We start from the raw sequence: 71170 nt of genomic DNA, 5'->3' as shown, positions 1-71170 counted from the left end.
ACTGTTCTGACTGGCTTCCAGTTGGCCTCAGGTGGTGTTTTCCAAAGCCCTATTGAGTTATTGATGACATGTCCTTCTGATCTTGTGTGGTCCCAAGTACTTTGGTATTTTGTGGCGTAACACACAAGTTTGTCATTCAGTCATTCAGTCATTCAGTCTCCTGGGCCCTGTTCATGAATTTGGCCACATGTACAATTATTTCCACTGCTATGATGGCCAACAATTGATTTCATTGTGTGAAGAGGCAGGTTATTAATGGTTATTAGATGGAATCCAGACGCCTGGGGTACTTCATCATATATAAAATTGGATGGGACCCACCTTTGTTGTGACTTGGGTATTTCATTAAATAATTATAATAGACAAATGATACAATTTTAAAAAGACTGTGATGATATGCAACTGTTGGTTGCAAAAGTGTGTGAGGGTATCACTTGCCCTCTTTTGAAACAGATGTTAACTCTAACACTGATTACCCATGTTTTCACTTGGAGCCATTTAGTACCCCAAGTGGATTGAAATTGTGAAAGAATCTGTGAAAAACTGCCTATCTCAACCAAAGTTTTTCCAAGATATTGACACAAGTGAAATTGAAGGCCGCATCCTGTTGATGATGAATAACGGAGGCATTGCTGTGTGTGTTTCTTCCACAGCAGCAACCATGTCGTCAGTGTTGCAGAAACTGATCAGCCCTCTGGCCAGCGGTTCAGCTGAGCCCCCCAGGAACAAGGTGACAGTGGTTGGGGTGGGACAGGTGGGCATGGCCTGTGCCATTAGCATCCTGCTGCGGGTAAGAAAAATCTTAATGGCTTTCAGAAATACAGAATACATCTACAGAAATAACAATTCAGATCTTATTGCTTGTGATTCTTTAGATTCTCAGAAAGGTCCACATTTCACGTCTTATATTTGTTTCATTCTGGAATGTCAAAAAGTGGCTCCTCATTGAAAAATAATATCAAAAATCAATAAAACTTCCAAAATGGAATGTCATTATTTCTTTCCCAGGATCTGTGTGATGAGCTGGCTCTGGTGGATGTGATGGAGGATCGCCTGAAGGGCGAGATGATGGACCTGCAGCACGGAAGCCTCTTCCTCAAGACATCCAAGATCGTGGCCGACAAAGGTGAGGGAGGACTCGCGTGGGACCACACTCCTCCACATTCTCTCCATCTCACATGAACTTCCCCATCTTTCCTTTTTCTCTAGACTACGCCGTGACTGCCAACTCCCGCCTGGTGGTGGTGACAGCTGGGGTTCGACAGCAGGAGGGTGAGAGCCGGCTCAACCTGGTGCAGAGGAACGTCAACGTCTTCAAGGCTATCATCCCCCAGATCATGAAGCACAGCCCCAACTGCACAATCATTGTCGTGTCCAACCCTGGTGAATATGCACATACACACACACACACACACACACACACACACACTTCCCTCTATCTGGCTCGTGTGTATTTCTGTGGCACTAATACGTTTGAAATAATTACAGTTGACATTTTAACCTACGTAACCTGGAAGCTCAGTGGCCTTCCAAAGCATCGCATCATCGGCAGCGGCACCAACTTGGACTCGGCTCGCTTCCGTTACCTGATGGCTGAACGCCTTGGCATTCATGCTAGCTCCTTCAACGGCTGGGTGCTGGGCGAGCATGGAGACACCAGCGGTGAGAGCGCGTAGCACTCATTCCCAAACTGGTCCTATAAAGTGAATGCAATTGTACATGGAAATTATATATGTGTGTGTGTGTGTGTGTGTGTGTGTGTGTGTGTGTGTTACGTTATAAGAATAAGAATAAGAATAAGAATAAGAACAACTTTATTTATCTCGAAGGAAATTGTTGTGCCAGAGTTTCAAGTAAAACATAACAATAATAAATAATAGTAGGATATGTTATGTTATGTTGTGTTACGTTACGTTACGTTACGTTATGTTATGTTATGTTCCAGTGCCTGTGTGGAGCGGGGCTAACGTTGCAGGAGTCAACCTACAGAAGCTCAACCCTGAGATTGGTACTGATTCTGATAAAGAGCAGTGGAAGGCCACACACAAAGCTGTGGTAGACAGGTATGTGTGTATTTTTTAAGTAATATACCATCATCTTTGTGACACTCGCCATAAAAGATTAATGATTAAATAGACAAATTGAACTGACTATGAAAGAAAAAAAAATCACCTGACAAAAAACACTTATTGAGTGCAACACCAGTGTTAACTATCATATTAAAAACATCAGTTGTTAGTCTATTGAAGCAAAAAAAAGTAGTTTTACTTAATTCAAGATTCAAGATTCAAAGTGTTTATTGTCACATGTACAGTGTAGAAATGTGTTTTCTTGTACAGTGAAATTCCTACTTTGCTGTCTGCAGTGCATTGGGATGTGTTTTGGTGGAAGAGTGTGAACGTTGTGATAAATATGATTATAGATATGAATGTGAACGTTGCAAAAGAACAGTGAGTAGAATACAGGGCAATAAGGCATTTGAGTGCAGCTCGGTCTGCAACTCATAAAGTGCAGGTGTAAGGATGAGTGCAATTTGAGTGCAGATTAAGTGGCAGTAGACTTTACATGTGCAGGGAGAATAATGAGTGTCAACTGTTTAAGTGTCTGATGGCAGTGGGATAGAACAAATTCTTTAATCGTGTCGTTCTACATTTAACACATCTGTACCTCTTGCCGGAGGGTAGGAGTGTGAGTCCATGATGGGTGTGGGCATGGTCCTTGGCGATGGAGGCAGCTCGCTTGTGGACTTTGTGGTGGTAGATGCTCTGCAGAGAAGGCCGGGGGGTTCTGCTGATTCTCTCTGCATCAGCTGCACCACACAATGATGCAGCTGGTCAGGATGCGCACAACAATTCAGCTGTAGAAGTTGCCGAGGGCGACAAACACCCTCAGCCTCCTCAGGAAGTACAGCTGCTGTTGGGTCATCTGCGAACTTCAGGATGACTTTGTCCTCATGGGAGGCGACAAAGTCGTGGGTGAACAGGGTGTAGAGGATCGGGCTGAGGACACATCCCTGAAGAGTGCCTGTGTTAATGATGATGCTGGCTGAGGTCCTGTTACCTGAGGTCTGCCAGTCAGGAAGTCCAGGAGCTCCAGTGGTATGAAACCTGTAAATTTCGTCTGTGTTTGGTTGTTGGCGATATCCAAAATTGCGTGCCGTAAAAAAAGTTGTCCTTAGAGTGGAGGAGTCCGATCTAATTGAAAAAAAGCCGGCATGTGGCTGCGGAGCGAGCAAACATGTCTGCCAAGGAGGGCGCCATGTTGCCATGTTAATGTAGAATGCATCACTTTATCTGCATTAACTCAGAACCTCAGAAAGACCCCATAATAAAGTATATTATTTCACATGTAAATGGGAAGACATATTCAAGTAAATAAATTAGACATTTTTAAGTCATTAATTGGAAAGAACTGGCCAGATGTGTGAATGAGTGAATGAATGGTGTTCATCTCTATATGTGGCCCTGTGATTGACTGGTGACTGGAACAGCAGGGATCGGCTCCGGCACCCCCATGACCCTGTGCGCAGGATAAGTGGTAGCCAATGGATGAATGGATCTGGCAGTCATATCACTTTGACTTGATAAGTCTGTCAGAATATATATTGATTTTGTTCAACAGCAAACCCCATAGCGAGAGAAGTTTTACATAACTTCCTTACACCTGCATCTAAAAACAAGATCCAACCTGATGGCATGACTTATTTCTTTAGTTAATGAGGTTTAAAAGCAATTTACCATGTTTAGGTAGTTTACTATATGCACATTCATCTTGCTGTTTATTCATTTCTTTATATTAAATATTTCCAGTATGGATGCAAAACAATAAAAATAATTTGGTAAATCTGCCTTTGTGATTTTTGCACTTAGTTCTCTTAGCGTCAGATCTTCTACCTTTAATAAGTCAGTTAGTGCACATGTGGTTTGTAATGAGGAAGTTGTGTGAAGCTGTGGAAGCGGGGAGGTTAAACTTAATAGCAGGTGAAAAAATCAGAAGTCATCTCCTGTCTCTGCAGCTTAAGAGTTGTGCGACCCCTGCAAATCAAACCTGCAGGTTACACAGGAAATATGTCATAATTTCAAGAAAATGAAAATTCAAAAAAATTACAATGTTAATGATGCGATAATGTTTGTAGGAGGTTAAGATGTTAAATTGAAAGGCATATGCCAGTTTTATGACTAAATAGCAGATCGGTACAAGTCAAGTTAAAGGGATTCACATGATTCCCAAATGATTTTTCACTTTTTCAAAGCTTATCAAAATGTTTAGAATAACGTTGCATCACAGAAGATTTAATAAAAATATGCATGAAAGTTGATGACGGACATCAGGAGTACTTTAACTCAAAAATCACAACCCTCCATCCTCTTACTGCAGGCATGTCCAAAGTCTGGCCTGTGGAACAAATGCAGCCCTTGTTCAAATTCACACAGCCCACAGCGTTGTCATAAAATTAATAATATGCGGGTGCCAACACTGTTGACCACAGTATAGAACAGTGTACAAAAAGCTATTTTATATTTCACCAGATGATGGCAGTAGACCTGTGCCCAAACTGGCCCCGGGAAACTTTGACCCTTGTTACAAGGGCTCCACATACTTGTGCGAGAAGACAGTCTTGGTTATGAGCATGAATTGGTGAGGACAAGACCAAGTGACTTTCACCTGCATGACATTTTGCGCATCAAACCTACTGCTTTTGAGCCAGACGTGGTCCGTATACGTAAGACAAGATCTCAGTATCATCCTCACATTAGGGCTGCCATAAATTCTGAAATCTCTTTATTGTGTGTCATGATCAAAACCACAGTTTTGAATATGCACTGATTCTTCTCAATTTGTATATAATTCCTTCTTTATGTTTTTCGTTTTAAAATCAAACTCGGTCTTGCAAACTTGACAAATTATTATTTTTTTTGGTCTTAGTCTAAAATTGAAATAATAAAAAACACTGCATTTCTCCTTTTGATAATGAATAATACAAGGATTCATATGGCTCTTAATGTTTTGTACTTCTGAAAGTCAATGTTAGGGTTACTTTCCTGTTCAAATGTTTTGAATTTAGAAGTTCATAGTGAGCATTTAATAGTGAACAATATGTAATGTTTTAAATTAACCTAGATATGTTTAATCTTTCTGAAAAGTTTTATTTTTCCCAGACAGACTTTTTCCTTATCTTATATGGTATTGAAATACGAAAGAATGATTTTGGTAAAAACTTTAGATTTGTGTTTTATGTTCAGACATGAAAAGTATGCTATTTTCAATTGAAAAAAAAAACATTAAATACTTCATTTGCATTTGATGTTAATGGTTTGAAGAATGTCAGGCTGAATGGTTGGCTTTCACAAATTTTCACCTCATCAAATATGGCCCTCTTTGCAAATGATTTGGACACCCTTGTCTTAGTGGCTTTCATTTACATCACAACTTTGCAAAGACATTTTTTCAATTTTGTTTGTCTAGGCTTAAAAATGACAGCATGCTGGTCTAGTATATCTTCGAGTTTAGGAACACAGCTTAGAAACACAAGAATTCTTCCTTGTTGCTGCCAGTTACCATTAGCCAACTCTGCGGGCATAAGGGCCTGGTGATCACTGACTGGAAGGATTATTTTCCTCTCAAATGACCCCGGGTTAGTTTATCTTAGAGACATTTTCTTCTGTGGAAAGAGCCAAAAGAACAGACTCCCACCAAGTAAACCCATGCTGGAGAGGTCAGCTGTTTTTACAATCAGTTTTAGAGTCAGTCCCAAGGTTTTATGCAGAGCACAGGCACTATTCCCCCAGTAAAGCAGTAAAATTCAGATCCAATTTAAAATATAGTATTAATAATTTACCAAGTGTAAACTGAGTTTGTTTGATGTTGCTGTCGGAGTGGAAGGGTGTACCGCAGTCTTAGCACAAGTGGCATTTTGAATCTGGAGGACGTAATGCACGTTTAATACGTGAATAGCTGGGCTGTTCAAAACCTGGGCTGGCGATCATATCCCAGCTACAACATTGGAAAGACCAGCATAAATACATGCCTTAAATTAGAATTCAGCACACTGTCTAGATCACTAATTAAAATCTCATATTTACCGTGCTAATTTGAAAGTAAATAATCCAGGTGTGAGATGAGGATGCACAGGATTAAATGATCTATATTTATATAGTGCTTTAAACTGGATTGCATTCACCCATTTGCACACACACTCGCACACACCAATGACGGCTGAGCTGCCACACAAGGGGGTAACCAAAGCCATCACGAGCAACTTAGGGTGCAGTGCCTTGCCCAAGCACACTGGCATGCAGGTGGGAGAGGGTGGGGATTGAACTGTCAACCTCCTGATTGAAGAGATGCTTGCTACACCAACTGTGACACAGCTGCCACATTAAAAACTCAAATTAACAAACCAACCAATTAACAAACACACTCCAAATATGTCTATAGATTGACTTTAACATGGTTCTATGTTGTGACCTAGTGCCTACGAGGTGATCAAACTGAAAGGTTACACAAACTGGGCCATCGGACTGAGCGTGGCCGACCTGACGGAGAGTATCATCAAGAACATGAGCCGCGTCCATCCCGTCTCCACCATGGTCAAGGTCAGGAAGATCCATATATCCGTACATTCTGCTGTATTCCAAAAATAGTTAAGTCATACTATTCACTTCTGTGTCCTGGAAGTACAACTATTTGGGGTTGGAAAAGGTTGAATTCAAATTTCAACAGACAGGCTGTAATTACATTCCATTACATTACAGTCATTTGCCAGATGCTTTTATCCAAAGCGACTTACAAAAGTTTGCTGATGTCTTTGTTCTTTAGGAAAATTATTGTCTCCATCAATCTTAAAAAAAAAAGAATCAAGAAAATTGTATTAATTTTTTTTTTACAAAAATCTCTGGTTGATTCTTTCAAACAAAAATGTGTTCGTGGCGAACTGGTTTTCAATCCATTAAAAAAAAAAAAACCCTCCCTTTTCTTTAACACAGTGAAAGCTACTGTGTAGTTCTTCACATAACTTTGTGTGTCTCCAGGGCATGTACGGCATCAGCGAGGAGGTCTTCCTTTCCCTCCCATGTGTTCTGAACAGCAGTGGCGTCAACAGTGTGGTTAACATGACCCTGACGGACGACGAAGTTGCACAACTGAAGAAAAGTGCAGACACGCTGTGGGGCATCCAGAGCGACTTAAAGGACCTCTGAACACACAACTTCACAAGCAACACACACACACGTCCAGAATCCAAAGAGGCCAGTCAACAAGCATACACACCTGTTATTACGCCCCTCTCGTAGATTTTAGAGGCCAACGCCAGTGTTTTTTTTTCTTTCTGACGCTCAGCTGGGATTAAAAAAAAACAAAACTGGTGTTCCCCCTTAAAAAAGCACAAGAGCTGCTGTTGTTAGTGTTTTTGTGTTAGAAGATGTACCGTAGACCACGTTGCTATACTGTATGGATTCTCACAATCAAACACAAATGTCGAAAGGCAAAAAAAACATCACTATGCTCTTCCTGTTGAATGGTTGATTTAGTTCCCCCCAGGCAATATCGAAGAGAGAACAAAAAAAAGAAACGAAGAGAAAGAGACAAATCTAAATGGAAACTTTCCTGCTTATGATAAAGGTGTACGGCGTAAGTTTAGGTCAACATACATGGAATCTGTTGATTTATATGGGTGAAGGTTGTCATTTTCAAATGAAACTGGAAAAAGTATTTTAAACGTCCGTTGTTATTGTCTGACCCTGTGTTGGAAACAATAAAATAATTCAACAAATTATGAAGCCTCAAAGACATTTGTTTGCCTTAATTTTGCTTAGTAACAAATAATCTCAAAAAAAAAAGGGGCGGGAAGGCATATTGGTTTTATGGTTCGATTTCAACAGGGGGGGCTTCTGTCTTGAGTTTGCATGTCCTCCTCGTGTCTGTGTGGGTTTAATCTGATTTGTCTGGATGAATGCATGCAGTAGGTTCATTGGATACCATAAATTGTCCAAACGTGTGAATGAGAGAGTGAATGGTTGTATGTCTCTATATGTGGCCTTGTGATTGACTCACAAGGTGAACCCCTGTCTCTCGCCGTTTGCAGCTGGGACAGGTTACAGCACCCCTATGAACCCTGAGAACAGGATTTACCGAATGAATGACACGGCATTCAATCAGGAAGGTTGATTAATCGTAGTGCCTTTTTTATTTGTTTGCCTTTACTTTTCCATCTGAGCTGCATTCCATATGAAATCCTCAAAAATCTGATTTATATGTGCTAGTTATTTTTCTTAATTTTTATGTGATCAATCCATTCTGTATTGCTATCAACCAACGTGCGGTGAGGTTCATGGCTGGTGAGGCACTGACGTCATCAGTCAGATTTACAAATATATGAACTCGACAGAGTAGCTTATTCACCATTTTATTGGCAGTTGTTAACGTGTTTTGTTTAAAATATCCCATCAGCATTCTTTACATATACAAACTGTAGCATAGAAAAAAAGCACATTTAAAAAAAAAATGTTATTATCTCTTACCTTTACCGATAAATGAAGTCCATGTGCCGCTCCTTCTGAAGAAAAGCATCGATAACTTGCTTGTAGAAGTCTTCCTTATCTTTCTTCACTTTTAAAAGTCTCTCTGTCTCAATGGAAATCACTGCCAGTGAAGACAGTCGTCCTTGATCAGTCCTGTTCCGACTGTATGTTTCGAGTCTTTTCAGTGCAGACAATGAGCGCTCCACAGATGCTGTCTTAGCCGGATCGGTGACCACCAGCCAGAGCAACTTTGTCGCCTCAGGAACAGTTTAAATGAGATCCTTCTGGGCCAAAAAGTTGATAAGCTGCCCAGGAGATTTATATTCATCCCTCACTGTTTGTGAGCTATACAGCCTGATGAGATGGCAAAAAAATAGTTGGATGGCTGCACTTGACTTGCTAGCCGTTTACTGTAGCTTGCTATTGCTAATTCTATTATTCTGTGGCAGAGTAGTAAGAGGGATCCCTGGCATCAGCGGTGCCCCCTACCATGAGGCACCGTCACTGCGTGCCTCACTTAATGTCTCTTCCCTGTCGTTTTATGATAACAAGAAACTCGTTACAGTTGTTGGCGAAAAACATTATACACATCAGCTAAACTATGGAAATTTAGTTCATATATTTAAAGTGTTTTTTTTGATAGTGACATCCACAGAGACAGCACTAGTGTCTCAGTGCATAGCATGCCAGCACAGTTAGCATAATCATTGCACAATCCATAGTGGGCTCAGCTGGTTGCTGTGTCACCGCATGTCTCTTCTCCATAGTTGAACATTAATGTGATGAAAAAAAAAGAAAAAATTGTAAAGTGAAGTGGAAAATAACTTTATAGAGCAAATCCCTGAAAAATATAAGCATTTGATTAATTTTTTCATTTTACATTTTTTTCTTTCTATGATGACAGGTGAAGCCGGGCCTCTCCCGCGTCTACTGACTGCACGTCACTGCTATCAACCATATCAGCATTAAATCAATCATCACCGTTCAGTTAATATTTCTATTTTTTAAATGAAATAATCAACAGCTTACATGCTGCCTGTCCCTGCTCTCCAAGAGAACACTGCTGTTATTTGAAGGATAATCTTAATATCCTCAATCTCTGTGGAGCGTTGGTTCACTTCAGGGGCTCCATCTTACAGCTACTGACATTTAGCAGCAACTTTAAAATCAGCCTCAAACAACAGTGTACACTGACAGAGATATACATTCTAATATTGCCAAACCACCATGTGACTGATTACATAACCCACTTAAAATATCTGATAGGATGTACAATATGTCTCATTAGACAAGGGTTTCACCACAAGATAAAGAATTTATTTTTCAACATTCTTTTTTTTCGTCTTTACCTATTTGCACTCTTTATTGCCTTTTCACTGTTTTTTTCATTTTTCATGTTACTGATTGGGTAGATATAGAACTTAGAAATGCACCACAATTAATATATCATGACATGTAATTAAATATGAAACAAAATCGATATTTTGATTGAAGAAAATCACTTGTCTATCAAGTGGTATCAATAAAGCTCCAAGATAGACTCCAGCATCCCCATGACTCTAAGTGCGGAAAAGCAGTAGATAGTGGATGGATGGATGAATAATGCTCTAGCTTGATAAATGGAATTAACTGTGTACATAACACACATTTTACATATACTTTCTTTTTGTGTATTACATCCGCATGACAGTGATCAACAATGAAAAATTTGTTCGAGCTATTCACTTACATTCAATGTACAGTAATGAGAAAATTATGGCGGGTCAATAGGCCACAGGGTCAGGACAAGGCCAGACAGATCTTGGGATGATAAAGCACTTCATAATTATTGATATAGAACCAATCGCGTAAGTTAATGATGATAAGATAACAAGTACAAGTACATGGCAACATTTTTCTGTAATAATAATTTCATAATTAATTATTAAAATGTGTTTAACTGTCAAAATGAAATGGAATTATTAGCCATTTTGTATATTCATTTACCAGCGTGTTGTAAAAGAGGGCAATTCACGGCCATTATGTGATTGTCTCAGGCACTACAGAATATGTACATATTTAACTTGCACACAAGTTAAAAATTGAATATTTTTTATTCAGAAACTTTTGTTAAATGTCAGAAATAATGTTTTTTATATTCCCACCAGGTGACCTCTGACACCCATATAGGTGAAATGCACAATGAATGGAAAGAGTGAAAATCGGACCACAGTTTCCATGTCGAAGGTAATAAATAGTAATCAGAATTTATTTGAACTGAACCAGGAACATTGTCATTATCGAAATATTTTCAGATTTCAAAGCAGCATAGCATGAAAAGAGGAAAAGATGCTGTATCCGAAAAACATCCATATTCAAACATTCCGGTTCAGCAAAGATATAAACAATAGATATTTCTATATTTTTATATTTCTATAAATATAGAAATATAGATAGTATATAGATAGTATATATACTATCTATATTCTATATATTTCTATATTTCTATTAAATATTTCTATAAAATTTATAACATCCACTCCGTTTCTGGGGCTTTTATTGGAAATAAATTAGAAACTTCAAGCAGCGATATTTACCATTGTTATCTACCACAGAATGCTCACACTGAATATGCCAGATTCCATATCAAAGGTTCCGTGTATGAATTTAGATAAATAATCCGGCTGATTTATCAAACAAAGAAGCAGAACAAGTAAATTTCTTACATTTCAGCATAAATAAATATATTTTTTTTCTCTATTTTTTGGTGGTTTACCAAAACTACAAAAAAATTGTGATTATAACATGATCACAACCTATATTTGGTCCAATTGTCGCATTACTGGACTATTAATGTCACATGGAGCAAGATTGAGTCTTGGGCTGTTAGAAATGTTCAGTTAGGGACGCCAGCTCACAAAGCTCATGTTGACAGTGCTGTGATGTAACAAAGGAAGACGTGATGTCATATAGGAAAAACATAAGAATTTGTGAAACCACTATCAATCGCCTGTGATGTCACTGCAGTTTTGTGATGATGTCATATCACAGCTATTTAAAGGAGACAAACAGAAACGGGGTCAGATCTGGGAAAACATACGGACCTGATATGCTGTGACCAGCAGACAGACAACAGGAGGACACTAATATCAGTGGTGGTATCTGAAACAGAAGACTAGCGACGATGGACTTAGCCTCTTCCACCCCTGTGCTGCTTTCACAGGCCGCCGTGCCACAGCCAGGACAGCGAAGAGAGGAAACGCCATCTTGTGGTTCTCAACGATCACACAAAAACGAGAGACTCCAGAGGCCTGACTTTGAGGGAGGGCAGGGTGACATAATTGAGGATCTGTGTAACAGGCTGAAGGGAGCGGAGCTGTCCAACAAAGATGCTGACAATTCACCCACAGGCTCATCCTCACCTTCGTCCTCTAAGACCCACTTGGGTCCCCCTTCACAGAAACCAGAAGTTAGACTTTCACCAACACCTCGCCGGTCAGGAGCTATTGTTAACTGAAACTAATTGTTGTCATTCTCAGTTCACATTAATGACTAGATATGTAATATAATGTGTATTTCTCTTGGGTTTTGGGCTATTTGTCATTGTCATTGTGTGTCTGGCCTCATTGACTTGAGACTTTTTTCCCTTCAGCTTTGTAAAAGGTACACGCAGGGCACATGTGGACACGACCAAGGTTGTGGGTAGCGTCTTGCCCATTTCAGATTTGAGCGACTTCTCCAGCCCGACTGACATTTGCCAAATTAAGAAGAAAAAAGCAAAGTCAAGCGATAGACTCACTTTGGTCACCATACATGGAGGCAAATTACCTTTCAAGAGAAAGGTAAGCAATGCGAATAAACAAGTATACTGAGATGACTGACTGGAACAGACATAGTACCAGTTGCATTTAAATGATTTGCTGTTCTTGTGCCCTAAATTTGTAGTGAAATCATTCTTTAAAATTTTGTGTCAGCAGAATCATGGACAATCTAGGAGAGCCCACAGGAAGAGATACTGCTGGAGCTTGAAACTGCTGGTGGAGGGAACACACTTTTCCATAGGTGATTCATATCACTGGAGGGGGATCCTGACCAAAGATTTCTCTCAAAGAAACATCAGTTTCAAAGAGTGGAACTTCTGGCAAGTTGGAAACCTAATTTAATGCAGTGAGAAATTACACTCTGGCAGCCATGTTTCAACTGAGGATGGAATCATAAAATTGAAGAATCGAGATTAGTACCAAATGGATCTGCGGAGCAGTGCCGGTCTAGAGACTGGGGGTTTGGGACCACTGATCTGAAAAACCCTGGTATTTTAAAAACCTAGTACTTTAAACACATCTGTTCAGTGTACCTCACCTCACCTGCAACCGACCTCCCAACATAATATGAAAATACAAATAGGTTTAAACTTGTAAGTAGCTAATATTTGAATAGCTTGCTTTTCACATTTAATGGACACTTAGGAATGATTCCACAATAATTCATTGATTTTGGTAATGATGAAAAATTACTGTTGATGAATTACTGTTGATGCTCTACTCACTATTTTAGGTTAATGTTGATACTTGTTTTCTGTGTGATTTTGGGGTTGCTGGGAATTTTGTTGGTGTGGTTTGGGGTGCAAGGAATTCCGTTTTTTTTTTTTTTGTTACCAAGAATTGAGTGGTAACAGCTAGTTGTATTGCAGGCTTGTTTGGCGTGGCTGTGGCCAACAACAGCTATTACTTATTAAACATATGTTTTACCGTCATCTGGGTGTTTTCCCTGTCTAAAATGCTACAATAAATTGATATTTTGTGGTGGCTATGGCTCATATATGTGGCTTTATAGCGGGTGTCCCACCAATCAGATGGTTGGCTGTTTAATTTTCTGGCTCTGCCTGTCTGCAAGTGTCCCAAGACACTGAACCCTAAATTGCTTCAGATGGTCAGGCTAGAACACTGCATGGCAGGTCTGCCGCCCTCAGTATATCTGAATATGTGTCTGAATTGATTAATGTAATCAAGGTATGAAAGCGCTACCTAAGTCAAGACCAAATATGATATATTTGATATGTATATGGTAATGTATATGATATATGTATATTTAGGTACTCTGATATCCGTCTGGTCCACAAAATTTTACATAATGCCGCCCCACCTCCTCTTAAGACCTACATCTAGCCTCGCTCCCAACTCAGAAGTCAAGAGCTAAGGTCGGTGTCTAGATAAGACTGCAATGTTCCCTAAAAAAATGTCTGCCTTTCCTCAATCTGCCTTCTCCTATAAAGCCATCAAAGAATGGAATGGGCTTCCAGACAATCTTAAAGAACATGACTGATTTTCACACCTTTGTTAAAAATTGGATTCTGGAGCACAAAACATGCTCACGCTAACAATGCCCGATGGGTATTTTGCCATCAGATGACCAAAGTAATATCACAACAATGTCACAATAGCACTTTCAACTTGCAAAATACATAATTTATTGTCTATTTATATATTGTATAGTTATTTTATTGCCTATCTGTATATTTTATATATATTGTCTATTTTGTACAGTTTTATATTTGTATTGTCTTCCCAGGACTACAGATGGAAATAATCTATGAGCTGCAATCTGGTACAAACATCTCTGCCTCTGTGCTTAATGTAAATGTACACTGTCCTAATAAACTTCTAAACAATTTACCAAATATGATAAACCCCTTACCTAGTTAATGAATAGATTGAAAGTCAATCTGTTTTGGAGATGGTATGGTATCATGACATTGAATCAACTTCTTTATTGGAGAAATTCAATCGGCTAGAATTGCTTTAAGAGGAGCAGTCTGAGCCAGTGGGTGCCAAGTAGTGATCTAGAAATAGCAAGACGGGAATGAAAATGTTCTAGTTGTGTGGTTTTTGGTTCAAAAGCTTCACAGAGCCCTTCAGGAAGAAGTATTCTGACAGAATTTAACATACCGAGGGTTAACCCCCTGCTGAGGGTTGGCCCGAGTAGGCGGGGAAGAAGTTCTTTGCCCCCATCAGTCCTATTTATCTTGTCCCGCTGTGTTCAGAGACACAGTCCCCTCTGGACCCAGGACCTCAACCTGCTGGCCTGTTTGGAGGCCACTCACCATCTCAGCGGGCTGAGTGTTGGACGGCGCAGGTTTCATGATGCCGCTTTCGCGTTCCCTGTCAATGACATCCTTAAGCGGGGTGCTGCCTGCTTGGGAGGAGGATGAGCTGCCTGTGGATGATCTGCTGCTCTTCGAAGTGGCCTGGGAAGTCACCAATAAAGGTCAGATAGCAGGAAATGTTTGCAAACACAAAGAAATTATTAATACAGTAAAATGTGAAAGACAATTATACCACATTATTAAAATGCACATAATAAATGACAATAAATGATAATATGTAAGAATAAATAGTCATAGATTTTGCAGGGATAAATATGTAGATGCACCTTTTTTTATTAATGCTCATTGAAGTCCTACTTCTTAATGCGTATTGCAGAATATTACATAAATATAGACTATGACTTAGAACAACATTAAAATCACTTGTAAAAGATACATGTTTAAATAAAATGACAATATAAATATAAAAAAGATTATTTAATACATCAAAAAGTCATGTTTGTAATCATCTTTTAATGTGAATTAACTATCACCTAAAATGAATTGTACCACTCAAATTAAAATTCCCATTTTTTTTTCATGCAAATTTTGTAAAAATGCTGAATCATTCTTGGGAAATTTCATATTGTTTAATTTACAATGGGGAATGGAATGGGGAAATAAAGAGACTGGGCTGAATGTTGGATTCACCCTTGGCGTCAAACAAAAGTCACCTTGAGCTAATTTAAAGCCAAGTTGAAATGGGGTTTATGTTATCTGTGTGCAAATGTTTTCCATGATCACATTTTAATGCGATCAGGCACTTCCTCTGTTAATTTATATTTACCTCACATTCACTGCTTGCAATAAGCAGCCACTGGTTTTGTCCAAATTTCCCTGAAGAAAACGTGGTTACATTCAGTAATCACACATTCAGTGTGTAATGATTTTAGGCTATTTCTAAAATTTGATTGTTAATGTAATGGAGATTAGACCTGATTTGTTTGCTCTGAATGGCATTGTAGATTCATCCTGCACAATCTCAAATTATCAATTGATCTAGTTTCGGTTAAAATATTTTGGTTTATAAGCATGACTCTCAGCCCTGTTGGTTCACATTTTATGTGAAATTGTGACTTTGTGTCCTTTAAAGAGCAAATGTTAAAAATCAGGCAAGGGTGTTGACAGTCTGCTCCCTCTTCAGGGTTAAACATTAAGCTACAGATAAGTAGTTGCAAAGGAGCAGCGTTCACTACAGGGTTATTTCAATTTTTTTTTTTTTGCCAGTGTTCGCCTTTGAATAATCAAATTATATATCATATTAAATATGTCATATAAGCATTTTACAGATTAAAGGTGAATAACAGGTAGAAAAAACATTGATTACTAATGTTCTTGGTTTTTTTATCATGCAGTAACTCTAAACAAAAGTTGCTTTGATAGTTCCGATATGCAGAATTTGCAGTTTAGTGATTAGAGAAAGATTATTTTCAAAAAAATAGCAAACAAGTCATGTCTGATTTCCACTTATATTTATTATTCAAACAGAGGTCCCTGGTTAAACAAATTTCCCATTTTTTGGGCCAAGAATACAGGTTAAGGTTATTGTCCTGAATCAGAAATTGATGTATAAAATCAGAACCATTGATTTACGATACTGATGGAAAAATGAGATAACAATGCTTTAAAAAGAGTAAAAGGGTGACAAAAAATAAAATAAAAACAACAACACTGAAAACTATGACAAAAAGAAATAAGTGAATGAATCATTTCAAAATACCAGCAAGTCAGTTACGATATATATATATAGAGAGAGAGAGGCAATACTTTGGATTCAGATTAGAAATTTATTTTTTTATTTAACCTGTATGTAACCTGGAAAACCAACATTAAGATAAAAAGTCTCTTTTTCAAATTTGTCCTTGTCCTGGCCAAGACAGGCAGTGGCACATTTGACAGACTTACAACAAAGATACAGCACAGACTATCAGCTGCCATATATATCATGAAAACCTAGAATAATCAGACAACAGTGTTTCTGGATCACAATCCTAAAAAAAAGAAATATCATAACACATCCATCGAAAAACCTCTTAAAACCATCCAGTGTGACCAAGCCTTTAAGTTTTGGGTTTTCTCTGTAGTTCATTCCAGGCAAAGGGAGCAGCAATTTAGCATAACATCACACAAAACGGTGAGAATTAAGTGGACGTGATCTGAATCTCCTCGCCATGCTGAAGGTGAGAGGGCAGACAGGGAGAATAAATAATACTTTAGTCCACGTGAAGACAATGAAAAACATCCATTGTGATCGGAGAGCTTACAGTGGTGAGCAAGAGATCTGAAGTTGGTGATAAGCCCCAGTGCCCAATGAAAGGCAAAACAAAACATCACTTTGAACTTGATGGTCAGACTTGACCACTGACCAAAGTACAAGGGAAAAAAAAATCTTAATTTGCATCATTTAAATTTGTTATTAAATTATAATTCTATAATATCACAAATTTGACATTATGACATTAATCATATTGTTCAATTTCCTCCAAGCATGCTGCGACTTTGCTTGTGACCAAATGTTTGTGTTAGTCTCTCAGTTTTGAAATCACAAGGTGCAAAGAGTGAGACAAAATGGGAGCAAGATAAAAACCCTCCTTCGTCACTTTGCTGACGTTGACTATGTAGTTGTGGTCCTGGTCATGTTGGCAGTCGAGTCAGAGGTTATCAACAACCCCAATGTTGCCCCTGACCTTAGTTCTTATGTAACCCCCCCGCGCCCAGACTGCTAAGGGAGACTTTTGGAAAACATTAGAATGTTTTGTTTGTTTTTTTTTTTTATGCGTCACACCACAATAATATATATGGTCCTGATTTCAAAGTGCAAAAAACAGACTGTTATGAAACTGAGGAATACACCAGACAAAGTTAGACAACATTTGCAATTTGCTATTTTAATACCTGCAAGTAACAAGTTCAGAACTGGACTGACTTTAAGGTTTTAATAACTAATTTCATTAGATGACATTTTTTACCCTGCTTAACTTTAGATCTTACCTAACCTTACCTCACCTTATCTTTTCAAGCATAATATACAATAAACATAAATCATGCCAAGTCATATTGTATTTATAAAGTGCTAAATCACAACATAGTTGTCTCCTGACACTTTTCCATGTAGAGGGGGCAGAAACCTTGGACAGATCTGAGCTCACTGACGGCTCACTGGTAATAATGATACAGTAATAGCTGTAATATTCATCAAAGAAATAACAGTGGGGGACACCAGGAAAGCTTCAGTAAATCAAGCCACTTCCCTAGTATATCAACATGTAATACTGACAACCTACTTTTTGACTACTTCTTCATTAATGTTGTATTATTATGCCCAAAATGTTGAAAACACTGTATAACAGCAGATATACCATCCTCATATGCTGTTTGACAGACAATCAGCTTATTGAAGTACCTAAACAACAATGTCTTTCATGATCACTTGTATTAAATATAACCAAAACTGACTGAATTATATAAAAAAAGCAAAACAGTGAATGCTTTCTTGCTTACATTTAATTTACAATCAACCTGTCAGTCATAGACAACAATAGTATTTACTACCAAATTTTGACAACATTTTCTTCAGCTGTGTGAGTATGATATACAGTTAATTTAAATACAGATGACTGAATAATAATAGCCCTCTTTGAATAGTAAATTCTCCAAATAACTTTGTGATTAAAGACTATAATTTACAAATATTTGATATACTTAAAACAACTAAAGTTTGTTATTCAAGATTTTGTCCATTTTAGTAACAAGATTCAAAGAAGCGTGAATCCCTAATCTGTTTACATAAATCGTCGTTATCTGATTTTACTACCACAGCTAGGTGCAGAAGTATTTTAAAGTAATTAGTAAAAAGTAAAGTGAAGTAAACAGTGAAGGGAGCTCAATATCTATTGATGTTATGCATGCATATGAATCTCACTCCTCACTATTTGTGTATTTGCAGTTGGTGGGATTTACACAGTGATCCAGACCAAGGCTAAGATCACGGTGGATGAATGGGGGGACAACTACTTCATGATGGGTCCATACTTTGAACACAACTTCAAGACCCAGGTGGAGAGCTGTGAGCCCCCCAACCCGGCTATCAGGAAAGCCATGGACAGTCTAATCACCAATGGCTGCCAGGTAGGAGATGATTTCATGGTTGGGTGTCCATATGAATCTGGCTGGCTGTGTTTATAAAATGACCTAATGCATGATAATTACTGAGCTTTGCATTTGAAAGCTAAACATTTGATACACTGTCAAAAGTCAACCTCAATTAAAATATATTAATGATTAGCCTTAAAAACTCCAAGCAAAGGCATGGTACATCCACTTTGAAAATGGAGCGGGGCCTTCGGACAGTTTCTTATCAGATGGTTTGATCAGAACCTGGGCTTTGGATCAAAAATACAGTTTTACAAGGATTTTCCTCTTCTTCTTCTGGCATCTTCAGTCAGTAACCTTGACACTTCTCTCCACAAATTCAAACTTGCTTGAACCCGTCTCTTCACCTATTTTTTCCACACTCTGTTGCTCTGGACTGTAGCCTCACTGCTCCAACGGTTCCACACGGTTCCTCTCATTCACACCCATACAGTATATTCTGTCTTACTGCGACTGATCTCCATTCTTCTCCTGTCCAGCGCATACCTCTACCTCTCTAGATTTTCCTCAACCTGTTCCCTGGTCTTACTACAGATCATAATGTCATCTGCAAACATCATGGTCTATGGAGATTCCTATCTAACCTCATCTCCACAAAGCCTGTCAGCCTGTCCATCACCACTGCAAACAAGAAGGGCTCAGAGCTGATCCCTGATGGAGTCCCACCTCCACCTTGTACCTCTCTGTTACCCCTACAGCACTGCACCGCTGTCTCACAGCTAGCATACATGTCCTGCACCAGTCCACCATACTTCTCTGACACTCCAGACTTCCTCATACAATACCAGAGTTCCTCTCTTGGCAACCTGTCATATGCTTTTCCTAGGTCTACAAAAAAACAATGTTGCTCCCTCTGGCCCTCTCTGTACTTCTCTATTAGCATTCTCAAAGCCAATACTGCATCTATACTCTTTCTAGGCATGAGGCCATACTGCTGCTCCAAATACTGACTTCTGCTCTCAGTCTAGTTTCCCCTATTCGTTCTCATAACTTCATTGTAAGGCTCAACCACACCCTCTATTTTTGCTGCAATTCTTCACAACCCCCTTTTCTTTAATGGCACCATTACTCTCTGCTCCTATCTCCGCTCTTATGAGTTACCCTATGTTCCTGTCTTTTCTGGAAAAAAGTGTTCACCACAGCCATTTCCATCCTTTTTGCAAAGTCTACCACCATCTGTCCCTCTGCGTTCCTATCCTGGATACCAAATCTGCCCATCACTACCTCATCCCCTCTATTGCCTGCACCAACATGCCCATTGAAGTCTGCACCAATTACAATTCTCACATCTCTGGGGAGATTCTGCATCCCTTCACTTAACTCATTCCAGAACTTCTCCTTCTCCTCAAACTCACATCCCCCCAGCACGCCATAGCCACTAACAACATTGAGCATCACACCTTCAATTTCCAGTTTCAGACTCATAAGTCTATCTGACATTCTTTTCACCTCCAGAGTGTTCCTGACAAACTCCTCCTTCGAGATAACTCCTACTCCATTCTTTTCTTTTCAGTACCATAATAATACAACTTAAGGCCTGCTCCTAAGCCTCTTGCCTTACTACCTTTCCAACTGGTCTCCTGGACACACAGTATATCCACCTTCCTTCTCTGCATCATGTCGACCAACTCTCTACCTTTTTCTGTCATAGACCTGATATTCAAAGACCCTACTCTTAGTCCCACTCTCTTGCCTTTCCTTTTCTCTCTGCTTCTGAACATCCCTTCCTCCTCTCCTTCTTTGATCTACATTAGCCCAGTTCCCATTGGTATCATGCAGGTCATTCCATTGTTTATTTGTAGCACATAAGTAAATGAACAATGACACAGATACAGTTCTGATGCAGTGAATAATAATAACCCAATTGTCTTATATGTTGAAAACAGAAAAGAATAAATGTACAGTACAGTGGCATCATATTCCAAGGACCTGTCCTCTGTCCTTCTGCACATAAGCTTCAAATATATGATAAATTATTCTGCAAACTAGGACACTGATGACATTTTTAAAAGATGTCCCCCACATGTAGATCATGGTGGCTAATAGACATAGTAGATAGAGATAGAGAGGAGGAGGTGTACTTGATGTTATTTATACCATTTATTTATTCAAGACATTTATGATAACATCTTCCCCCTCGTATGTTTTTCTTTTGTTTTATGTGAATATAATGCTACGACCACTACAGCTACTGCAAATAATAAAAACAGAAGTTGGCATGCAGTGGTGCAGTGGTTAGTTGTTCTGCCTCCCTGTGAGAAGCACCCTGGCACCCTGGCACCCTTTTTGCATGGAGTTTGACATTTTGAAAACTCAAATTGGATGACATTAAAGAACGACTGCAACAATAATTATGATCATAATAATTATCATGATTTTTATCAACATTATCATTCAAAATGTAAGATTTAAAGATCCATCCTTTTTATTGTCATATGCACAGTCTGGAAATGTGTTTCCTTATACAGTGAAATTCTTACTTTTCTGTCCACGGTGCATTCAGATAAGTGTAATGAATAAATAATAATATTAAACATATAGATGTAATTATACAGGAAAACTGTGCACGGAAATGTAAACAGATGCAAAAATGTAACAGAATTAGAGGTGTAAATGGTATTGGTTGGTGAGCAAGTTTGAGTCCAGCTTTGAGTGTGCAACTCACACGTTGCTGGTGTAGGTTGTATACATGTTGTTTAGGCAGTTAAGGTGGAACATTGTTATGGACTCCTGTCGGCTGCTGGGGAGTCTGTTGGCTGTTGGGTATGCAAGTTCTTCAGCTGTGTCATCCTACATTTAAAGTCAAACCAGAGTTTGAAATGTAGGATGAGGGTTGGAGTTTGAAATGTATGGTTTGGGGGAGGATGGGTCCGAGGACACATCCCTGAGGAGTGCCCATGTTCGTGATGATGCTGGATGAAATCTATTACTTATCTTTACTGACTGGGCTTTGCCAGTCAGGAAGTCCAGGAGCCAGACACTGATGGTGGGCTGCAGGCTGAGGGTGGACATTTTGTGGGTGAGTTTGTGGGGTTGATGACTGTTGATGGTGGTGCTGTGGCCCACTAAGAGCATCCTCATGTAGGAGTTTTTGTTTTGTTGATGGGAGAGGGAGTAATGGATGGTGGCAGCTATGGCCGAGGTGTATCTGTGGGTCTGGTAACATCATCATCATTATTACTGTGATATTATTATTATTATTATTATTATTATTGTTGTTGTTGTTATTATTATTATTGTGGGGTGAAAAGGAAGGATTGTGGAAATGAAGCAAGATCACATTTTATTCCTTTAACACCAACACAAAACTGACACTGAACATCTGTGGACCATAATACCGCTGACGTCAAACATGCCCCCAGCCCCTGGTCCCATGGGGTGAGAGCCCACACCCCTTAGTGTCCACCACATTATTATTATTATTATTATTATTATTATTATTATTATTATTATTATTATTATTATTATTATTATTATTAGTAGTAGTAGTAGTAGTAGTAGTGGTGAGTAGATTCATTATTATTATGCGCATTAGTTGCATTTTTTGCACAATATTCATCATTATTAAGATTGTTATAATTTGGCCATAGGTGAACATTTTTGCCCACTAGATGGGGCTCCTCAACCGCAGATAGCAGCAATCTGAGCGATAGGGAAACACTTTTTGTGTGTGTATGATCGTTTGAGCATAAGGTATTGGGTTTGGATAAATCAAAAAGTCTTAAGAACTATGACCTTAGGTTCAAGTAGAGCAAAGCTCTGCGATTATGCTACAAAGCATTCAAAAAACACACTTTACATTTTCCGTCATGATTTTTTTGCACGAAAACCACGAGTTTTAGAATCTGACCTTTGGAAATTAAAAACGATCCATCACTGGTGAGGTTCATTTACAACCAATGATGCTGTAGGTTCATTTCGGCCGCTGGCTGATTGAGGGCAACCCATACGTGATCCTGTTTGATATCGGCTCAGCTGCCTGGAATCTAGACCGCTGGAGAGGAGATCTGTGGCAGACTTGCAACATCGGCCTGCCCTACCACGACCGGGAAGCCAACGACTCCCTGATTTTAGGCTCCCTGATCGCCTGGTTCTTCAAAGAGGTTGGCAACATGAATCTACTCTTCACCATGTCCAAGACAGACTCAGTGAATATATGAGTGCTGGCTGTCTTGAGTTTTTGTCAGCAGAATTGATTGGGTACCGTAAACAGTTCTCACCAGACTGAGTAATTATTTATTATTTTTAATTGTGAACAAGCAAAGGTAAAGATAGCGTAAACAAAGCACCTTGGGCGAGAGAGCAGAAGAAAGGAGAAAATAACATGCCTACCCTCAATGAGTTGCCATGCTTTTATTTTTTTAAATGATATACTGTAAATTTTATGTTGAATAAATATAAGCTATATAGAGCACTTTTCTAGGGCAAAGAAAAAACATTTTAAAGTAAGTTATGACAAATCCTTTGGCAGTGCCAAGTCACAATCTGATACCAAAGTTGTGAAATAAAGTTTTGAGGTGGAATTAACTTAAAAGTTTACATATTTAGATAAAAATAGTGTATATTATTTTCGGGAATCAAATATTGCAAGATGGCGTTTTAATTAAATAATATGCTGGAATTCAAGGAAAGGCAGCATTAATATGTGTATGTGTTTGTGATAAGAGAAGTGACTTTATTATCACAAAACTGAAAGATAGGTACATGTTATATAAAGTTAATAGAATAACTGAACCATGGCAATACAAAGTTTGTTTACACCAGTTTTGAACTGAGTATCCTGCCACTTGTTTCTTTTACAGCTGACAGATCAGCTTGGAGACAAACCGAATGTCATATGTCATTTCCACGAGTGGCAGGCTGGTGCAGGCCTCATTCTCTCCCGCTCGCGCAAGATTCCCATGGCAACTCTTTTCACCACACACGCCACCCTGTTGGGACGATACCTCTGTGCTGGGAATGTCGACTTCTACAACAACCTGGACAAGGTAAGATATTGTTTTCCGCACCCAGGTAAATTCCCATTTAAAAAAAAAAGATTTTAAGTGCTGTAGATGCTGAAACATGTAGCGTCAAGACAGACACAGCAATCAAATGTCAAACATAGTAAAAGGGCATTGCTATTTAAATGTAAATAATTTTTCAAAGTGGCCTCCATTAAACATCAGATTAAACACATTAGAATATTTAATTTCAATCAGCATTCGTGAGTTAACAAGATCTAAGTTCAGTTTGGAAAGGTTGTCATCAGTAACTGAGAAACCAACACAATAATATACATAATGAATAAACACTCAAGCTTTAAATACTTATTTCACACAAGCTGTATTATTTTTTTACCTGTTACTGAAGTGATTCTGCCTCATACAAATATGATTATTTGTAATGACTGTAATTGAAATGATTAATTGTAAAGAGAACAATCTTTTTTTTTGAAAATATACAGACCAGCACAGCAATGGACTTCATATAATCTGCAGAAAAGAGCACAAACAAATTATAATTCTGGTGAGCGCATTCCTTCTTCTGCTTTACTGACAGACACAACCCCTTGTAATAATTTTCACATTATAAGACTCAGAACCAAAATTGCAGCCCTTTCCAGGCACTTATTACTGAGCCATTTGTGATGGTTTGGTTTGATGCGGGTAATTGACTCTCCTCAGCCTGCGTGTAAAGGTCAGCCAAGAGATAAAGGCCACTCTCTGGCTCACCAGGTAATTGACAGGTGTTTGTAGCCCTCAACCTGAAACAGCGAGTTTGGAGAAACTTCATTTTTCTATTGACGGGATTGTATCAATATGCATTTTCAGCTTTGCTGACTGCGACACCTTGGGGTATGAAGGGAAGATGGGCAATCAGGGGCAGGGAGCTCCTTTCACCCTTTAAAACCTGTTGTTTGAATTCAAAGCTTTACTAAACTGACTCATGGCACTAATGTCACTGGGGATTCATATAAATCCAATCTTTTGGATCCCTGAAGAAACAGCTTTTGAGGGTTTCGACCTGGCCTTGAGGTGGCTGTGGCTGACGGTAGAGCGGTAGAGCCCTCCCCCTGAAATCTATCTATCTATCTATCTATCTATCTATCTATCTATCTATCTATCTATCTATCTATCTATCTATCTATCTATCTATCTATCTATCTATCTATCTATCTATCTATCTATCTGTCTGTCTGTCTGTCTGTCTGTCTGTCTATGGCTGAATAATCTTGGCATTAATGAACAAATGACAAAATTATACAAAAAAATAATTTTCTATTCTCTGAGTTCCTGTTTTGGTTAAATTACTAGGTTTATAAAAGACAGCATCATCCATAAGAAGATACAAAGGGATGACTGTTTTAAGGAAACAAAAAAAAAAAAAAAAAAAAAAAAAATATATATATATATATATATATTTTTTTTTTTTTAAATATATATTTTTAAAAATATATAAAAATGTATTTAAAAAAAATAAAAAAAATAAATTATATATATATATGAATATATAAATAAAGGGTCAATAATTTAGAATGATTGCGAAACAAATTAGCACAACATATTTTATGTTTGTGTGCATTGTAGTTCAACATTGACAAGGAGGCGGGAGAGAGGCAGATCTACCATCGCTACTGCCTGGAGAGGGCGGCGGTCCACTGTGCTCATGTCTTTACCACCGTCTCCCAGATCACCGCCGTGGAGGCCAACCACATGCTGCACAGGAAGCCAGGTGGAGAAACTGTTTTATCTAATTGTGCTTGTAGTTTTGGCACAAATGATCTGTTACTACGAATACCAGTTGTGGTAATAGTTACATAGAAATAGCTGACATGATACAATACAATAATTGTTTAAATTTTCATAAAAATAAACAAGAGTGGGAGAGAAGAGGATAGGGATATTTTGAGGAGGTTGATTCGCTGTGGTGACACTTAAAGGGAGAAGCTGAGTGAAAAAGTAGAAGAATTCATTAAAGAAACAACAATGGTGGATGCCTGGTAGAGCCGCTGCAGGACATCAATTCATGTCCAATGGGAACCTTGGAAATGAGAGAGCTCATGGATTTGGGAGGAGAAATGAGGTTACTATCATGCATTGATGAAGGAACATAAGTCCAGACACGATAGGAAGAGTGGGAGGAATGAGAGAGTTCTGTCATGGGATGTCCCTCAGCAGAGTAAGCCTATGGCAACATAACTAGGGGCTAGTCTAGCTCTGACCACAATCTTTTCTCCAAAAGTAACATTATAGTCCTATTTTTAAGCAAAGAGAGGGTGTCTGCTCCCCAGATAGAGATTGGAAATGGTTCCACAGCTTGGTAACTGGATGCTCTGGCTCCTGTGTTGCTTTTAGAAACTTTAGGGACCTCAAGACATTCCATCTGGGAATGTTAATATCAAACCAGGTAATTGGGTTCAAAGAGGCAAGCATTTTTCCCAGCAGCCATTAAACTTGTCCCTTTTGTGTATTGATGATACAGATGTGGTGACTCCAAACGGGCTGAATGTAAAGAAATTTTCAGCAATGCACGAGTTTCAAAACCTGCACTCCACCAATAAGGCTTGTATCCAGGAGTTCGTCAGAGGACACTTCTATGGGTGTGTGAAGCTCAAGCAGTCCAATGTAAACGCAAGCACTAATCTACCAATGGGTGTGCGTGAGGGTATTCTCAGATGAAAATTAATCACTAAATGTATCTGTATGTCAAATACCTGTCAAAGAACGACACAGTATTGACAATCTGAGCCTTTAATTATCTTCTTCATCTGATATGTAAATATGAGTTTATAACACTTTTTCTGACAGTCATCTGGACTTCAACCTGGACAAAACCCTCTTTTTCTTTATTGCTGGACGATATGAGTTCTCCAACAAAGGGGCTGACATTTTCCTTGAATCACTTTCCAGACTGAACTACCTTCTTCGGGTAAGTTACTCCCCATTTCAAGCAACTAAATCAATCAAGGTATTCCCTTGAGCAGAAAAGAGTTGTGTTTTTATAATTTGTTAACGATGTGAAGGAGAATAACATCCCATTCATGGGAATCTATCGCTAAATATCTTCGCAGGTCCACAGAAATGATGTGACAGTTGTAGTTTTCTTTATCATGCCAGCTAAAACCAACAATTTCAATGTGGAATCTCTCAAGGGGCAGGCTATACGCAAACAGCTCTGGTAAGTAAGTCACATTATAATCCAATACTTAACCTCTTCTCCTTTTGGCTTTCCCCTTCAAGGGCTTCCACAGCGAATCAACCTTCTCCATCTAACCCTATTCTCTGCATCCTCCTCTCTCACACCGACTACCTTCAGATCCTCTCTCACTACGTCCATAAATCTTCTCCTTGGTCTTCCACGCTTCCTCGAGACCTCCTGTCTGGCAGCTCTATCCACCCTCTGTACATGACCGAACCATCTCAGTCTGGCTTCTCTGACCTTCTCTCCAAAACATCTAACATGTGCTGTTCCTCTGATAGACTCATTCCTGATCCTATCCATCCTGTTCACTCCCAAAGAGAATCTCAGCATCCTCATCTCTGTGAACGCTAGCTCTTCCTACTTTTCATCATTGGAACTGTTTCTAGGCCATACAGCATTGCTGCTCTCACCACTGTCTTGTACACCTTTCATTTCATTCTGGCTGATTGTCTTATATTGCATAGTACCCCTGACACTTTTCTCGACCCATTCCAACCTGCTTGGACCTGTCTCTCCACCTCTTTTCCACACTCTCCATTGCTTTGGACTGTTGACCCCCAATTCCGGGTTCCTGAAATCCTCCAACTTCTTGATCCCCACTTCCTGTAGCCTCATCGCTCCATCGGGGTTCCTGTCATTCACACACATACTCTGTCTTGCTGCAACTAACTTCATTCCTCTACTTTCAAGCGCATACCTCTGCCTCACTAGATTTTCTTCAACCGGTTCCCTGCTCTCATTACAGTATACAATGTCATCTGCAAACATCATGGTCAAAGGAGATTCCTGTCTAACCTCATCTGTCAGCCTGTCCATCACCACTGCAAACAAGAAGGGGCTCAGAGCTGATCCCTGATGGAGTCCCAGCTCCAACTTGAACTTCTCTGTTACCCCTACAGCGCGCAGCATACATGTCCTGCACCAGTCTACCATACTTCTCTGACACTCCAGACTTCCTAAAACAATACCAGAGTCCCTCTCCTGGCACCCTGTCATATGCCTTTTCTAGGTCTACAAAAACACAAGGCAGCTCCCTCTGGCCTTGTTTCTACTTCTTTATTAGCATTCTCAAAGCAAATACAGCATCTGTAGTACTCTGTGTAGACACGAGGCAATACTGCTGTTCACAAATACTGACTTCGGCTCTTAGTCTAGTTTCCACTACTCTTTCCCGTAACTTCATTAACTGCTCATCAACTTTGTCCCTCTATTTTTGCCGCAATTCTGCACCTCCCCATTATTCTTAAAAATAGACACCATCACACTTTGTCTTCTGTAGGCATCTTCTCACCCTCTATTGCATGCACCAACATGCCCATCCAAGTCTGCACCAATTACCACTCTCGTCTCTGGGGATATTCTGCATCACTTCCTCTGGCTCATTCCAGAACTTCTCCTTCTCCTCAAACTCACATCCCACCTGCAAGGCATAGCCTTTGACAACATTGAGCATTACATCTTCAATTTCCAGTTTCAGACTCAAAAGTCTATCTGACATTCTTTTGACCTCCAGAACATTCCCAACAAAGTCCTCCTTCAAGATAACTCCTACTCCATTTCTCTTCCGCTCAGTATCATGATACTCCTAAGCCTCTAGCCTTACTACCTTTCCACCTGGTCTCCTGGACACACAGTATATCCACCTTCCTTCACTCCATTTTGACCAGCTGTCTACCACTCTACCTCTCTACAGTAGGCCAGTTTCCATTGGTACCCTGTAGGTCATCGGTAGCAATGGTTGTTGTTGTTAACCCGGGCCTTGACAGATCCGGTATGAGATTATAAGCTTTGATTCATATGTTTGGTTTTGGCAAAAGATTTACGCCAGATGACCTTCCTGAGGCAACCCTCTGCATTAATCCGGGCTTGGGACCAGCTCAGAAACAACATTAGGTCAAATGAAATTACCTAATAGTAAAGCCCTAGAACCAGTCACTGTAAAGGAATGTTACATACAATGGCAGTCAGGGTTGGAATATCTGAGGAAACAACCAACTAGAGAAAGAGAAAGCAGGATGCAGAGCTTACATGTTGCTCTGAGAATATAACAAGACAACTGCTTGTTTCTTCAAAGTCAAAACTTTTATAAGTGACTGGATGTTGTGATCTGAAAGTTCACTTCTTGTCCCTGTGTCTCCCAGGGATACAGCTCACATTGTGAAGGAGAAGTTTGGAAAGAGGCTGTACGATGCTTTGCTCAAGTAAGGCCAGTTACTTGAACACTGTCCAGACAAATATGCAAGAAATATTCGGTGCTTCATACACAACTCAGGCTTTTCTGTGTTGGATGGATGAGGTCAATGCTAAATTCTGTCATCCTCAGGGGGCAGATCCCCGACATGAACTCTGTCCTGGACCGAGATGACTTTACCATTATGAAGAGAGCCATCTACGCCACTCAGGTACCGAAACACTCTTGTCCACTCCTGTCAGTCCTTCAAGGGCTTTCTTCATTTCTCAGAAGAGTTAATTTGGCTAATTTTTTCTTTGCCAGTTGGTGTAAATGTTAAAGTCATTAATCCACTTATGTCAGGGTCGACTGTCGATGTGTGAGTTTCTCTCAAATGTCAATCAATCACAACATCTCAAATGTGACTGTTTTGGGTTCTCCAAATATCTGATCATAAAGGTGTATTATTTTGTATTCTTTATCTTTTTTCTATATGCAACATTGCGATGTCTGTGTTTATAAAAGACTATGAAAAGACATACGCAGATCTGTGTTTAAAGATGCAGAGATAGTCCAGGGATTTTTGATTTATTGAATAAGATGTGATGTGAGGCAGTAGTCCAACAATTTTAGTCAAATGAATGTCTTATATCCTCAGTAATGTACTCAACCAGCAAGCAGAGCTGGCGAGGTTAAGATATCTACTGAGGTGAAACATGGAGGAAAACATGTCCTGCTCTTTTGCCCATCCACTGCACTTAGAGCAAATAGGTAAATGAAATCCAACACGTTCAGGTTGTATATGTAGCTCTTGAAACCCTTAAAGTAGACAAGCTTTGAGTAATGATTTACATTTCACTTTCGCCCATTTGGTTTTTATTTGATCTAAATATGCTAGCACTTAAATATCATACCAGAATATTAAAAAAATCGCAATATCTCAACAAATTGGATTTTCCTAAGTATTGAGTGAATACATTTTTCCCCATTAATCACATTTTAATTGAATTACACACCATTGTCTAAAAGCGTTAAAAGCTGAAAGGGTAATATTATTACTTTTTAATAACACCTTTGGTAAAATGGTATTTTCTAAACAAATATTTTACTGCAATTTATAGAAAGACAAGGCACCACGAGCTTGTGATTCTTTTAGAATGATGTCATTACCTTCCTTGGAATATGGAATAAGTGCTTGGGTGGATTATTTGGCTAAAAGTTTTAAAACTGCCTCAGTAGGATTGGTCAGTGTGCCAAACAAGGAGTGCAAAATGTACATATGTCCACTGATGAACTCTGATGACCCCTGCAGTGTTTTTATGAATGGACATGACATTTCGCAGTAGTGTGAGTGATGAGCCCTGCGTCTGTGTGTGTGTGTGTGTGTGTGTGTGTGTGTGTGTGCGTGTGTGTGCGGGGAGGTATTCCCTTGAGCAGAAAACCATGAATGAACATCAGAGTTGAAATATGAATGGACTATCTTGAACAAGGGTTAATTATCTCCCACTGCTCAAGACCTTGGGTCAATACACCATTGAGGTGATGTATGTTGTGGCAGAGTGTAACAAGCAAAATATCCGCGCAAAAAAACGAAAACAGAAGGATTTTTTTTTTTTTTAGTTAAATGAGTTCATGCTGATGTTGATAGATATAGCAACATTGAGGTGAAGGCGTAGATATTCATCCCTGGTCAGTGACAGGAAATAGCTGCTGTTGTGATATTTAATTTTGTCTCAGACATTTTTCATTTCCAAGCCTCTCTGGTTGGTGTCTCCCCACCACCTCTTTCAAATTTACGGCCCTGTTTTTTTTTATATTGCAAGATTCACAACAAGGCTGTAACTGCTTTTCAAGCCAGGAACACAGTTACTCTAGCTCTGGCACTTTGTCTCAGTCATATATTTGATATTTAACCCTTACTCAAAGTGCAGTGGGATGAGTTCATACTGCGTTAATAGTTCTGTTTGTGTACCATAAATGAAATTATTTATCAACAATTGACAGACAAATGCATCTTGTTTAATATAATATAGAATGCTCATTCAAGAGAGTGGATATGACCAACTTTTTTTGGAACTGACAGAATGACATATTTGCTCTCCTCTGTCTCTATCGTGTTCTTGCTTTCTATCTACTCTATTCCTACTGCAACTGGTCAAAACAGAAGGACACCTGCAATCAGCTTGTATCTGTCCAAGGTTTCTGTCTGGTAAAAGGCAGTGTTTCCTCACCACTCTCACCAAGTGTTTGCTCATGGGGGACTGGTTGTTTTCGGTCTGTAATTTTTAAAGAGTATGGCCCAGGCCTGCTCTACATGAGACAACTGTTTTTTGATTTGATGACATATAAATGTATACAATTTTGCCCCTGTTATTTAATCTTCCATTACTATTGCAGAGACACGGCCTACCCCCTGTAACCACCCATAACATGCTGGAAGACTCAACAGACCCCATCCTAAGTAATATCAGACGAATCGGCCTCTTTAACTCCAGGAACGACCGGGTGAAGGTAGAAATCTCAAGGTGTTTCAGAAAATGTTCAGTATGAAAGCCCAAGCCTTAGATCTACTTTTAATTCTTCTTGCTATTTTGGGATGTGCGATGTTATAAGTCCCAACATCCTCAATAGAATGGAATTGGAATTTAGGAATATTTGTCCGAGTGCCAGAGTAAGTCTGCTTTACTGACCGATGCCACCATTGGGCTTATAGAACTGAATGTGCCCACTCTCTCACTCACTCTCTTAAGGTCATTTTCCATCCTGAGTTCCTGTCCTCCACCAGCCCCCTGCTGCCCATGGACTATGAGGACTTTGTCCGCGGCTGCAATCTTGGCGTGTTTCCTTCCTACTATGAACCCTGGGGATACACCCCTGGTAGCCTTTGCCAAAGACCTACTTGTATTATGTTGCTGCCAACAGTCAAAGATTGTCTCCCTAGGAGTGTTTATATTGTCTCCTAGCCCATGTGAAAATGTGTGTTTTGTGGCACTATGACAAACAGCTATGTTTTGCTTCCTTAGGTGAATGCACTGTCATGGGTATTCCCAGTGTGACTACCAACCTTTCTGGATTTGGGTGCTTCATGGAGGAGCATGTCTCAGACCCTGCTGCCTATGGTGCAAACAATCTTTCTCTCTCACACACATGCATATTCAAACACACACACAATGCCTCATTGGGTAATGGGTAAAGAAACATTTTGGAGATGTGTGGCCACAAAAAATAAAGTTCGCAGCCAAGCCACCATGTTGAATCAGACAGAAAAAACACAACGGCCATACTGTGGAACATCTTTGGAACGGCTTGAAATATATTATTCCACCATTTCCATATCAAACCAAAGAAATTATGTTTCTGGTTACCTCATTGGACTAATATAGGTATCTACATCGTGGACCGCCGGTATCGGTCAGCGGAGGAATCCTGCAACCAGCTGACGCAGTTTATGTTCAGTTTCTGCCAGCAGTCTCGGCGTCAGCGCATCATCCAGCGCAACAGAGCTGAGAGGCTGTCTGACCTTTTGGACTGGAGATACCTGGGACGGGTGCGTAGCACTCTCTGGGATGCGTGATGACTCAAGGAGATATGTTGTGCGGTGGAGTTTGGTTTAAATAGTTGGATGGGAAAAACAACAAAACCAAATTATAATCCTTCCCCAGCTGTTAGAAAAGACATAATCACGTACTATTATCTGGGATTTGATATTTTTGATTTGCACTCACCTCATCACCATTTTAATCAGTGTCTGACAATATTGTGAAATGAGTTATGACAAGGATTTCTTTTTTTTACATAGTCTGAATACTGTTCCCGGAATCTGATCTTGAATTTCCCCAATGGGGATCAATGAAGTATTGTCTTGTCTTATAAATAGAACTACCTCAATGCACGTGTTCTCATTTTATAAATGAATTAATTATCAGAATATTGACTCCATTGTAATATACCTGATCTTGTTTGCTTAGCTTGTTTCTGCTGACGTGTCATTGACAGTTCTACATTCATGCCCGACACCTTGCACTCAGCAGAGCCTTCCCAGACAAGTTCAAAGTGGAACCTATGGTCCCTCTAAAGGTGAGGAAATGGACAAATGGATAAATACACCAAACAATCCTCCTTGGTGAAAACTTAGATAACTGAAAATATTTTTTCATTACCTTCAATAGTACCGTCAATGTGTACATGCACCAAAAACTGTATTTTAATGAATCGAGAGAGAGATTTAGACAGGAAAGTAACAACAATTAGATGAAATAATACATTAGATGAAATGGTGAACACATCACTTACATATACACATACATAAATACACACCTCATATACTCTGTAACCTCTCAATCGCATATGTGGTTCCCAGTGAAATCCCTTATTAGACCTTGGAAGAAAACATAAGTCATAAATAATAAGAACCTAAACACCCACTTTCTTTAATCAATTCATGAGCATGAGAATTAATCCCTTTTATGTGTTCCCCAAAGAGCTGGATGCTGATGCGTCCAACCCACATTTGTTGGATTTTAATTGACAGCCTAGCATTTGGATGATTGGCATGACAAAACATCCCAGTGCTAAATCCCTCAACCTCTCCTACAACCGCCCACCCACCCACCTACCCAACAATCCATTTATGGATTGTTGGGTAGGTGGGTAGGTAATTTGTTGTACTAGATTATCAGATCTGGAAATTATCAGATCTGGAATAAAGTTGGATTATATATTCGCAGCACTCAGAAAGACCTTCATATCTTCATCCAAAGGGGAGCATAGTGTTCCTTGACCTCCAACAATATACTGATTAAATAAACAAAGCATTGACAAGGACAAGCATATATTTTTTTTTAAATCTTAGATTTCAACTCCTAATTTTGTGAGGTTTCCTTTATTTCCACCAGACAATCACAGCACAATTGTATGATGGCACTTGTCTGGATCAGCTGAGGTAGAAAGAGAGAGAAAGAAATATTGGTTGGCGCAAAGCAATAGGTAGAAGTTGCACCCCTGTGAACCAGCAAAATGACAGTTCAGAGACTTGGGAGAAGACATGAGGTGTATGAAAGGACATAAAGGCAGACAGGATGGGGAAGAGTTGGGGTGAATGAGAGAAGTGCATCATGGGATATCCCCAAGTAAAGTAAGCCTATGGCCGCATAACTAGGGGCTATCCTTGCCCTGACTATAAGCTTTCTCAAATAGAAAGGTTTTAAGCCCATCTGTAAACAAAGAGAGGGTGTCCACCCCCTGGATAGAGATTGGAGGATGGTTCCACAAAAGAGAAGCGTCATAACTTTATTTGTGGCCCCTTTTTTTTGGTTTTAGAGAGCGTAGGGATCACAAGTAGCCCTGTGTCCTGAGAGCTTGGACATCTGACTGGGTGGTAGGGTTCTTTGACATTATATAATTGAAGTGGTCAATAGTAAGGCAAACAGTATGCATTAGCTTACAGTGACAATCAGTTTAAAGGAAATTGTCATACTTTGCAAAGAACAGAGCCTTGTGGCACTCTCTTACTGATCGGTCAGACTGCACGTGGGTGTTTAGGTCTCAAGTCTGACCAGGATGTTCCAGAAAATGGGAGCAGGAAGGGACAAAGAAGAGGGATGTGAAAATCAGATAAAATGTTGGGGAAAGAAGGAAAAGACGAGAAAGAAGAAGGGAGCAAAGAAAGAAGCGTCTGTAAAGCTGTAACTGGAAAGTTGGTCTGTCAAACTTTTTTCTGCAGACGGAGGGTTTCCGATTCCCCCGACCGTACTCCGTGCCCCCATCTCCATCTGCCTCTCTCCACTCCACACCCCACCACAGTGACGTGGAGGACGACGATGATGATGATGAGGCCTACGACGAAGATGAGGAGGCTGAAAGGGATCGCCTGAACATCAAGGCTCCCTTTCGCCTGGGTGTCATGTCTGAGGGGACGAACAAGCTACCTGGAAAATCTGGAAATTGAGACTGTGGTACCAACATTTATCAATGCCTTGAGAGATTCCTTGAACGTTTGTGAACTGTGGACCAAATAAAGCCTTTGAACATGTTGCTAGTGGATATAGTGGATATTGTGCTTCTTTTAATTACGAATTCTAGTAATTTGGGGGCAACTTATATAAAAGCAGCCATATAGGTTTTTTTTTAACAGAAAAAGAAGGGTAAATGTACAAACTCCTTGATCATGATTTTAGTGTGAATCCCTTTGGACCTGCATTCATATTACAAAAAATGTGTGATATTCTACTTTTCATTAATCCTCTAAACACTCCCCCATATTCAAATCCTCTTCTCACAATTTTAAAAATCACTTCCCCATTAATTTATATATCTATAATTAATAACATAACACATAAAAATTGTGGAAAAAGTATATCAATAGAATTCAGACCAAAGAAACGTGACAAATGGTTGCATTATAAGGAGCCCAATCATAGGAGTTTATGAAATAAACTGAGAAAATTGAACAAGACAAAGAATAAGTGAAAAGGCCTTATAAATGTTACGCCTGTTTGTGTGTGTGTGTGTGTGGGGGGGGGGGGTGAATATACTATATTTCTCCCTTTATTCCCTCTAGTTGGAGTAAGACCATATTACCACGAAGCAGAAGCTCAGGCAGTAGTGCTATCAGTTCAAACTGGATTTATTAAAACATTCAAATATATTTAAAGAATTAATATGTACAAAACATGTTTCTCCCTCCTTTCTCATACATCTGATCCCTCAAAAAACAAAGACAATGTCTGTGATTTACAAAAAGGGATGACTATTAGAAGTACTCTCTCTTCCACACAGGCAGCTCCTGAAAATACACCTCGTCTGGGTTTTCATCAGCTATGTGACAAAGAGAGAGGAAGAACATGATTGATATCAGACAGAGCAAATAAAACAAGTAAATCGTTGTTTCCGGATTCATTTGACTCCCATATCATGTTTATTTATTCATTTTTTTATTGCCTTTGCTGAATGAAGCTGTCAAAAGTTTACATTTTAGTGTTGCCTGAAGGGAAATTTTTGTTCTGACTGTCAGGCTTCATGGAAGTCACAGTTGCTGGCGGAAGGAATTTGCAACGTGTGGGACCATCATCCGTTTAATTATTTTCAATAATCTGTCACAGTTGTCAGTTTCTGTGAAAGCTCTTAGTCTGGATAAAAGTGGAACACAGTAACTATTAAACTAAAATATTGATGATAAAAGCACAATGTTTTTCTGACATTGACATGAACCAGTGAGCATTTTAAGGTCGGTGTAGCTGAAGAGCATTTTGTGAATCAGTATGAAATACTGGAGATGAGAATGTGGCCTTTGGGAAGCATTCCTGGCAACATTTCAGTTAGAACAACTTAATGTGACATTTGAGACGGGATGCAATGTCTGGGTGTAGTTCGCATTGTGGGAAAACAAGGAACTTCTACTGAAAACATTCGTTCTATGGCTCTTCAGATAAATGATTTAGTATTTCACCTCTTTTGAGGAGGTAAACACATCAAATGAATGAAAATATTGGTGGTTAAAGAGTGAGACCCTGCAGGTTGGTCAGTTTACTTCTCTAAATCCCACAGTTGTTTTGAGTTGTCCTGTGAAGTGGTGATAACAAGACAAAATAGCAAAAAGTTTTAGAAGATTTATCAAAAACCCAACAACACAGGGTTTTTCGTATTTAGAACAAAGGGTAAGTTTATCTGTAAGATCTCTGGATCTTCTCTAAGGGGATAAAATGTAGTTTTTATTTGACAAACGCTATAGCAGGCGGGGTTCTCACCTCCCTCTCTGGCCTGCTGCAGAAAGTTAAGCAGCACGGTGGCAGCCTGATCCACACTCAGCTTCTCTGTGTTCTGACTGCGGGTCTCTGCAAGAGTGCAAACAGAAAATAATGATGTTGACTTTGCCTGCTCTGCTGTGCTGTTCACCTTCACCAAAGACATATTTTTAGCACCAAATGCCAAAGGAGCTCTTTCTCCTTTGGGTCAGCGTGCGGCCGGAGATGAGCCTCGTACTTTTGCAGGCACCTTCAAAAAGGGAATACGATTCATTACATAGGATAAAATCTGAATTTTTATGATGTTGCAGGCCATCTCAGTCAAGCACCCATATGACTTACGGTCAGGAGGTACCCTTTGGCTTCTTGGGGCTTTCTTAAATTTGAATAATGCATTGACTAGAGACTTCTTTTTCATTGGCAACATCAGCCAATACCAGCATATATTATGTAATCTAATAAGATTTTATTTAATCCTTTTAATTGTAATCCCATGTCGTCTCTTACCAGACACAATGTTTTGTGATAACGTTTGCTTTTTTATATGTACACCTGAAAGGTCTATTGATCACCTGCCATTTTCTATAAAAAAGTGCAAATGATCAAGGATAATATACACATTTGTCAAAAAATAAACTTAATTTACTGACTTGTTGCACCATTTCAGATGATTTGCCTACCATTGAAATGTCATGATAATTTACGTTGCAAGCAGGGTGAAGAAATCTTATTACACTGAGCGTAACCAGGTATATAGGATTATTAGTGTTTTTGTTATTGTTTGGACCTTTTTAGAATATAACTATAAAATAGATTTTAGGGGTGTTTTTGTGATATGCTGTTAAATCCAATTAAAGGTTGGGTCTTGGATCACATGAAAAGGGCTCCATACCTAGGCTAATTGAAAAATTGGGAAAGCGCTTTGCACTTCAGTGTAACAAGCCTGCAGTCTTAGAATTTTAGGCCTCATGGTCTCCAGGGTTTCCAGTTTTTTTCTACAGATAATTTTTAAAGACTCTTGAGTTGGTGGCGCAACAGACAATGATACACTCCTGCCTGATGACATGCTGGAAGCCAAGCTTCAATACTGCAATGATACAATTGATATTAAATCAATTATCAAACCAGTTACTGGAATATGATAGAAATAGGTTAAAAAAAAAATAAAAAAAATAATTATGAAAAAAAAAAACAGCAAAGAGCCCGAGTGAGAACTGTTGTCCAAAAATTTACTTAAACACTGAAAATACATTCGTCTTGACATTTCACCCAAAGCTGCCAGGAATCAAAAAAAGACATTGGATTTAACAAGGTGGATCATCAGAAAGCAAGAATAAATTGTACCTTTAAAAAAATATCTCAGAAATAAAAAACAACTGCATGCATCCATACAAGAATTCAGAATACAAGATGATTCCAGCGAGTTTTGCGGTACCTAAATGTAATGTGTCATACACATCCCCCTCTTTCCGGTCCTCTGAGATGAACCTGCGTCCCTCTGAAAAGTTGACAGAGTTAAAACGCAGCTCGTACCATCTTAGAGACACAATGTTGGCAGTGCGAGGAGGACAGTACATACGTGTGCCTTTCAGATAAAGCATTGCCTGCGGGGTCCAGTTTCTTCGCTGGAAGGACTCCTGTCAATAAACAGCAGATGAAAAACACTTTTACCATTTCTCATCACTTTATCCTTATTTATTAGTCATTTGAAGAATATAGAGATTTGAAGAATTTGAAATAGGAGTAAGGGCATCACACTGCAAAATGTCCTGTACCACAGCCCTACCCTCCTCCAGAAATAAAAAAAAAACACCCACATGCGTCTGTGTGCAAATGTATACACAAACACACATGCACAGAATTGTGAATGTTAGCATTTTATCAATATGGAGAAATCTTTTCAGTTTTAGCAAAGCCATATACAGTCTTTGTAGAAACAGTAAGTGCACGAGTGTGACCACACAAAAAAAAATTAACAAAAATAAAAAATAAAAAAAACACAAAAAGAGGAATCCTTCACTGTAAATAATACTCTATAATTATTGAAAAATATACAACTGTTTTTTTTTTTTATTGTGACTTGAAAAAAGGTATTAGAAATTTAGAAACTGGATTTAACCCTCTATACAGGCAAGAAACAAATGGATATCTTTATTCTTGTATTCATTTTTTCCCAAAGAATATTTATTTATTTTGAACTCTTTTCATTCAGTTGCTGAACACATTGATCTTTGTCTCCAATCATTGCATACCTCAAGAGCTGTGGGTCAACCTTTGAGTCAACCCACAGATTTATTCACAGTAACTCAAATTGAAATTTACAATTTGGACAAAATGGACAAAGATGAGGACATACTTGGAAATTATCCAAATTTCTTTTAAAAAATTATGAAATTGAATTGCAAAATTTAGCTGCTTGACAAAAAAATGCAAACATTTGTATTTAACAATGATAACTTTTATAGCAATGATAATATTGATAATATAACATTTATTATTATTATTTCCTTGTATTCTGTAAAAAGTCACAATTCATCAAGGTGAGTAAAAGAAATGCAATCAAGAAAATAATGCTCATTAAATAATACCAAGTCAGTGCAAACATGACGTTAGTTTACTACAAAGAAATTAACATTACCTTCGGCGCGCTCCAGGACTGTGTGACAAGCGTAGCCAGCAGCAGGAGTGTGAGAACACAAGTTACGCTGATGGTCTTCAAACCCTATGGTGGGGGTCATATCAGCGAAAAAGTGATGTGCGTGAATTCTTTGTGAAGGGTTTCCCTTAATTTCATTGTGAAGGAAATGTAAAAACCAAAGGTGCTATAAACAGTACTATTGAAAATTGTGAGCAATACTTGTTTTAGCTTAGATGTTCCATTGAAATTGAAGACATGACAAAAGTTTGATTTATAAAGTTCTCAAACACAGTTTTGTGATATTCCTTCCAAAAAATAATACTAATTAACAAATGCATACCTGACCCATGTGAGTATTTCGGCTACTTACTCTCATGGCGCCTGAGATGATGGTGTCCAGCGTCTTTGTCAGAAAGGCGGTAGCTAGTTTTCCTTCCTCCTGGATTTATACCTCAGTGCTGGAGAAGCCCACGGAATGAGCTCCTTCATGATGTCTGCAGCGATAGGTCACGCCAGTTTGATGAAAGGGGGGTGGTTTGGAGGGTGGATGAATGAAGGTGCAGATCAATTCAGCTCCTTCCATTGATGGGATGACGTGCACTGTACATATTTCTGAATTAAAACTGCTTCCAACAGCCCGACCGGGCTGCTCTGTCATATTTCTAAATCACTTGTCTTGCAGAAAGTTAATGTAAAACATTGCCTTGGCAGGCTGATGTCCCCACCCCGCCCCCATCCCACAAACCACCATCCCACCCACCCGATATTGACATGTTTGTGCCTTGCTCACAGAAGCAGAACATGAATAGATGAGGGTGGGATTTTATGAATCAGGACGCTATACTCTCAGCTATGAACACGCCTAGATGATACCAAGTGCTGGATTCTGTTGCGGTCTGATACCAAACTGCAACATTGGGCAGACTTCTATGTTTTGCGAGCAGATGTGACACTGACACTCCACAACTTGTTCTTAAATGAGTGTTTCTGCATTTTCGCCTGAGTTTGACATGCAGATAATATCTCAATCAAATTAGAGAGATACTAATTGATTGAAATTTAAGCAAATGTGGAAAAATAAGTTCAGGAGAAAAAACAGCACAATTATACTACAGGACTACAGATGGAAATTAGCTATGAGCTATAATCTGGTACAAACATCTCTGCCTCTGTGCTTAATGTATTTGTACACTGTTCTAATAAACTTCCAAACAAAAAACAAAAACATACTGCAACGACCCTGCAGTACAGTTAGAGGAATTTCTGAGTTCTGTGTTTTCCGACTGGCTGTGAAGGTGTTTAGAGTTGAGGGAGCAAGTGGGCACGGTGGAGTGTGTGTGCGCGGAGTAAGATGAGTGAAGCCGCTGTTGCTTAATTGTACAAATAAAGAAATGTTTGTTAACCTCCTCATTGTTGAGCACGTCCATGTGGACATTATTTCAGTGTCAAAAGTAAAACACCGGAGTTTAACCGATCAAACTTTGCTGGCACAGTGAGCCCGCACCGGATAGCTCTTCTTCAGCCTGAGGTATGGCGGCACGGCGAGAAAAGACCGATGCTCCTCTGTCAGTCAAGGAGGGGGCGGTGGACGACATTTGTGTGGGTATGTCGGGGCATGAGGCGGAATCTGACAGTCCCACAGAGCATTATGCTCACCTGAGACAAATGATAAAGAAGCTGGCTGCTGATGCTGGTTTTGGCTCACTGAGTGCAGCAGGCAGTGGCGCTGGGAAAATGGCCGCCATGGGCGACACGGGTTTGGATGGATGCAAAGATGGTGGCGTCCGCTGTAGTCAACATCATGTTAAGACGCCAAAATACTGCGGTAGAACAAACTGGGAGGCCTTCCACACCCAGTTTGAGGTGCTGGCACAGGCTGCACGCTGGTCGGAGGACAGTAAAGCACTCCAGCTTGCCCTGTGTCTCACTGAGGAAGTGTCAACATGCTTGATGATGCTGAGCTTTGGGATAAATGGATAACTATGGGGCCATAGTTGGTGCTGTACAGCGGCAGTTTGTACAGTGTCACCAATCAGATGTTCTACAGTTGGATCTATTGAATAGGCAGAGACAGGCCCCGGAACTGCTCCCTTGTGTTGCCTTATGACATTGAAAGGGAGCTGGCTCGAGACTGGCTTCTACAGGCCTTAGCTCCCGGGTAAATGTGCATACAGACGCAACTAACGCATCCCTGGATTCTACAGGAGGCACTGGAGCTGGCCTTGGAGAGACTGCTTTGTTTACTGGCAAAGGATCGTGACAGTTTCGAGTACTCTGCGTCAGCCTGTGCAACACCCCAGCCACATGCGAAAAACTGATGGAGGAGGTGCTGGTTGACATCCCCTGACAGGAGTGCCTGGGCTACTTGGACGACATGGGAGCTCATGGCCTATGCCCATGGGAGCTCCTTCAATGCTTCAATGCTGGTCTGAAGCTTCACCCTGACAAGTGCTGCTTCAGCAGAAAGGAGTTGAAATTTTGGGGGAACAAGGTTAGGGGAGAGGGCATCGGAGAGGGTGGCGGTGGATGTCATGGGTCCGTTTCCTTGCACAGACAATAGTAACTGTTATGTTCTGGCCACAATGGACTATTTCTACAAAATGGCCAGAGGCATATGCCATTCCGGACCAGGAGGCAATGACTCTTACAGATGCTCTGGAGGAGGGCATGTTTACCAGGTTTGAGGCACAGTGACCAAGGAAGGAACTTTGAGTCAGGTGGGTTTTTTGCGCTTTGTGAATGCTTCGGAACGTGCAATACTAGAACGACTCCTTTGCATCCCCAGGGTGATGGGCTCATCAAATGGTTCAAAAGAGCCCTGGCAAAACAACTGGTCATCCTCACCTTGGAACATCAGCATGACTGGGACATGCACCCCCCCCATCTAATTGGCCTACAGATCATCTGTGCAGGAATCCACCTGTTGAACAGCTGCAGCTCCCGCCCCTGCTCATGTTGGGGCGGGAGCTGCAGACAACAGTGGAAATTATTTTTGGTAGACCCCCAAACACACCAACAGGGTCACTAGGACCAGAGTACGCCAGAAGGCTCCATGATCCGATCCTCGGCTGTAGAAGCTGGCTCTTGGGACATGGAATGTCACCTCGCCGGCAGGTAAGGGCATATTGATTATCCCCTGTCCAATCTCAGCACGTGCACGTTGCAGTTCAACCCGGTGGACGAGAGGGTAGCCTCCCTCCGCCTTCAGGTGGGGGGGACAGGTTCTGAGTGTTCTTTGTGGCTATGCACCAAACAACAGTTCAGTTTACCCACCCTTCTTGGGGTCCCTCGAGGGTTGCTAGAAAGCACTCCTACTGGAGACTCCCTCGTTATACTGGGAGACTTCAACGCTCATGTGGGCAATGACAGTGCGACTTGGAAGGTCGTGATCAAAAATCGCTCCCGATCTGAACCCGAGGGGTGCTTTGTTGGACTTCTGTCAAGGATTGTCCATAGCGAACACAATGTTCAGCCATTAAGGTGTCATATATTACATATATTATTTATTATTATGATCAGTGGCAGGCCGTGCATTTTATACCTAGGCCTTTGGTAGTGCTCCAAATCAATCCACCCCCCAAATAATTTGTTTATGGCTATAAAAAAACATATTATTATGCAGAAATGCAGTATAAAGAGAGGTGCATTGCGGACAGATGACTCATGTAGTATTAAAATTCACCCGCGGGAACTCATCACGTGACGACAAAGAGATGCCCAACTCTGTACTCTGCCACTGACACCCCCCATGGCTTTGTCCGGGGTGCAGCCCGGCACCCCAAGGGCCCAAAGTCCAAGAGTCTGTAAAACAAGTCCTTATTAGGAAGTAAACCCAACCGTTGAGGTGGTGGTATAAAATGACCGTGCCTCCTCGGCTTGGGGCCAGAACCTCCTCACCTGCACATCCGCTGGACTTGCTTCGGTGGATGTGCAGAGAGGGTGTACGATCCTCTCGGAGGGACATTCATTCTGGCGTGATCAGTTCCTGACCATTGTGACGTTTTTCCCTGAATGAAATCTGAACACATCGGGACAACAAAGTCCGGTCCCGTGGTGGGAGCCACAAAAACGGACAGTAGTCACAATCAATGCCTTTATAGCAAACAGCTGCGACACATAAAAAGCACCAATAAAGCACCAACCTTATAAACTTGCAGTATTATTTAGGAAAATAGCAGCATTTTACTCACCAAAAACTCTGATCATTTGTAGACAAAATCCATCCTCCTTTCTTTCCTCAAAAAGAGTTCAATTATTCTGTTGTACAGATTATCCGAGCGCCTGATGATTGAGAGTCTGATCCAGGACAACTTGCAAATGTCAGTGAGGTAATTCATGAAGGGTAAACTAGGCTATAATAGAAGAGGATTCATGAGTGATGACCCAAATGACAAAATCCAAATTATGAATAGAAACATTTCATATTGTAATTGAGTAACGTCTTGTCAAATAAGGTGATTTTTTTTCTCAATTTCCAGCTATTTTCTTAGTTTAATGCTGCTCATTTCAAGATTTTTGCAAGAACTATCAGCCGGGCTTTTGCCAATTGCAAATGACACTTTTGAGAAAGCCAGAAAATTAGGTAAAAAAATACATTATGTGTCATTACTGAAAAAAAACATAAAATAGAGAGAACATACAACTTTCTGACACATTTAAAATAAAAGGTTTATTTGAATTTTAAACAGCTACAACAAAGCCCCCAAGACGGGATGACACAGAGTACGCTTACAGAAACAATACTCTTCACCATTTCTAGTAACATGACTTAATTTAAAGGCTTGTCTCTGTCTCCACCCCTGTGGTTTCATTCCATAGCAATATTCTATGAAAATCATCTTCCAGAAAATTTAAAAGGGATTAAAAAAACAAAAACAACCCTAAAGACAAACTATTTTTGTAGTACAATATAACAACATTATGAGTCAATGGAGTAATTTAATTTCTTCTTGGGACAATTACTCAACATATGCACAGACTTTGTTACCTGGTATGAGAGTAATCCAGGCTCACCAGATATTTTTCAAGTGTGTCACAAGTTGTTTAGTAGGTGTTCCATAGTTCATTTGCTTTCTATACCACTTGCCCTGCACAAGGGTCTGCGGTGGGGATGGGGACAATCTCGGTTGACACAGGGTGAGAGGCAGGGATGGATGATGGTGCTAAAATTACAGACATACAACCATTCACTCGCTCATTCACTTCATTTATTTTCCTTGTAACTATTATACCATGAAACATAATTCAGTCATTTGGTGGAGAAGAACCATATTTGAAAATTGGAGCTAGTCTCCCCAGTCTCCTCAAATTAAGATGGCTCTAATAACACATGAAACACATGAAACCAATAGGCTGGCTGGATATTAGGAAAAGCAAAAATGTGAAAACAAACAAACAAAAAAAAAACATATAAAAATCAATAAAGAGCAGGTTGAACACTTTAATACTGTCAATAACAAGTTTTCAAACCTAAATCCTAGACAATTGAAGCAAATCAAGGACAAAACTCATGACAAGAACTTTGGCACATGGGACTTTTTTCAGTAGCCCTTGAGGTACCAGATGGAGGAACAGGCAGATGTAGAGAACTACAAATATGGCTGTTTGGACTCCTGGGGTGGTGACATATATCCTGAGGAACAGGTCACACATTTCTAAGAAATATATTTGCAAAAGCCACAATTGAAACCTCGGCAAATAGACAAGGTAATAAGGTAAAATATGTGATGACATATAGCCACTTGGTTTTTCTTAACAATTTATTGAGATTTTATAACCAGCAGGGAGTAACAACACTTTTCCCCGTTAACTTGTGTCCTGCAAGTTTATACTTACATACACATGTATTACATCTTTTATGTGCTGAGGACTGTTTATAAACATGCGATCCATCTCCTTTAAGATGCTTTGGAGGGATGGTTTACATCTGCTCCTGTCTCAAGACAACCTGTGACAACCTGTGTATTGATAAGGGGTTCTTCAATCTGTTAATATGATACTGGCCGGAGATGAGATTTGAATGTCCGAACCTGTGAACTAGAGAAACACTAAATCAGATCAGGGTAAGTGAGCACTCCCGTCGAAATTGAGGTGTGCTTGGCCTCAAACAATAGCGGTTTACACCAAAACAATACTCTGAAGACTGAAAGCCAGGAGCAGGAGAAACAGGAAGTGATCCTTTAGATGTGATCTGCACTGACTAGTTTTGTAGTGTGTAGGTCTTCAGAATATCACTGATGCAGCAATATGTCGGGATTGTCTCCACTTTGACATCAAAAATAGGACAAGGCATGAAGATTTAATAAAAACAGCATCCTTCGGCGACAGTGTGGTATTTGAGTTTTTCTTACTTGTAGCACGTTAGCAGTTAGCCTTTCTACTTTTGGCCTTGTGTCGATCAATGAATTTTGTACATGTTTTCAAAGTATATTATCAAAATAAAACCAAAATTGAAACATAACATTCCATCAAATGGGCAAAAAAGCTTTTACAACAGATGAGGTGTTTTTGGTACGGTAAAAGGGAGTGAATTTGGGCATTTTAACTCTAAATGTCTAAATTTTCCATGCTGCGCCTTACAAGGTAAGCTGTTTTACACAAAATATTAGTAATACATGACATTAACTTCTCACCAAATACCATGAGTAGCCCGCTTTATTTGCTCCAAACCATTAAATACATAATAATGTCTAATTTTTTGCATGTCAAAAAAAAGCTTGACTTAAAATTCACATCGATCTTGATGGAAAAATCATGTTGATACCAAATTTCTCCAGTATGAAGAAGACTCAGTACACAAACACATAGAAAATAAAATAAAAGTTAGGTACACCTAGTAATTAGGGCCAAATATAACATATGCATGTCCACTGTAATAATTGGAAAAAATAATTTATAGTGATGTATCATTTAGCCTTTCTGTAAACAGAAATGACATGTAACAAAGGCTAGTTATTATACAGGGGTGCTCAAAAAACTACTAAACAGAGAGAATCGCAGAACCATGGAGTAACAGCAATTAGACCAGAATGCATTGCTAAAAAAATCTCCAGTCCAAATACTTAAAGCCCAGGCACATGTCCAATAAAACAACAAACAAAAGACAAAAAAAAAAAAAAAAAAGAGACTGCGAGCAGTTTCCCCACTCCTCACCCTCATCCAGGCAGCAGGAGGGTTGTTGGGTTTGTTCCTCTGAAATGGAAAGTCGCACGGTCTGGGGTGCTTTTGGGAGGTTTTCCATCCTACGCACAGGATGCGCTTGATATCGGGTATGGGGGGGGGGGTTAATCGATCGTACATGGAATATTTATTGTCGTGACCTTCCATCCTTTAGTAACAGGCTCAGGCTGCTGGTACGATGCTCTGATGGACTTTTGATTGGAAATGATGAGTGGTGAAATTACATACAGAGAGCAGTCCTTTCCTGCTGAAGGGTTGTTGGGGGTAGCGCTTGGGCAGGTCGAGGGGCAGGACTCTTAATGTACAACCTTGGCTGATATTAATCAGCCCGTTGGGGAGACTGTGTCGCTTTATAAAACCTGCTGTGATTAAAACAGCTTTCTCTGGGTACAAAAAGTCAATGTTATACCATGGTGTTGCTCTCGCCCACTTTGTCCACGTACTGGAGAGAAAAGAGAGGGAAGTGGGTTAGGTGCCGTTTCGGTTTCCTCCATTGTCTGACACACATCTGTGAGGTTTGGCGGCATCGCAAGGTGCTGAGAGGAATTAAGCGACTGGGCTGCACTGTGTGGCTGCGATCTTTATGCAGTTAGAATGGACAGCATGTGTGATGAAGGAGACACACCACAGTTAAAACGGGGAAAACACAACAGGGTGTACATTATGGAACTTTTTTCTTCAAATTTCTATGAATTTGAGGGTCAGACTGCATTAGATTTCATTAAGCTAGGGTATTTCTGACACTTTGTTATACCTGAGTAATTAATAAGATGGATAAAACTTGAACTGTCTGTGGGTGATGTCGTGTCTTTTGCAATATCTAATAAAAAGACATTGATCATGTAATTGGCCTTGACTGTTAGATTTGTAAAGTTCGGGTTTCAGCGGGGAATGTATGACAAACCTTCCTGAAATCAACAATTTATTTTGTACAGCTCAAAGGGATTGCTAATACAAGTCAGTATAAGTGCACCAAACTATAAGTCAGCTTATTCACCTCAAGTATAATGAGCCATAATCCTGAAAAAAATTATGTACAACTGACATTTAAAAAACAAAACAAAACATTTAACATGGTAACAACCCCCCTTGATGGAGTTCTTTGATATTTTGTTATAGGTCTCCCTTCCTGCTAGAAGACAATGGTCTTCTCTGCCACTGATCCTCATCTTACTGGCATCTCTCAGTTGAATTAAATAAAACCCATCCATACTGCGTCTCCAAACCATCTAGCATGCTGACGCGCCGATGGTCTCATTCCTGATCATATCCTTGTCATTCCCAAAGAGAACCTCAACATCTTCATTTCTGCTCCCTTCACCTCTGCTTCCTTGCTTCCTGTCTTTTCTTAAACCACGCCTGGCCAAACTGTGGCTCTGAGCCACATGCGGCTGTTACGTCCATGTCGATTTTTGTGTTTGTGTCTTTCTTTTTTTTGCTGTGCGCGGAGAATGCTGGAGCGGCACATGATTGCACATGTAAAAAACACAAAATTCAACAGGAACTTAAGAGCAGCATGCAGCTTGGGAGCCACAGGTTGGCCAGGCCTGTCTTAAGCCATACAACATGGCTGTTCTCACCATCATCTTCTACACCTTTCATCAATACAAACTGGCTTTTAATGGTGTTATTTGGTGTGAGTAGATAAAAGAGACTGTATTACCAGTATCTAGAAATTAATGGAATTTTATAGACTTAATGTAGACCTATGGCAAATTTTCCTGGGAAAAACATTCCATCATAGCTGGTGCTTTATATATATTAAAAAACAAAACAAAACAAACAAAAAAAAAGTTAATTCTCAAGGCACTTTAATTAAATAGCTTCAGAATTCCTTTCCCCCCGGCACTGGATTACTATACTATCCGAAAACTGTCCAAATTTAAAAATCTAGATGCAATCATTTTTCATCTGTGGTGTGTGCCTTTCTTAAGTGTGATGAAAGGAAGAGATGTTTCCATAGTCCAAAGTTGTGGGCTTAACTGTTTGCGGTGAGGCGATTGTCTTATGAGAATTGCATGGATTGTGATACATAGCAGCATGCAAGGGAAAATCGGCAGTGACTGACCACAACTGCAGATTGTCCTCAGAGCCTTACGAAGGCTTTAAAAACACACAGGCACGCACAGAAACACAAGAGGAGACAGAGAGACATTCACCTCAAAAGAAAGCTTCTGACACACCACTGGAGAGGCGCATGTTTTCGAGACACAACGCAAATGGCTTCCTCGAACCAACACAGTTCACACTTCTAGACATTATCTACTTCCTGCATCAATGCTGTGTCCATGACTTATCTCTTCAGTAGCATATGACACATAAGCGTCACCGCTTTATGGTTTAATATGTTGTGCTGCTGTCGATAGGATCAGTGCATTTTTGTTTATCTGTTGTGGTTGAGATGATTGTTGAGCAGGACAAGGAGCCATGCTGTGTGTAATTGTAGCAGAGCGGCAGGATTGCCGCAAAGCTGGGTAATGTAATTCTTACCGCGCTGATGAAAGGCAGGTTGAGGATGGATCCGAGGACTGGTATTCTTCTGATGAAACCTATTACGACAGGGAAGAACCCCCTAGGATGAGAGTGGAGAGAGAGAAAACTTAGTCCTTTACAAATGGCAAACACAAACTGCACAATCTGAAAATGCACATGGACATTATCCTGTTATGTGATGAAAGCAAATGTCTCATCATAATATCATGCATATTTGTGGACACATCATCCAGTGCTTACTCCTGCCAGGGCCCCTAAATTATGGTAATAATTGCAAAGAAATATTGAAACAAACACAGTTTCTTGATTATTAAAATGAGAAAATTTGTATTTACAATGTTTTTTCTGGTACCCTGTTGTATTACTTTTTTTACCAGGTGCAAAAGCATCTGCAAAACAGTGGGGGTTGACTGTTATTGATAACTGATAAGTTTTCCATTTTTTTTGACTAATTTACAGTTTTATGAGTAAAAAATTAATACCTGCTCACTTATTATTTGTAACAATGCCAATTTCAGTAAAAAATAATATTTTATTGTGAAATACTAGCGTGATAGCTTTACTATTTAGCTTACAGACAATGAGCATTCCCAAGTAACACCAGACCTTCAATGTGGCACCTTTTATTTAGCAATCTTACCTAAATAAGAGGAAAAAGCCATAGATTTCTAGTACAACTCCGATGATTGGCCAGCCGATAAGAACCACGAACACGCCACCCAGGAAGAAACTGGTGGCTTTCATCTTGTGTTTTTGGAAGAAGAAACGGAAGGTTCTCTCCAACCCGATCACGAAGGCAAGGCCAGCGACAAATAGGATCTGCATCAATGGAAGGGATGTTAAGATGAAATTATTCTACAATCATTGTGGGAAGCATCACTTCAATGTTGCATCTGTTGTCAGCAAAGGCTTGTAATATTTGACTGTTAACTGTGCGATTGCATATTATGAAAATGATTTCTGACACATCTGAAATGTTTAGTGAAAATAAATTTTCTACAGACAGGCAAATTATTGATGGCTCTAAAAAAGATGGGATATTCATAGCTGCCATATTGCTCTGATCAGCAGAAAATTACCATCCAGTCTCCAACAGATATGAGCGCTGAGCCCTTGTTTTTCTTCTAGAAATGTCTCCTGACTTGTCAATCTGGTTTAACCTGCATGAATCTGATGTACCTATATGTAATGGCTGTCACTGTACAGCGCTTTCATATAGTTTTACAGGGCAGAGGGTGGGTGAGGTCTGTGCAACTCCAAAAATCCACGGTAAACTTTAATAAGTAAATCACAATTCAGAAAGTTAGTCACTGTCTACACCTCCATTAACTGCTGGGCACAGTTTCTCAAAAAGACTAATCCATTGTTGAGTAAACATAACTCAGGATGCAACAGAACTTGTTTGGGGTGCGGGATTATATTGCCATCTGGTGGCTACACCCAAAAACTGTCTGACAGGTCGGGGAAACCGAGCGGAGCTCAGTTGTGTTGACTGTAATTTAAAAGCTAGGCTAGTTGAGGCTTTGCTAGGCTAGCACCTAACACAGCTAATCAAAAAGCAGAAAACAAGCTGCAATGACAGATGAGGCTTCATTTATTTAGGGTTTCACACAGAGGCATGCTTCCAGATCCCTTTTCAAAAAAAAATATACAAGAACATTACATTAATATATGGGCAGGACACACTTTACCATCAGATAGTACAATCTCTCTGAATACACATTCTACTGAAGGTTTTAACTACAACAAATGCTAGTACCTGCACGACTTGCCAATGAGGCATTCTATGTGATATGTGAGGAAACAGGTTTGGGTAACAGGGAATATTATATTCAGAAGGCTATTCTTCAGTATTGATATGTGCTACCATACATGTGAAGGACACACAACACAAATTAATTGTGGGAGCCATCTAACTGATGTTGGGCAGTTTGATTCTACTTTATTTATGTGGTTGGGAATGGTCTATATCAGGGGTAGGCAAAGTTTTCGGCTCGGGGGCCGCATTGACTTTTAAAATTTGACAGACGGTTCGGGTCAGCACAAGATATGATATATATCAAAAAAATGCATTAGTTAACAGTACATATCAGACTCCTCTGACATTTGTCTGAACATTGTCTGACATGTGCTTTGAATCCAAAACCAGCTTGGTTTTGAAGGCTCTGACGTTTGCTCGCATTTCACGCACAAACCGGTTTTTCCCCTTGTAGCTTCACATCCAGCTCATTCATGTGTGTCAGTATGTCCACAGTAAAGACTTAATTACAAAGCAAATCTCTGTCATTTAGCTCAGGAAAATTCTCAAGTGTTCTCAAGTAGCTCCAAAAATTAAATAATCTCCGGTTTGAGCTCCCACATTTATTAATCCAATCATTCACATCAAGTATGAATTCTTTGGCAGGCCGGATTAAAAGACCAATGGGCTAGATGTGGCCCATGGGCCGAAGTTTGCCCATCCCCGGTCTATAGATATTTGGAAATGATAAAATAATAATATGACAATTTACATTATTATAGCACATATATTTATCACATATTTTGTGGTGTTAGCAAAGAATTGTTTCAAGGAAAAAACAAAGTTGTACCTGTCTGTGATTTTTACCTGGACTTTGATAGAAACTGTATCAAATATCATATTAAAATAACAATACACAATAATAATAATAAATGCATTTGTAAAGTTGTTTCCATTAAAGTTCTGCACAAACAAAGAAATCAGTAGCATACAATAAATAAATTCAAGAATTAATTCATAATCAATTCTGAATGTGATATATGTGATATATACTGACATAATGCCCTGTGTCCCTTGGAACAAGTGTATCTACAACAATAGTTACTATAGAGGAAGGAGTTCCTCTATAGTTCCTGTATCTGGAAAGGTCTCGGAATCACAGATAAGAGAAAGCAGATATAACTCACATTTCCAATTGCCAGGAGTGCTTTGTCAAAGAACAGAATCATGCCAAAGAAGAGGAAAAACACGCCGAAGCCTGTTAATCCCATTCCGATCTCTGTAGGACACACACAGTGAATTATCATCCAGGTTGTTCTTGTTACTCATGGAGTCACAGAACAGTCTACTTTTAGAAAAAAAATGGGAAACATGTTTGTCACTGGCTCACACATAGTTAATCCTTTCAAACTCTTAAGGGTGACGGTTACATAATTTAGTCAAATTTTTCTTGTTGCCTCAAATTGTGGAAAAACTGTCATTATAAGTGACTTGAATTTTGCTGTCTTGTCACTGGCCCTAAAAAAGGTTCCTAGCAAAGATATTTTGTTGTTCATGAAAGTAGATTAGATGGAATTTAGTCGCAATTTCTTGACAAGGGCTGCATTTTGCTAGTGAGAATTTTAGTAACAAATGCTGACTAAACCAGATAGTATTATATCCTTATAACTTGTACACCAGTCTGGCAAGAAAGCAATCTTGGTGGTCTACTCAACATACAAAAAAGGGCTAGAATAATAATTTTGAAAATTCAAATTTCCTCCAGTAAAAAAACACAGCTAATGCATAGCACATAGCTGTTTTCTCAATCTCCAGGCAGCTATTTTCTTGCAAATTCGTGTAAAGAATTTTAATTTGAAATTATATGTAGGAACCTTAAACCTAATGATCATTGATGATGGGCTTTACAGTGAAAATGAGGTGTAGTGCATCCAGCTCTTATGTTTATTTAATGCAAAATAGGTGCATAGACATATTTTTCAATTTGTAACAGGGAAGGAGGAAGTGACATCTTAAGACTTTTCTTAATTCGTGTTGCCAAACGAAAGACATTTACCCTATAGACAACACATGCTGGACATGGAGCTATTACATCTATGAGAACTTAACGTCTTAACAACTGTGTGGGGGCTGTTATGGAAATTTATAATTGTCCAAATCACTCATATCGCACACTGAAAAATGTTGATTACATTCAACAGCTCACTCCGATTCAATGATGTATCAAGTGGTATTAAAAACCACCAAACCAAAATATTACATGAGAAACGAAACAAGTGCTCAGATTTATCGAAAGATGTAATAGAATTGAACACGCAAGGACGATGTTTATCAAAATTGTTTGTTGCAGAGACATTTAAAGAAGGCATATTTTAACTTGAGTTGAATGGGAATCAAGTGAGATTACTGCAGTCAGTCTGCGTTGTTAGCTCTCCGTAAAGACGTGACATGAAACAAAAATTAAGCTAACTCACCTTAGCAGGAGATGCTAACGGCTACCATAGTTAGCTAAAGTGGTTCCAGCTTAGAAGCCGGGTTGTAGAGACGGAAAAGCTATACGATACCATAATACTTACTCTGTGAGTCCGTTAGCGATATCATCTTGGGACTATTGAAAATGGCAAAGATATAAAAGAAAATCAGAAAATATTTTAAGAGCTAGTTAAGTGCTCATCTAGAATTATTTAGATGACAGCTGCCACAGAAGCAACAGCCACGTCTTCCGGAAACACACCTTCTCGCGATGTCACTGCCCGGGATTTTGTTGCTGCTTTCAGCACTGCAACTTTCACTACTACAATTTTAAAAATCGCAGAAAAAAAAAACTCTACAATTACAGATGTACATTTCCTCATGCAGTAAAGCAATACTTATCACGTAGATATAAAAAAATTGTATTTCTTTAAAATGTTTGGACGGTGACCCAAACATAATTTTTCATGGGTAAAATTGTGTCCGGGCGATTTTTGTTAGGCAACACTCCCATTCAGGATCCCTGCTTGCACAATCAATCTGTATATATATCTAAGAAATGTCCATTTTTTTTGGGCGTTGGCTTTGATTTGAATCTGGTATAATATGTTCTGGGGCGGGAAGTAACATTTCTGTAAAACCTGGCAGGCAAATTGTAGGGCGTAATTACACCTTTTGAGCCATACCAAGGCGTCCTGTCCCTGCTCAGTTTATTCATGGACGTATGACTCTATCCATAGCAACCGTGAAGTGGGTTTAGCGTCGAAGAGGTGAGACTTAAGAGTTTCCGTATTATATGGTTCTCTAGAACTTTCGCCGCACCTCACCAAAAGAGAAAGTAAGTAGCGCCACGTGTTTTATCAGTCGACACATTGACAGTGAAGAAATCTACAACACGAGGCAGTAGATCCCAGATACTTAGCATCACTCTAAAATTCTTTAATTTGATTCAGAAGACACAAGCTAACAGCTAACGGTTAGTTGAAACAGGTGTTTCGCCAAGGAGGCTCGGCTAATTGATAGCTACTGGCTATTTGAAAGAAGGTTTAGTGTCATAATTTTTCGATAGTAAATGGAGAGCAGTTCTTAGATTCTTGCAAGATTTTCCTCTTTTTTTGTCCGAACTTGATCAGTTCATGTCCGGGATACAAAATGTTTATATTAGGAAATGGTTTATATGAACTCCTAATCAGCTCAGTATTTATTGTAATGCGTGGATGAAAAGTTTACTGTGTTTGAGTTAAGGTTCGGCGCCGTGTTGAAGTGCCACATGTGTATAATCACGTACACTTATATTTCCTGTCTTAATTGTTGTCTTTTTCAATTTCTGTCTTCCTTTTGTATATATATATATGTATCAAAGAGGAGTCATCCCAGACGCAATGGATGATATTCGGCAAAGCATCGGTGAGTATTCAAGTCTAAGCTGCTGTTGTATTTAAAAGCATTTTCCCTAAGCATTCAAATAAAAGGAATGATTTATTCACAATTTAGGTGATGTATTTCCTATCATTATAATTCATTGCAATAAGGCTTTTATATAAATTAAGCTAACGCAAAGTTTTAACAATTAATTGTCCAGATTTCTTTTTATATTGCAATAATTATGATTTTTAATTGGAAAAAAATCCAGACGTTTTTTCGATGACATTTGATCTTTATCAAAACAACAAACACTGCCATACAACTCAGTAGTTTATGGAGAAATATAGCCATTGAAAATAAAATAGCCAAACTTCATACATGGTATATACTGTGGTGACTGACAGACCGCCACAAAGTCCCACAGGGTAAGTGGTGATAATTGGAGGAAGCGGTCATTAAATTGAGGTGTCAGCCTCAATGAATAAGTAATTCAGTAGGTGTGAGACCTTCTGGTCCGACTTCACACAGTCAGGATTATTCCACAGAGAATTTATTTTCTGGCAGTTGAAAAAAAAAGAAATCCCCTCTGTGTTTTAACGTGTGTACTTGCAGTACTGATATGTACTCATGAAAGTCTGAATGATTTTTTCTTTTTCTTACAGATATCAGTATACTTTGACTGACAGTAAAAATGATTAATAATAAGCAAGTTAAAAACCTGAGCAGTTTACTGTATCTGCATCTCAAGCTGGACATCAACATTGTCTAGACGTTGACTTTATGTTCAGACATCAGTGTCAGTGTAATATATGAAGGAACAATTTCGTTTCCAGAGTTATGATACCTAATGTTGAAACTCTTCTGTCTTAGTTGTGTGTTAACAGGCCAAAATCCAGCATTTTCCAAACATGTAATCCTTTACATTGTTGTGGCTGGTTTATAATCTGATGTCTAAAACTCCAATCTTGAGGTTTTAATCTCAACCATAATTAAAAATAATAGATAATACATGAATCCTTTTTTATTGTGACCCATGATTATCAGCTAACTTTATGACCTATTATATTTGGAAAAAAAAAGTTCACCTCACAAAATTTGAAAATGATGTTCCTGTTCGATTAGGTTACAATTTGACATGACCGTTGATTGAAAGATATCCTCATTAAATACTTACACATTTTTAATTGTGATATTCACAATATCTGGCTAAATTGGGAAGATCGCATATCAAATTCCACTTTTATAGCAAGTGGCATTGTTCCAAGTCCTAAGTTCCAAGTACACCGAGTAGTAGTAGTATAGAAGTGAATCACTCACTTTTTTAAGGTGTGGTGTTATCTTTATTCAGAGCATTAACATGACTCAATTCAGATGTGTGTAGATAAAAGTAATGAATAAACAATTAACAAACTTGTTGTATGAGAAATGTATGTAGTGAAAAATCTGTTAGCTAAGACAACTTTTAACACAACTTCACCAGTGTATTCCACTGACAGTGTTCCTGGTATGTCCTGTACAGATGTGCAGGCAGAGCTGGAGTCCATAGAGCTGGAACTGGAGTCAGTAGAGTTGCAGATCACTGCACTCCTGCAGAAGCAGGAAGAGCTGACTTCTCAAAAGAAATTGCTGCTTTGCCAGCTTGAGGACTCCTGTGATGCTGTGCAGCCTTCCACAGCATCGACATCCTCCTCCAAGACATCAGGTCATCAGCCTGTGCTCAGCAAGCAGGAGATGCAACGCTACGATGGAACAGGTCTGTCAGCAGCCATGTATGAAGTTATCGATCAGACAGTTGGTTTAAAATGTGATCCATTTTATTCACTTTTTTATCAGCACACCATAACTGTACATGATAGACAGTCGGTCTCATTTTGTTTTACCGTATATTCAATCAAAGGAAAAAAAAGACATTTTTATTTGGTGTGTGTTTTTTTTTTTTACATGACATAGTATCCATCAATTCCAGCACTGAGTCGTAGTACTGTGAGTGTGTTACAGCTGGGCCGTTAACCATGTTTCTCTGTGTTTTGGACAGATTTCCCATGGTCCAAAGAAGTGGCACAGCACCTGAAAAAGTCTTTCCAGCTATCCACGTTCAGGCCGCTGCAGCTGAGGGCCATCAACCTGACGCTAGCAGCGAAGGATCTCTTCGTGGTGATGCCCACTGGCAGAGGAAAGAGTCTCTGCTACCAACTGCCTGCCATCTGCTCAAATGGTACACCTTGACAGACAAACACACACACACATGCATATGCATGCATGCACAAACACACACACACACACACACACACATGTACAAACAAACACACAGTGATGCTTGAAATCTTCATCTTTCTAGTTACTGCACATGTGCCACTTTCCTAAAATGTAATTCTGTGTGTTGTGAGTGCACACTAGTATTCACTCCCGTCTTTTGTAATGTCTTTCTTTGTGTTTTTGTGTGTGTATGTGTATGTGTATGCGTGCACGATCGAGGTAGGTTTTACTCTGGTTGTGACTCCCTTGGTGTCCCTGATGGAAGATCAGATCATGTACCTAAACTCTGTGTCTGTATCGGCAGTGATGCTCAACGCTTCCAGCAGCAAGGTAATTACTGGCTAAATTTGACACTGAAATTTGATGGCCAAAATAGAATTCATCAGTGGCCTAATTTTAAACTACCGGTAATAGAAAACAAAATTCAACTCTTCCTATTAAAATTTGATTGTGGTATAGCTATTTTGCTATTGCTAGGTGATCTTGATCTTTTACAACTGTATGTAATATTATCAATGTGTTCATAGGAACACTCAAAAACAGTCATGGCTGGTATGACTGATCCTGAGTCTCCCTTCAAGCTGTTGTATGTGACTCCAGAAAAGATAGCAAAGAGCAAACTGTTTATGTCTCGCCTGGAGAAAGCCTACAACGCAAACCTGCTCAGTCGCATTGCTGTAGACGAGGTACACTGTTGCAGCCATTGGGGTCATGACTTCAGACCAGGTGAAGGTTTCTTAAATACATTATTCAGAGTCAAAGGATTTGACCTCAGACTTCAGAAGATGTGATATGTCTGCGAGTGCCAAAGCTAACATAGCTGTGTATCCCCGCGCAGATTATAACCTGCTAGGCATCTTGAAGAGGCAGTACCCCAAAGTCCCACTGCTGGGATTAACAGCCACAGCAACCAGCAGTGTCCTCAAGGACTGCGAGAAGATTCTGTGTGTGTCTCAGCCGATCACACTCACAGCCTCCTTCAACCGCACCAATCTATATTATGAGGTGGTATCTATCAAGCACAAATGGGCTCATGTGTCACACGTTGTGCATGTTTTGATCTTTACCATCTTAATAAACAAACACTGTTTTTAACCAGTAATTATCTCTAACACCATAATGAAAAATTATATCTTTAGCTTCTTCTTCTTTTCGTATTGGCTACTCCCTTCTGGGGTTACCACAGTGAATGAACCTTTTCCATCTAACCTAAAAACTAATATCTTTCGGGGTAAATAGATAATATCATGCAGTGCAAAGGTGTAAAATTTGTATGACATTAATCATGATTTTTTTTATTAATTGATATATGTTTGATATAAATGTGTCTTAGGTCCATTCCCAATATTTTGAATATTTTTGTTTTTACCTCCGATATCTTTTAGTATCTGTATCAGAATAAAGAGTTTAAAGTGGGTGTTTAGTCCAAGATGTTCTATTCACATCATGCTGCAGTTGCATGAAAGTTTCAGCAAATGTGGAGCAATGTTATATCTGTCTTCTCTATGTTGTGGAACTTTGTGTAATTTATCAGATACTCTGAAATGTTTAAATGTCATGTACACAACATGACGTGCTGTCTTTATAATTACTGCCTATGATTCCTTGAGAAAATAACTAACCCTTGTTTTCTAGGTTCGTGTTAAAGATTCTGACAACAATGCAGCAATAGATGACATCTCATCACTGATCAAGAGCAGATATAAAGACCAGTCTGGTACTGTGGTAAAGAAGTCAAATGAGCCTCCAGATGAAATGTGATACTGATATTAACAGAGTGTTTTTCTATCTGTGATTGTACTTTGCAGGCATCGTGTACGTGTTCTCTCAGAAGGATGCAGAGTCAGTGTCATCAGAGCTGCAGAACAGAGACATCCTGGCGCATGCGTACCATGCTAATATGGACCCTGATGACAAGTCCCGGATTCACCGAAAATGGTCCTCTGGCAAAATCAAGGTCTGTGTCCAGTGATTCACTAAACTGTTGCAAAGATCAATAAGCTAAACTGTAAGCTCAATAGTTTGAATGGCCAAAGTAAAGTAAAATTCCTAAAGTTATTACCTATGTGGATGTATCACTGTGTGGCCATGTAGGTTGTGGTAGCGACAGTGGCGTTTGGCATGGGCATTGACAAATCTGATGTGCGGTTCGTCATCCATCACACCATCAGCAAATCCATTGAGAACTACTACCAAGAGAGTGGACGGGCAGGTAGATGATTCTGCTTTTCATCTTTACATGACACTGGTTGATACCAATACGTAAATCTTCACATCTAACTTTATGACTAGGACGAGATGACTGCCCAGCAGATTGCATCGTCTACTTTGGCTTTTCCGACATCTTCAGGATCAGCACCATGGTGGTGATGGAGAAGGTTGGCCAACAAAAGCTGCAGCAGATGGTGGATTACTGCCAGAATGTCGACAGGTAACATGCAAAGCTCAACAAATACACATGATTTGTTTCTAAAATAATGAATGAATGTTATGCATGATTTGATAAGACAGTGCCCAAACTTTTGCCATACATGAACGAAAATTGAAATGTAATTCACACAATAATGAAAGTGAATGTTTTTGCAAACAAAAATGGACAAATGAAAACATTGATACTAAAATGAACAGTATCACAAAACGTCAGGAATAAAATTATGCAAATCAATGCAATAAAAAAAAAAAAAACAACCTTAAATTTTTGAGGTGAAACCTTGAAATTTTTAAGCATACCTGAAAAAGCAGGATGAATATCTAATCATGAAGACGTGACTTGAAAATTAGGTTTGTACAAAGATAAGATGAAACGCTTGGCCACCAAACAGGCCTTGAGTGACGCAACCCATACCAAAAATTTTTGGTAAAAATATTTTGGCAAAAATATTTTGGTAAAATTTTTGTACACATTTTCCTATCTGGTACTGGTTGGCTTAAGTAAAGATGATACTGAGCAAAAAAGTATACCTCAATTGTCTAATATATGCAGTACTTCATTCACCTCCAGTGAGTCCTATCACTTGGCATCGGGCGAATCCTTCCATAGCCTAGTAGAAGGTTATGAATAGGATCAAGAAGATACAGAAGCTCTTTGGTTTGTACAGGTGTCGACGCTCCCTCATGGCTCTTCACTTCAACGAGGTGTGGGATGATGAAGGTTGCAACCAGATGTGTGATGCCTGCCGGCATAGAAAAGGTTCGAAAGCCAACAATTTTATCTTGTGGTTGCACTCTCATTCATTGTATATCATTCGATGAGTTCATGCTGTCAACCACACTACGCTAGTACATAAACATGTAAGCAGGAAGCAGTTCAATGTGTAATGTCTTCATTATTTCTAATAGAAGATAGTTATTTGGTAGCAGCAGATCAATAAAAGTAATTTATCTCTTGTGCAAACACCTTTTGGGACTCCTTTTTTGTTTTGAAGAAGTAAAATATCTTGCTGAATCTCTACAATTACTCTTTATCATTTTGGGAACAAGTTCCTATGGCCTACCAAGCTGGATGTGAATTAATCTGAACATCATCCAGCATTCAGATTAAAAGGAATGCACTAGAATAAATTCCCCGGCAGCTCCAACAATAGCAGGCGCTCTTTGGTAGCCGTTACTTAAGAGTCCTATTTGCCTCCTCAGACTATACCAGCGTGGACATCACAGAGTATGCCAAGCAGGTGGTGCAGATTGTGGAGCTGGCCACATCCATGGATGAGAAGCTGACCCCTCTGAAGCTGGTGGAGGCGTGGATGGGGAAGGGCCCTGCCAAGCGCAGGAAGATGATCCAGACTACCACAATGTCACGGCTGGAGGTCGAGGCTGTGGTTGTCCACCTGTTGCTGCAAGGATACCTCAGGTAACTCAGCACATTGTTTTTTTCTGCATGAATTCTGGTTTCAAATTGATATTTAAATGTATTATTTGGATTAGCTGGACTGATAACATGTTTTGTTGGGATCACTTGTGGTTTTGGTTTATCTTTGTAATTTTTGGGGGAAACTGACTGTAGAACAATGGGATTGGCTTTCAGTATTTTTGATCCAAATTGGTTTGTCTGAGGAGGAAGAATGCAGTATTTCATTTGTCTCAAAGTAAATTACATTTTTGTTTTTTGTCTGCCTTGATCGCGGTTTCTTGTTCAATGCAACGTCCTTTTTGGGGTGGAGTGATACAGGGGGTAGAGTGATCGTCCTCATTACTAGTTTGATTCCCTGCTCCTCCTAGTGTGTCAAAGTGTTGTTGAGCAAGACACTGAACCATTGACTGCTCCCGTGGCGCCGCTAGATGGCAGACTACTGCTCGTGGTCCATCTATGATGGGTGAAATGCCGAGAGGAATTTCCTGCAAGGGATTAATAAAGTCTATTTAATTATTACCACCTCACCTTTTTACCTGCAACTTTTTCCAAATGTGCTGACTTCAGTCGTTTAGGCCTCTTTCAATTATCGATAGTTAACAGTGTTTTCATTTGCTGGTGACAAAGCTCTGTTCAGTTCATTTATTTTGTCTGAAAAGATTTGTTTTCTTTTCACGATCAAAATGATGAATACTTCACTTTGGTAATGTTTGTTTGCTATGCTCGCTGCTTTACAAAGTCATGACGTGCATCTTAACAGGTAGAAGTCTGATAGAAGCTGGAATATCCCTGCTCCTGTCATTTTTATGTATCTTATTATTTTTGTAAGTGTGTGTGTGTGTGTGTGTGTGTGAGAGAGAGAGAGACATTGTGCACTTTTGGGTCACTTGGGTGAAAAAACTCTCTCACAATTCAGCTTATTAAAGATCCCTTATTACATCTGTAATTGTTTTAAGCACAAGGACATGTATGTGGCTGGCAAGTGCAGCTGCAAGTAGACCATAATAGTCTTTGTTTGAATTGGGTCTATCAGAACAAAAAAAATATGCCAAAATGACAAAAATGAAAGGAAAAGAATACAATACAGAAAAGCCTTTAAATTATCAGAATTATAGTCACTGCGGTAGTTCCTATGGGTTGAAGACCCTGGGAAAAAGGCTCAGGCCTTTTTTTATTTCAAATTTATTTCATTTACTCACTAAAGGGTTTCTGTCTTGTCTCTTCAGAGAGGATTTCAGCTTCACTCCATACACCACCTACTTCTACTTAAAGCTGGGCCGCAAGGCTCCTCTGCTGAAGAGCCAAACTCACATGCTAAGCATGAACATGAGGACAACACCACACAGTTCCACGGTGAGCAAGGGATTCAAGCACACTGCGGCCTCTAATTTCTCTGTTATTCTTTTGTTGTGCATGAACAACTGTACTCCATTAGACAATGAGGGCCTTTTCAAAATTCAACTCAACCTCAAAACTTCAGCTGTCAAGATTCAGAGTGTTTCTTGTTACATGGACAGTAGGGATCTGCTTCCCTGGACAGTAAAATTCTCATTTTGCTGTTCTCATTGAAGCCAGATAGGTTGCAAAAAACAAACAATGAATAATAAGTATATTATTGCAACAAGCTGTAAACAATGCAAAGCAATGTATACAGTGCAGAGAAATCTAAACAATACTAACAGGATGTGTTAGTAGAAAGAAAGAGTGCAAATTTAAATGTTAACGCTTGTGTTCACAAGTTGAGAAAGTGCAGATTGACATCTTGACAGTTGCGTGCAGCTCGAGTTTGCATACTCACCAAGTGCAGGTTTTATATAGACATTTGAATGAACAGTTTAGTTAAATGAACAGTTTAGTACAGCACTGGTTGTGCTGAATGTACAGTCATGGCCAAAAGTTTTGAGAATGACACTTTCACAAAGTCTGTTCCTACAGGGTTTTTAGGTGTTTGCCAGATGTTTCTATGGTTATGTCATTCTCAAAACTTTTGGCCATGACTGTAAAGTGCATAGATAGGGACAATCAGGTCTTCACTTTATATGTATCAAAACCAAAGATAATCAAACAACTGTTCAGGATTTGGCATTCCACCAAACATAAACATAATCATGAGAAATTCTTTATGCGCCATTAAAGGTTTGGAAATAGCAGTTTCTACAACATTGATTTACTGGCCGGGAGTTTTTTCTACTTTGCATTTATTTCTCTCTCCTGTGTTGTGTTTTATAACTTTTAATGTGACATTTCTTGCATTCTGCAAGGTTGTGTTTTTGTAGCTGCTGTAATATGTTTCTTTCTCCTGTGATGTGTCTTTCCTCTGTCATTTTTAAATGTTCTTGCGTATTTCCTCCCCTCCCCCATCTGCACAGGTAAGTCCCATCCAAATGCCGCTTAGATGTTTAAACTGTCTGTAGATAATAAAACATTTATAGTCTTGGAAACCTTCATGGCAATACATATCTGCTGATCATTAGTGACTCTAACCTGATTAATCATAGATGAACTATTAGCTCAAGTAGCATCCATCGCTGGTTTTCTTTTCGTTTTTTTTGTCACTCCACTACTGGGTTTGTGTTGGAGGGTCACGATTCACCAACTCTCTGAACAGGGAGTGCTAAACTGAGTGTCATTGTTGTATAATGACAATGAAACACATTCATGTATGTATGGATTGTCACAAAATTAAAACCTGTGTTATCAGTGTAACCAGAACAAGATAAGGGCTTTGGTTCAAAAGTCAAAAGTTGTCAAAAGTTTTTTGAAGTACCAATACTGATAGATGATCATATAAAGAACAGTTAGTTTTTCATGTTGCATTGACAACTCGCTGTGGGACAACCTTTAATTCTCCACTTCAGTTTGCAAATGTGATCGCCAGAGCAAAACCAGTGCAACATTTGTAGTTAACAATGAACTGGATTATACGTGGAAATGTAATTTGACAAAAGTTAGCATAATTTTTTCGGAACAAAGTGGATTGATTTTAAACTCCTCAGTCATAGTCCTAAATTGAAAATACCTAAAGATGCAGGAAGCCAGACATTCAGTTTCACAATAGTTGCATGTGTTTTCTGATCCGAGAGGAGCAAACTATCACTGGGTGCATGAATTGCCAGTTAAATGACAGTAAATGGGCAAATGTTTTTTTTAGCTTCAGTTATGATGAATGTATCTCCAGATATCATAAGGTCAACCGACAATATAGATGATGAAAAGTCTTCCAAATTAGTCCATGGATTTTTGTTTAAATGTATCAATTCCAATTTTTAGCATTGGAAAAGATTTAATGTACTGGAGTGCTGAGGGGGTTATAACATCCTCAGCTTTGGCTTATTTGCTAAAGTAAATGTTTTTTTCCTTGTCCTTGTCCACGTCCACGTTTTGATGTCTTCTATCCTCCCCCTGGTTTACGCACGTAGTTACCCCTCAGGTAAAGCCTGTTGTCAATGACCCACAGGTCAGAGCTGTGAGTGTCCAGGGCAAAGCCAAAGAGGGCAAGAGATCAAATCAAAGTGCTGGAGATGCCCCTGTGTCCAAGAAAATCAAGACTGCCCTCAAATAGCCCTCCCCCCCATTCCAACCCCATCCAGAGGACAAGTTAAAAAAGTACAGTTCATCCTTCTTTTTTCTCTGCATTGTTGCTTCTGTTGGCATCATGCTGCGCTAACTTTCGTCATGGCAACATGTTTGGATCCGCCATGTCTGATTTCAGCATGTTATCATTAAAGTTACTAACCTGCAGGCCTGAGTGATTTAAAAGACATTGGTGACATGTAATTGAATGACTGGCAGTTCACCTTTCTAGCTCACAGTTTTTGAAAGACTTCCAAGTCATTTTTCTAATTTGAAAATCTGACCCACTTTGTCAGTTATTAACTTGCTTTGATGATACATCCCAGAATTATGGCAACATATCAGAACATAAACACCAGCTTATGACAACAACTCAGGAACACCAAGATGGCACGTCCAATGCCTAATATAGTAAGGTACTTTATATTAAGTATCTAATACAGTAAGTACTTTACTTTATGCTCTATTTTTATGCAGCAAAAGTTATTTTATTATTATTATTCTTTTTTTGGCTTCTACTGATTCTTTTTTCTCAATTAAGTGTTTATCAGTCCAAGATGAGAAAGTGGGTAACATTTCACCAACACACACATTCACAAGGAGACAATCAGTTCTTAACATTTCAAGCATTGATATACTGCACATGTAGCATACCTTAGAATCCCTGCAATGTGAGAAGAATAAAAACCTTGGTGAAAATCATAAGGATCTTTTATGTTGTTCTGCTAGGAAATGTTTTAACCTGGTGAAATATTCACAAATGAGAAATGTCAAATACACTGTATGTCGAAAAGTATTCACTCACCTGGCATATAAACTTAAGAGACATCCCATTCCTAATACATTGGGTTCAATATGACGTCGGTCCACCCTTTTCAGCTGTAACAGCTTCAACTCTTATGGGAAGGCTGTCCACAAGGTTCAGGACTGTGTTTATGGGAATTATTGACCATTATTCCAGAAGTGCATTTGTGAGAACACACACTGGTGTTGGAGGAGAAGGCCTGGTCTTTAGTCTCTGCTCTAATTTGTCCCAAATGTGTTCTATCCGGCTGAGGTCAGGACTCTGTGCAGGCCAGTCAAGTTCATCCACACCAGACTCTGTCATACATGTCTTTATGGACTTTGCTTTGTGCGCTGGTGCACAGTCATGTTGGAAAAGGAAGGAGCCTACTCCAAACTGTCCTACAAAGTTGGGAGCATGGAAGTATTCAAAATATCTTGGTATGCTGAAGCTTTCAGCATTCCTTTCACTGGAACTAAGGGGCCAAACCTAGCTCCTGAAAAATAACCCCACATCATAATCTCTCCTATAGCTAACTTCACACTTGGTACAATGCAGTCAGACAAGTACTTTTCTCCTAGCAACAGGCAAACCTAGACTCGTCCATCAGATTGCCAGGTGGAGAAGTGTGATACGTCATTCCAAAGAATGCGTCTCCACTGCTCTAGTCCAGTGGTGGCGTGCTTTATACCACTGCATCCAATGCTTTGCGTTGCACTTTGTGATGTGTGGCTTGGATGCAGCTGCTTGCTCATGGAAACCCATTTTATGAAGCCCTCTGCACACTGTTCTTGAGCTAATATGGCCACATGAAATTTGGAAGTCTGTAGCAATTAACTCTGCAGCAAGTTGGTGATGTCTTCGCACTATGCGCTTCAGCATCTGTTGACCCTGCTCCGTCAGTTTACGTGGCCTACCACTTTGTGGGTGAGTTGCTGTCGTTCCCAAACAGTTCTATGTTCTTACAATACAGCTGAAATTTGGCTGTGGAATATTTCGGAGGAAATTTCACACCTGGATTTGTTACACGGGTGGCATCCTATCACAGTTCCATGCTGGAATTCACTGAGCTTCTGAGAGCGACCCGTTCTTTCACAAATACTTGTAAAAACAGTCTGCATGCCCAGGTGCTTGATTTTATACACCTGTGGCCATGGAAGTGATTGGAACACCGGATTCCAATTATGTGAATGGGTAGACGAATACTTTTGGTCATGTAGTGTATATTGCAGTTGATCTGAAGTCAGAAAATTGTTTAACCAGAGCTTCAATGTTTACAAGCTACAATTATGATATTTCGGCTCTGACTCTATTCAGTGTCATTTACATTTTAAATTGTCTGCCACGATATGCCATTGGGCCTGAACGTACAATATAATTCTAGTGTTAAAGGTCTCCCTGGAATGCCTTGGTGGCTTATGTGTGCGACACCTCCAGGAGAGTTTTCACGCCTTCAGTTGGCTCGCTTTGCTTTACATCAGTGAGAAAATCGTCAGCTGTGTCTCATCGGCAAAATGACTTGGGATGGTCTAACAAACAGGTTTACAAAGCGAACAATCGCGCCCCCCAAAAATCTAAACAAAATGGCACATTTCAACCTCAGCCCCTTTAGGATTGCACTGTAACTGCCAATAGTCAAAGTGACCTGAAATGTCAAAGTTTTTCGAGTTAGATATTTTTGGACTCCTAAAGTAGGTGATGTTTTGCTTTGAGTGGTGGTGACGCAGACTTTGCTATGCGCTGATTGGCCAAAGGGTGTTTAAAGCTCCATCTGACTCATTTTGATATGTTTCTCTTACACATTAGTGTGAAAACACAGGAGTGTGTAAAAGAGTGCTGGCTCACCCACTCTGACAGCCAGTTTACTAATGTGTAAAAGAAACCTGACATTTTTTTTTTTTTTGAACAAGGGTCTGGGTAAAGGTTCGATCCCTTTAGATTTGTCATGAATAATAGAAAGTATCTATGTTGTGATTTTTACTCTTATCATCTCCATCTGACAGCACCATACCAAAAAACGAAAATAAACAAACATTCCAGTAGTACATTTAGTCATTGGAGGCCAAACATGGGACCATGACAAAGCTGTGACTAATTGTGCAGCCCCACATTGAGTGCTTCCTGGATTTGGGTCAGATTGTATTCAAATTGCAGACAAACACTTGAAATATGATCCCTTCAGCAAAGTCTCAGTTGATTGGTGGAATCAGCATTCTCACCAGTCAGACACACCTGAGTTTGATTCCGAGGGATGGAACTGTGCAAGTAGAAATAGACTAAGACTTTATTATTGTTATATCAATATCAATGACACTCAAACCTCTGCATCGCCCGAGCCTTTAATACACTATACAGCATCTGCTCTGACGCTCAGCCTGCTTCAGCCATCACTAATCCGTCACGAAACTGACTCTGCTAGGATGTTGATTTATAATAAATAAAAACACGCTAGATACCTTTCTCTAAATCTCTTTGAGATATTTTTGCTGTGGAAAGAAAATCACACATCTTTCATCTCTCTTTTCTCTACTTTCCCAATGTAAGCACTTGCATCGCCTCTCCACATCTGTCTGCTAACACTTATTTTCTCGGTTATAGGACATGTCCTCTATCGGAGTCAGCAAGACCAATGTGACCCGTAACCCCGTTGTCAAGGACAACGGTTGCAGGCTGAAATCCAAACAGAAGCAAATGAAAGAACACAGAAACCTATCAAAGAAACAGGACTTGAGGCCAGTCGATGAAATGGAGAGAGCTGCAGCTGTGAATAAACCGACCACCAACACGCCCCGACATATAGTCAAGGTGGATGTTGAAATAAAAATAGATGATTTAGGTAATCCTGAGGGTGCGATAACTCCATCATATCCAGTCAATCAGCCCTCTAAACCTAAATCCACTACCCCCCAGAGAATGAGAAGGAAACACCAAAGGAATACGGCCACGGAGGGAGATATTAAAGCTCCAGGTGGTGACAGCCCCACCCTCCCCACTGTGGGCTCCCCTTCCCAGGCCTCCTTCATCTCTGAGACAGCAGCTGAGGAGCTGTGCAACTTGAGGAAGTACTACAGCAAACAGCTCAGGAGAATAAACTACATATCCCAGGAATGCCTGGGGCGGCCTGCAGAGACAGGGGTGCTGGCATGCATCAGGGAACCACTGAGGAGTCTCCGACTTCCTTGTGGGGTCACCATCAGCCAGACGGCCCGCAACCTGTGGACCCGAGTCAGTGGGCGGAGAAGGCTGGTCCACAGGTGATGTCACACTGCGGATGCCAGACTCTTGCTGCATACTGATACCCCGTGATACCAGTGATACCACAGAAGTCTGCAAGGATTCCAATTTAATTTTTTTACACAGTTTTATTGCTGTGGGCACTGAAAAATACCCTCTAACATGTGGCTGGTTTATAAAAGATTTAATTATTCATTATTATTATCATTATTATTGTTGTCACTATTGAGTTTTGCCATTAAAACTTATTAAGGATTTCATGAATGCATGCTCAGCACTACATTCTGTCTGTCTATTTCTACATTTTTATTATCTAAGAGATAATAATAACAATAATAATGGCAATGATAATAATAATAGTACATTAACCAAGACAGATATATGGTCAACATTTCAATGGTTTCTCTCAGTATGAACAGTCAGCCACAGGGCTAACACCGTATTAGTTTGCTCTTCCAACTGATCACCTGATTTCCTTTTACTTATCTTCTATTCTATTCTGTATCTTCTATTCCTTTGACTGACAAAGTTGATACTAAACCAATGTTCCCTCTAATTTTTCATATGTCTGGGCATACAGACAACCTCCCTGAGCATACGGAGGACCACAGTGAGCAATATTAGATGTGAATGTGGTGGCCACACACCAGTATCACACCTGGGATCATAGCAAGTTTCATGGCTTATCAAAAGAATCAAATTACAGCAATTTACATTAGTTTACTTTTAATATAACTCATTTGGCCCACTTAAAATGAAAAAGACAAAAATCGTTTATTAAATTACCATATTTTCCACACAATAAGGCGTACCTAAAAACCTTTAATTTTATGAAAAACTGATTGTGCGCCTTATAATCCAGTGCACCTTATATATGGATCAATATTGGTTAATTATGGCTACCATTGTCAGGGAGCATTGCTAAAGTACCAGTGGTAAAAAAACAGTAAAGGGGAATTCCAGTCCCACACCACTTGTGTGTGTATAAAGACCACAAAACGGCACCTTTCAAGAGACACGCTTACAATGCAGAGTTCATACTCAAGGCAATCAGTCACCCAGTAGAACATGGGAATAGAGCAGCAGTGAGAGAATTCAACATTAATGAATCAATGGTACGGAAATGGAGGAAACAACAAGATGACCTGGGCAAAATAAAGAAGACATTCCGAGGAAAGAAAGCGTGATGGCCACAGTTGTATGACAAACTTGAACAGTGGGCTGTTGAACCGAGAGCAGCAAGTAGAAGCGTCTCTACAGTCACTATGCGAATGAAGGCAACAGTGCTAGCTAGTAACATGAACATCAATGAATTTAGATGGTGGTACTTGTTGGTGCTTTCGTTTTATGAAAAGCTTTGAACTGTAACAAATGGAGTTGAAAAAACATTGTTTTCAATGAATGCGGCGCAAATACCGGTACGAGCTACCGGTACATATGGTAACATATCGTGAATACACTAACTTGTTTTGGGAGTGAACAGTTGTGAGAAAGTTGGTTTGTATTCTATTAATGAAGTTTGATTGACTGACTTATATATGACCTATATATGAAAACAGTTTTAAAACAGGCCATTCATTGAAGGTGCGCCTTATAAGCCGATGCGACTAGTGCGGAAAATATGGTATTTTATAAAGTCCTGCTTTGGCCTATGTCAATGAGGTCCAATTTTGGCCTGGGTGAGGGTCTTGCTCTGACATTTTGTTCATATTAAAACAGTCACATTTTCCACAATGACGTGCTGTAGCTTGTGATATAGTGTCTTATTAGCGTTTCTACTACCCATAAATGATCTAGTCATAATAGAAGTTAATGATTATATCCTTAATTAAAACATCTTAATAAATATTACTAGAATATGAACTTAAAATGTACCTTATTTTTCATATTTATCCTTCTCACTTCTTCAATGGCTGTACACTTTGGTTAGGTTGATGGCTCCGTCTGCTTCTTGCTTTGACTTTATGCTCATCAGCTGGTCCAAATGTGCCACTTCAAGATGATTTCTGGATGCCTTTTTGATATGATTCATCAAACTAAATCATCTTTCACAATCTGCACTGGAAGCTTGAAATGTAGCACAAATATCCACAAGCTGTGTGATCTCCTTAAGCTCCTCACATTCAAGTGCTTCAGCCACCATATCTGAGAATGTGCTGATTGTCCCCTATTTAATTTTTTGCTTCATTATGTACTTTAAGTCAGCATATTGACTGTTAATGGCCTCCATAGACTGTGGGTGGTGGAAAATGGCCTCATACCTCTTTCTCAGTGTAGCAATGTCTGCTGATGCATAGTCAGAACTGATGTCTGAGCTCAATGCTTCAATGTCAAATGCAGACCAGTCCTTTAATTCATCCTCTGGAAAATGAGCATCCATGTGGTCACAGAGTTTACTAATAAAAAAAGGAATCTCATCAGTATTTCTGCCATCAGCTGATGAAGTCCCCATTCCCTCTTTGACACAGTCATTCCACTGCACATTCTTCTCCTTCAAGTATTGGGAACGCAACTTCTCAGTCTTTGCTCTAGCAAAGCAGTGTCCTTCTATCACACAGTTGTGCAGCTTAGAGGGAACATTGTACTTAACCCAATTAAATCCTGACGGTCACCTCAATACCTTGTTTACTTATGGACTTGATGAAGATGTCAGAAGCTTGGAAGTCCATCTTCCTCTCTAAGTCGTTGTTCAGTACTGAT

At 39.5% G+C, this 71170-nt stretch overlaps 5 protein-coding genes and 1 long non-coding RNA gene across 12 annotated transcripts in view; 3 read left to right on the top strand and 3 right to left on the bottom strand.

Moving 5' to 3' along the window:
- ldhba (lactate dehydrogenase Ba) overlaps window positions 1-7774 on the top strand; it is a 16247-nt gene extending 8473 nt beyond the window's left edge. Inside the window, exons 2-8 of one of the 3 annotated variants that reach the window (XM_086146736.1) lie at window positions 654-790; window positions 1009-1126; window positions 1210-1383; window positions 1489-1662; window positions 1946-2063; window positions 6473-6596; window positions 7032-7774. In XM_086146736.1, coding sequence (XP_086002862.1) covers window positions 662-790; window positions 1009-1126; window positions 1210-1383; window positions 1489-1662; window positions 1946-2063; window positions 6473-6596; window positions 7032-7199 — 1005 coding nt within the window. In that variant the 5' untranslated portion in view covers window positions 654-661 and the 3' untranslated portion in view covers window positions 7200-7774. Of the gene's footprint in view, window positions 1-653; window positions 791-1008; window positions 1127-1209; window positions 1663-1945; window positions 2064-6472; window positions 6597-7031 lie in introns of all 3 variants that reach the window. The other 2 variants (XM_086146734.1, XM_086146735.1) reach the window with 2 other exon arrangements.
- A 5365-nt stretch (window positions 7775-13139) lies between these two features.
- gys2 (glycogen synthase 2) lies at window positions 13140-35186 on the top strand. Its single transcript, XM_086146729.1, has 16 exons — window positions 13140-14762; window positions 18587-18768; window positions 22704-22895; window positions 23595-23780; window positions 25362-25506; window positions 26257-26374; window positions 26583-26703; window positions 26846-26952; window positions 29118-29177; window positions 29300-29378; window positions 31544-31657; window positions 31897-32023; window positions 32170-32265; window positions 32530-32693; window positions 33143-33223; window positions 34869-35186. Exons 1-16 carry the CDS (start codon window positions 14636-14638, stop codon window positions 35091-35093), a joined length of 2124 nt encoding a protein of 707 aa, XP_086002855.1. The 5' UTR covers window positions 13140-14635; the 3' UTR covers window positions 35094-35186.
- LOC147234012 (uncharacterized) lies at window positions 15254-17066 on the bottom strand. Its single transcript, XR_015106100.1, has 2 exons — window positions 16905-17066; window positions 15254-16814 (listed from the first exon to the last, which is right to left on the bottom strand). It is a non-coding gene; the product is annotated as an uncharacterized LOC147234012 (long non-coding RNA).
- Window positions 35187-35316: 130 nt separating the features above from the next.
- Window positions 35317-39993, bottom strand: spx (spexin hormone). 2 transcript variants are annotated; one of them, XM_086146732.1, is made up of 6 exons: window positions 39897-39993; window positions 39527-39610; window positions 38468-38525; window positions 38324-38386; window positions 36892-36978; window positions 35317-35962 (listed from the first exon to the last, which is right to left on the bottom strand). In XM_086146732.1, exons 1-6 carry the CDS (start codon window positions 39900-39902, stop codon window positions 35898-35900), a joined length of 363 nt encoding a protein of 120 aa, XP_086002858.1. In that variant the 5' UTR covers window positions 39903-39993; the 3' UTR covers window positions 35317-35897. The 2 variants fall into 2 exon arrangements, with proteins under 2 accessions (XP_086002858.1, XP_086002859.1); XM_086146733.1 differs by lacking the exon at window positions 38324-38386.
- Window positions 39994-44185: 4192 nt separating this feature from the next.
- golt1ba (golgi transport 1Ba) lies at window positions 44186-53670 on the bottom strand. Its single transcript, XM_086146728.1, has 5 exons — window positions 53513-53670; window positions 52124-52215; window positions 49839-50017; window positions 49196-49277; window positions 44186-47147 (listed from the first exon to the last, which is right to left on the bottom strand). Exons 1-5 carry the CDS (start codon window positions 53535-53537, stop codon window positions 47109-47111), a joined length of 417 nt encoding a protein of 138 aa, XP_086002854.1. The 5' UTR covers window positions 53538-53670; the 3' UTR covers window positions 44186-47108.
- Window positions 53671-54131: 461 nt separating this feature from the next.
- recql (RecQ helicase-like) lies at window positions 54132-68646 on the top strand. 4 transcript variants are annotated; one of them, XM_086146726.1, is made up of 15 exons: window positions 54132-54178; window positions 54772-54815; window positions 56293-56526; window positions 56809-56988; window positions 57253-57359; window positions 57557-57755; window positions 57868-58034; window positions 58665-58746; window positions 58838-58986; window positions 59124-59241; window positions 59322-59460; window positions 60128-60219; window positions 60663-60879; window positions 62106-62232; window positions 67835-68646. In XM_086146726.1, the coding sequence occupies exons 2-15, from the start codon at window positions 54791-54793 to the stop codon at window positions 68492-68494; spliced, it is 2496 nt and encodes an 831-aa protein (XP_086002852.1). In that variant the 5' UTR covers window positions 54132-54178; window positions 54772-54790; the 3' UTR covers window positions 68495-68646. The 4 variants fall into 4 exon arrangements, with proteins under 4 accessions (XP_086002852.1, XP_086002851.1, XP_086002853.1 ...); XM_086146725.1 differs by having other exon boundaries at window positions 54141-54246; XM_086146727.1 differs by lacking the exon at window positions 54132-54178 and adding an exon at window positions 54296-54384.
- Window positions 68647-71170: the final 2524 nt, after the last annotated feature.

Source organism: Fistularia commersonii, chromosome 5 (genome assembly GCF_037954325.1).
Source record: "Fistularia commersonii isolate RoL2024-O1a breed Wild chromosome 5, RoL_Fcom_v1.0, whole genome shotgun sequence".
NCBI classification, from domain to species: Eukaryota; Metazoa; Chordata; class Actinopteri; order Syngnathiformes; family Fistulariidae; genus Fistularia; species Fistularia commersonii.
Note: the sequence above shows the minus strand (reverse complement) of the source record. Positions and strands in the feature narration are given on the sequence as shown.

What these genes read in the sequence shown, in the direction of transcription:
- gys2 (XM_086146729.1), top strand. Translation starts at nt 14,636, where the DNA reads ATGATGCCGCTTTCGCGTTCCCTGTCAATGACATCCTTAAGCGGGGTG. An exon ending in CTGGGAAGTCACCAATAAAG is followed by an intron (nt 14,763 to 18,586) that starts GTCAGATAGCAG and finishes GTGTATTTGCAG; the next exon opens with TTGGTGGGATTTACACAGTG. An exon ending in GACTGAACTACCTTCTTCGG is followed by an intron (nt 26,704 to 26,845) that starts GTAAGTTACTCC and finishes ATATCTTCGCAG; the next exon opens with GTCCACAGAAATGATGTGAC.
- spx (XM_086146732.1), bottom strand. An exon ending in GCTTTATCTGAAAGGCACAC is followed by an intron (nt 38,387 to 38,467) that starts GTATGTACTGTC and finishes TCAACTTTTCAG; the next exon opens with AGGGACGCAGGTTCATCTCA. An exon ending in GTATGACACATTACATTTAG is followed by an intron (nt 36,979 to 38,323) that starts GTACCGCAAAAC and finishes GCACTCTTGCAG; the next exon opens with AGACCCGCAGTCAGAACACA.
- golt1ba (XM_086146728.1), bottom strand. Translation starts at nt 53,537, where the DNA reads ATGATATCGCTAACGGACTCACAGA. An exon ending in GGCTTTTTCCTCTTATTTAG is followed by an intron (nt 49,278 to 49,838) that starts GTAAGATTGCTA and finishes CTCTCATCCTAG; the next exon opens with GGGGTTCTTCCCTGTCGTAA. An exon ending in ACCTGCCTTTCATCAGCGCG is followed by an intron (nt 47,148 to 49,195) that starts GTAAGAATTACA and finishes TTTTCTCTCCAG; the next exon opens with TACGTGGACAAAGTGGGCGA.
- recql (XM_086146724.1), top strand. Translation starts at nt 54,761, where the DNA reads ATGTATCAAAGAGGAGTCATCCCAGACGCAATGGATGATATTCGGCAA. An exon ending in TGATATTCGGCAAAGCATCG is followed by an intron (nt 54,816 to 56,292) that starts GTGAGTATTCAA and finishes TGTCCTGTACAG; the next exon opens with ATGTGCAGGCAGAGCTGGAG. An exon ending in GCACCAATCTATATTATGAG is followed by an intron (nt 58,035 to 58,664) that starts GTGGTATCTATC and finishes CTTGTTTTCTAG; the next exon opens with GTTCGTGTTAAAGATTCTGA.